The following is a 69,665-nucleotide window of genomic DNA, read 5'->3' as shown; positions in this document are numbered from 1 at the left end:
CTATGGCTTACCTCGGGGGTCGTTGTTACGTAGCATTGAATTCAGTCTCTGTTCCCGAGGCGCATCCGAGGTCCTGGAGCCCCGGGCCGGTGCTTCCCTGCAAACTTCGGGCACACAGAGGCGGCCGCTCTGCCCGGTTCTCTTGGTCCCCGCGGCCGGGACTAGCGAGCGTATTGAACTTCTCATGTCCCCTCCTGAAGCGCATCCCCAGCCCTGCTGGCCGGAAGCCCAGTGCAGGGTGTCCTGAGGGTGGCGGAGCCTGAGTCCAAGTGCCCCAAACATTTCTAACTCCACGCAGATGCCCCGGAACAGCTCGGGCCACCCTGGAAGGGCTGGAAAATGTGCTACCAGCTGCCTGAGCATCCTCCAAGTTTTCTGCCTTAGCCCAAAGCCCGGGGACCCACCGTGGCCAAAAACAGAGGTGCCACACAGTTGCCCTAGGCCCCCTTGAGCCTCTCTAAATCTTCACTGTCCCCTCATCGACCGGAGACGTTCTCACGCTGCATTGCAAGGCGTGGAGATGGAAACCTAGGGGCCCGAGGCAACGGCTGCATTTTCCAGGTCTCCAAAAAGGCTATGGAAGGCTTCCGCGGGCCCGGGACGCCCCCTGCTGGTCTGCTGTGGAATGCAGACCCAGGCGGCTGGGCTCGGGCGGGTCTGGGCGGGGCAGGGGGCAGAGGGCCTGCCAGGGGGCGCTGGCTGCGGTGAGGCGAGGGACCCAATGGGTGGGCATGGATGCGGTCATATGAGTTAGATCGTGTGTGTGTGTGTGTGTGTGTGTGTGTGTGTGTGTGTGTGTGTGAATGGCATATGCAAATACAGGAGCAGAATGCTGGGTACCAGAATTTCTACAGAATGACCTACGTTTATGGGACTTATTGTGGATTTTTTTTTTAATGGCTCAAGCCTGTATCTATTATTTGTTTCTTACCTGAAATCTCATCAATTCCATAATAAAACTGATTTCACTTGGATAACTCATTTTGAAAAATAGACGTCACACAGGACATCTTCAGTAGGACACCTGAATTGATTTCATTAGGTTCCCATATCAAATTACGACAACAAGGTGGCTGAAATGCATCCCCATTGCAGTCGAGACACTGGAAGTCCAAAACCGAGGTGCCAGCCGGCCCCGTTCCATCTGAGGACTTCCGGGGAGAATCCTGACAATCGCCTCCTAGGACAGCAACTCCAGTCCCCGCCCCCGACGTCAAAGGCCACCTTCTCTTTGGCCTGTGTCTCAAATCTCCTGCTCTTTCTCTTAGGAGACTAGCGGTCCTTGGGTTTTGAGCTCAGCCTACGTTCGGGATAACCTCTTCCCGAGACCCTTGAGTTCACCAGACCTGAAAGGCGTCTCTTGTCTCTGCGGGGGAGGAGTGGCCACGCCCTGATCCTCAACGCCAGCAAGCCCGGCACCTGATTGGTCAGCGGACCTCGGTCCTGGCCATAAAAAGCCGGAGGGGGGCGCCGACCCCTCCACTCGGAGGCCTGCTCAGCACGGGGAGCTTCGCTCTGCTGTGGGCTCTTTCAGGTGAGGAAGCTCCTGAAGACGGTCTCCGGAGCCATGGAAACTGTTTCCCCGGGCCAGAAAGATGAGTCTCAGCTCAATGTCACTCCGACACGCGACCGTGCCCGGTCCAGCACAGGTGGAGCCGAAGCGCATTGCGGGGGAAGCTGTCGCTTGGAGGAGCCACCGCTGCCGCCGTCCCAGACAGTGCGCACTCTGCATGATGGGCTGGCTCCCACCCGGGACCGTTCGAGCTGGAAGAGACGCCCTGGGGTCGGGGCTGGGCTTCGGAACCTGGGGAACACATGCTACGTGAACGCAGCCCTGCAGTGCTTGACTCACACCCCGCCCCTGGCCCGCTACCTGCTGTCCCGGCGGCACTCGGAGACCTGTCCGAGGCTGGCGCCCTGCGTCCTGTGTGCCATGCAAGTGCACGTGGCGCGGGCCCTGCTGCGTCCTGCCGACGCGCTCCAGCCGCCTGAGGAGCTGCTCAGCGGCTTCCACAGACACCGGCAGGAAGACGCCCACGAGTATCTCATGTTCACCGTGAACGCCATGCAGCAAGCCTGCCTGCGAGAGTGCGAGCAGCTGGCTGGGCCCTCCCCGGACGCCACCCTGATCCGTCAGATATTTGGAGGGTACTGGAGATCTCAGATCAAGTGTCTCCACTGCCACAGCGTGTCTGACACCCTGGACCCGTACCTGGACATCGCCCTGGACATCCAGGGGGCTCAGAGTGTGACCCAAGCCTTGGAACTGCTGGTGACGCCCGAAAAGCTGGATGGTGACAATTCCTATCAGTGCAGCGTTTGCCTCAAGAAGGTGCCTGCTTCCAAGACCTTGACTTTGCACACAGCCTCGAAGGTCCTTATCCTGGCGTTGAAACGGTTCTCCGATTTCACTGGCAGAAAGATGGAGAAGGACGTGCACTATCCCGAGCACCTGGATGTGGGACCGTACCTGTCTCAGCTGAACACGGGGCCCCTTGTGTACGAGCTCTACGCCGTGCTGGTCCACACGGGGTGGACCTGTCACAATGGCCATTACTTCTGCTACGTCAAAGCTGCAGACAGCCAGTGGTTCACCATGAATGACACTAAAGTAACCGCCTGTGATGCTTCTTCTGCCCTGTGCCAACGTGCGTATGTCCTCTTTTACATCCAGAAGAGTGATTTGGAAAGAGACGGTGGGAGTGCGTCTATAGGCCTTGGGACAGAGCCTAAGGTCCTGGGATCAACCCAGCGGCGGCCTGGGAGTCACTCCAACATCACAGGTCTTGAGTTGGAGGGCCCCACGCAAGACACGTCTGTCAAACACATCTCCTTAGAGCAGTGGAAGCTGCTCCAGGAGCAATCCCGACCAATGCCGGCCTTCAACGTCAGGAAGGTCTCAGGCGCCCTGCCAGCCGACGCCATTGTGATTCACCCGTCCAAGTATGGAGGGGGCGTGACCAAGCTTCCTCCGGGACAGGAAAACTGCCTGCTCAACAAGGCGCCTGCGGGGAAAGCCAAGGCTGGCAAGAGAAGGAAGAAGGGCCCGAGGGCCCTGCGTATGTCCCTGTGACCTTGGCGGCAGCGCCGATGCACGTGCCTGTCCGGACTTCCCCGTGGGCGCTGTGGGAAGGGTCTGTGGTGGGGGGAGGGGGCACAGGATATGTGATTTTTGCAACGTGGGATACTTTTGAATCAAGGTAGCTACTTTCAGATAATAAATATAGAGTGTTTTGAAAGACGTGGAGGATGGAGTTTATTTTCCCATGTTTTCTAAGGGATTGGGCATCATACGACCTCTCTGGGCAGGTCGTGGGTGGCGTGGCGGGGGGACCCGAGGGCGGGTGGATGTGGGCGGTGGATGGACTCTGCACATCTGCTCCTCCGGCTGTTAGAATGGCTTATGGTCGGTCGGCGCTGCCGGACACAGCGGGGCACAGCGTGCAAGTGCGCGTGAATGGCCACGCAGTGCAGCTGCTGCTTCTGCCTCAGGGACGGCGAAGCAGCCTGAACCGTGGTCTCACTTCCGGGGTGGCGCTAAAGGGGACCTGGGTGGATCTCTTGTGTTCCCGTCATGGTGAGCTCTCACAGGTCCACTGCTGCAGATGGACGATTTCATGACTTGGTTCACACACTCCTAAGTAAAATTGAGCCATACGTTTTCCTTCAGCCCCATGAACCCCTTCATGACACCACTGAGAATTTTTCCGTTCGTCACCCAGACAGGGGACAGAAGCGTGCCCCAGAGGAATGGTTTAAATGCTGAGAGTACATTGATGGAAACTTAATCTTCAAACTCAAATTCTTCTGACAGTTTTTAAGGATGACATTTTATAAAGGAAGCAATCTTAAAATGGATTTATTCTTTTTTGGTTGAATTACCATCTGGGATCCTTTCCTGGAGCCTTCAGAGAGCGCTCGGTCTCAGGTCGTGGTGGGGGAGGAGGCAGGACTTGGGCAGGTTCATGGAACCTGGCTGGTTCTCCTATCACATGGAGAAACAGAAACACTCTCTGGGTCCCATAATAAACACGTGCGGGCCTGTGAGCCCAAGAGCACACCTGCTCTGCCACGCCCGTTACCAAGCGATCCTAGTGTCCTCTGTGCCCAGGAAGCCCAGGACCAGTCTGGGGCGAGAGTGCCTTCCAAGAACCGTGGCGGGGATGTGAGCGGTAGCGCCCCAAGATCTAGGCACCCAGCTGGGCCGCACGGCCAGGAGGCAGCCCGAGGGCGAGGGCTGAGAGTGCTGCGCCAGCGTGTTCCCACGCCCGGGGCTCCTGAGCCCGGGTGGAGACGCGGGTGTGGCTCTGGGTCCTGCCTTCCTGTAGAGAGCTGGGCCTTCAGCCATCTCGTGGAAATGCCTGAAACCAACGAGTGTCCTGGCAGGCAGGCAGTGCACGGACAGCTCTGCGCCCTGGGACCTGCCGGAGGGTTCTCCCAGGAGCCTTGTCCTGATCGCAGGGGTTCTCGGGGGCCTTGACTCTCCATCCTCCTGCTTCCCTTGGTCATCAGGGAGCACAGGGCCTGGCGCACCCCTAGGACACTGAGTCCAAGGACCTGGGGAGTCACCTCAGTGGGCCACGTCATCCCTTGGGGGGGGGGTTAAGTTTAATTTCCAAATATGAAGCTTAGTTTTAATACCATTATTTACATTATTTACTTCTGTGGTCATCGTCATTACTTTGGGTATTTGTCACTCTTTTTATGGTAACTTTGCTTAGGAATGACTTCAGTGTCCTTGGCTATTAATTGTTGACTAGACCTTTTCTGGGAGGGGGGTGTCTATTTTTCACCTGCGCCACACCCGCGTCTCCACCCAGGCTCAGGAGCCCCGGGCGGGCGTGGGAACTCGCCGGCGCAGCCCTCTCAGCCCTGCAGACGGGGGCCCCCTTGGAGGAGGCAGACGTGTCTGCCTGTTTTCAGGGAGCCGGCTGCCCTCTCCGAGATGTACTGTTGAGGATGTAAACAGTACTAGGGCGGAGGGGACCTAGAGAATCCAACAGTGCAGTCTCTGGACGGCCTTTGGGCCCATTATTTGTCAGAAACAGGGGCTCCTATGCACCTAAACTGACTTGGGCCTGGCTTCCAGGGAAAACAATGAAGGAAAATCACACCTGTTGCTGTCTCACAGGAGGTCGGGATTACGACTGACTTCAACTTCAGGGGCGGGGGGATGTGGGGGGCGGGAACGTGTACTGTCTTAGGCAGGCGATAGAATTCCTTCCCCCTCGTCCTCCAAGGCGGCGTCACGTTTTCCCACCCTGCCTCTAGAGTGGAGCCCCGTGGGCAGTTTTTGAAAAATCGGGGTCCCAGTCAGGCCCAGCATTTGGGGACCGCGCTCGTGGTCAGAGCAGCGGTGACCACAGGCGGGACCCTGGGAGAGTTTCCCCTTGGTGTTGAGGTTCAGTGTTGGCGTTTGTTGAAGCGCAGCATTTCCAGCCCCGGGGGAAAAAGTGGAAAAACCCGCTCTGTGAGAAACCGTTTTGGCTGGGGAAAGCAAGCAGTGTTAATTATTAAAAAAACAAACAAACAAACAGCTTATGCGGTGGCCAATAGGATTAGGGATTTATCTTCCTGCAGCTTTGGTCTCTGGGCTGTTGGGGGGAGGGAGAGGAATAGCTCTGGTCCAATCCGGGAGGACCGGTGGGTGTGTATATTGGGAATTATCTAAGATGCAGAGCGTGGTTGTGGAATTCACTGTTTTCTCTCCATTCCTCAGTGGAGAGGTTTTGGGACAAAATTCATGACACTTTCTGTGGACCAGGTGGCCAGAGCTGTCTGTCTCCTGTCCCCATGTTGCTTCCATACTCCGAGGGGCCACCAAGGTTCTCAGGTGAGACACCTGTGACCTGCCCCCATGACCTTGCCTGAGCAGGGTCCCCGCACCCTGAGGCACCGAGCGTGCGGGGCTGCAGAAATGGAAGCTGTGCCGCCACCAGACGAGGGGGGAAGGGTGCCGGTGGGGGAAGGCGGAACGGGGAACCAGGGTCTGTGGAGAGAGCTGTTGGAGGGGGAAGGGCTGTGGGGGCTCAGCCCGGACCCCCACCCGCGGGCCGAGGAGCGCGGGCCCGAGGGAACGTGCTCAAAACCGCCTAAGGAAAGATGGCACCAACACTTACTTTCCTTTGCAACAGGTTTTATTGTTTTAACTCTCTGCATGCAAGCTATGTTTCAAAGGTTTAATTTCGTACAAAATTCTACACTTGATATTCTCAGGTCACCTCGGCCTCCTACATTTTATGCCACAAGTTTCATAAACAGGTATTGCCTCAAAGTCTCAATCCCTGGGATGGGTGATACAGGATTCTCTTAGAAGTTGTCACACACATGCACACGCTGGTATTTTCTGCTGTGGAGCCTAACGGGACATGTCTCCGCTCTGCGTTCAGGACGGCTCTCTCCTCGGCGTGGGAACCTCCAGGCTGACTGCGCGCTACGCGGCCGCTGAAGGGCTTGCCTTCCCTGCGCCGGGAGTGTTTTGTGCCGTGCGAATCCTCGCTGGTTCCAGGAGTGTTGCTTTAGGAACAGAGGACTTCTGGCGATTTTACACTGAATACCTTGGCCAGGGCAAGTGATGGGTAAGAAGTGTTGGTACCCCTCCAGGAGCCGCACCCTCTGGTTTCCCGTGTTAGCGTTTCGTCCTTCACTGCATGTTCTGTGCTCACGGAACCTGGTACTTGGCTGCCTGTTGATAGCGGTCACAGGCCTAGGGGCTCTCCATGTGCGGTGCGTCCCTTCTACCGATAATGACAAATGGAGCGCTACAGGCTGTCCCCGAACGGGGCGTCACGTGTCTTCCAAGGTCAGCACTGCTGCCGAAAACATCTCTATCTGTACACGTACAGTGTGGGTCCTGTCACACTGAGATCAGGCCAATGCCCAAAGGGTCCGGTCACGGGAGTGTGGCGACGAAGGGGTCTTCTCTGGCGCTCACAGTGTTTCTTTAATGTGTGAGTCCGCTGGCGTGTTTGCACGTTAAGCTGTGAGTGAGGTCCCTCCATCTTTGTTACACGTGAAATGCCGTGGCGTTTTACGTTGGAATATTTACTGCAGGCTTTCATGACTTTCTGCTCTGTGTTGGGTTCCCTCATGTCGCCTAAGAGAAGAGCAGTGGCCGAAGGATTTCCCGCACACCCGGCACGCGTGTGGCTGCTCTCCAGTGTGCGTTCTCTCGTGTCGCCTGAGATTAGCATGCTGACTGAAGGCGTTCCCACACCGACGGCATTCGTATGGCTTCTCTCTAGTGTGTGTTCTGTTGTGCCGTGTGAGCTCAGAACTTTGCCCAAAAGCCTTCCCACACACGAGACAGACGTGTGGTTTCTCTCCCGTGTGGATTTTCTTGTGCTGGCTGAGGCCAGAGCTTTGACTAAAGGCTTTCCCACATTGATGGCATTTATAATGCTTCTCCCCCGGATGGGTTCTCTCATGTTTCCAAAGGTAAGATCTTTGACTGAAAGTTTTGTCACAGAGGGGACATGCATATGGTTTCTCCCCTGTGTGAATTTTCTCGTGCTGCCTAAGGTAAGAGCTTTGACTGAAGGTTTTCCCACACTGGGAGCATCGATAGGGCTTTTCTCCTGTGTGCACTCGACTATGGTTTCTAAGGTCAGAGCTTTGCAAAAACCCATTCCCGCACTGATGACATTTGAATGGTTTCTCTCCAGTGTGAGTCGCTGTGTGTCGTCTGAGGCTGGAGTAATGACTGAAGGCTTTTCCATAGAGACGACATGCACATGATTGACCTGCAACGTGAATGTGACTGTGGCTACGAAGGTGTGACTCTTCACTAGGTGGCTTTGCACACTGTGGGCTGACATCATGTCCTCTTCCCGTGTGAGTTAAAGAATATTGAGTCAGAGCAGATCTATGAGTAAATTCATTGCTCAAATCAGTATGTTCTGTACGATCCTCCGGAGGGTGAGATTTCTGCTTTGGGGAAGGAGATGAAAAGGTTTTAATGGTTTGCCCACATACATCCATACATTCATTTCTCCACCTATAAATCCTGGAAGAGCAGTCAGCGATAGTCTCAGGGAAAAGTATTTCCAGTGGTAGTTGTGTAACCATGTTATGTTGCTCCCCTGCGGGCACAAGTATTTTCTCTTTTGTACTATCCCAACCACAGAGTTATCTGACAAGTTTGGAAGACTGCAGCATGTTTCAATAACTAGGTAATGAGCAAATTTTATGATATTGTCTGCTTTCATATCTCAGGTTATTGTTTTGGCTCATGCTAATTTTTTTCACTGATTTCAAACTATCCAAAATTTATGCTTGGGAAGAGCTTAATCCCAAGTTCATTACATAATTGCATTCAGGCAGTTATATTCCTTAATAACTTATTGCCATGTATTTAATTAAGGTAAATGAGTTTCACACCTATGAAACTTACCATTGGCATCATGGGGTGCATGTCTTTCTTCCTGATCTGTTGCATTAATATCATTTCTTGTTTTCTAAGGGACACTCTCATCGCTAAAATGATTGAAAAAGCATACACTGTTAGAACGCCATTAGGGGAATGGAAATGCAGAAATGCACCAACATCGATGTACGTATGTTCCAAAACCTGGCCCTTCGTCAGGGAAAGCTTATCAAATGAAATATTTCAGGTATAGAAACGCTTTAAAGGTCGTCGTCAATTAGGACAAAAAGATCAGAATTGAAGTATGAAACAAGGAATGTGGTCAAGATGTGGCAGTGAGCCCTTAAGCGGGAAGATGAGGACAAGGGTCGCTATGCGCGCGTTTAACGGCGGACAGTGCGCACTTGTTCTTTTCCCTAAAGGGCAAGAAAAGGGCGGGAAGACACATGATTGATTTATGCAGGAAATGATAAGACATAGGCATTTTGTGCCGATGCCTTTCCTTATGTTTCAGAATGTATCCCTGGCTTCCCAGGACCTCCCCTTGCTACTCCCCGCCGCACTCAGCGCCCGCGCGGGCACCTGCTTGGTGGAGGCACCGGCCCCGGCCGCTCACCTGCACTCGGGCCGGGGAGAGACCGAGGCCCTTCGCCGCACGGCCCTTCTTCACTTTGCTCCAGCTGGGAAGTCACATCCGGTGGGCAGTGCTGACGCCCTGTTTGTGGAGGAAAGGAATGTGGATTTTGAGTTCTGTGCTAATGAACCGTCGCCATCGCCAGGGCCAGGGCCGGTAACTGAGGAGGGGTGAAGAGATGCTTGAAGGTCAGTCCTGCAGCAAACCCTTCACCAGAGAAAACAGGCAGGTCCTCCACGAGCCTGGGAAGGCATCCAGGCGGGTGGCAGAGACAAGGATGACCGCTAGATGCTCCTGCCTGGGGTCGAATTTAAAGTCAGAATTCAGAACACTCAGTTTTCTCCAAATGTCAGGTGTTCATGCCTCCAGAGTGGGTTGAATATTATTTTCAGACAGAACTGAATCAACATAAGTTCCACAGGAATAATCAAAATTATCTTATTTTCTTTCTTTCTTTTTGTTGTTGTTCAAATACATTTGTCTCCATTTTCCCGCCCCCACTCTCCCCCCACCCGACCCACCCCCACCTCCCACCCTCACTCCTACCCGCCTTTGGCTTTGTCCGTGGGGCCCTTTATACCTGTTCCTTGATGACCCTACACCTTCTTCCCCCTCTTGCCCCGCTCTCCTCTCCCCTCTGGTTACTGGCAGTTTGTTCTTTATTTCAATATCTCTGGTTCTATTTTGCTTGCTTGTTTGTTTCATCAATACTCTGGTCTTAAGCCTCCAAATACATGAGAACATAATAAATATTTTAAAACATTTGATCAATCATTTATGAATTAATAATATCTGTCGATTTCCCCATTCTGTTCTTGGGGTTGGAGATAGAGTAGCCAAAAGATACGAAATGGCGGCCAAGATGACGTTCTAGTGTGGAGATGAAAACAAAATATAAAACTAATACCTTCCTTCTAAGCCGTTATGAGGGTTATGAGAGAATCAGGGCAGCGACAAGACTGAGACAGTGGCCGCCGTTCTGTGTACGTGCTCAATGCATAATGGACACATACATACACACAAACCCCCACACACATACATACACATACACATACAGGTGTCATGACTCACCCACGGAGATCAGGTGGCTGATGTTCTTCAACATCACGTCTCTGAAGAGCTTCCTCTGGGACGTGTCCAGCAGGGCCCACTCCTCCCGGGTGAAGTCCACAGCCACATCTTCAAACGTCACTGATTCCTAGGACACCACGGACAGTCCAGGTCACACAGAGCGACTGCTGCCAGTGTGCCGGAGGCTGAGATGATGGCACCGAGGAAATGAGGGCGGGCCGGGTATATGGCCGGCTCAATCTGGGTCCGGGGTTCCACTCAGGTAATAGTCAAAGCTGAGCTGGTATCTGCCCTTCCGATACCCTCAGAAACACACACACTCTGAGTTCGTAATAATTTATTGTAAAGAAGCATCACATGAACTGCAGTATAATACGACCTGAGAGTTTCTCAGTAACCTGATCATTAGCATTTCTAGACAAGTGATTAGAAAATATTCACTTCAAAATTCATAGCGAAATCTCTCTTTTCTATTAATTTAAAGTAACATTATAGATTCATCACAAAACAAACAATGGCTATGATGTGATCCTTCTAAAACATGACCAGTTTTCAAAATGACCATCTATTTCTCTAGATGAACTTCTGGGTCTTTATCTATAACCTGGTTTCATTACCTGCTATGAGTATTGAAATATTCAATGTACCACTGTACGAAATATTTCTTGTCTTGGAAACCTCCGTTAAACACAAGGCATTACTCCTTATGCCATTAAAATGTCAGAGAACCTGGAAGGTATCTTTAGCATCCCTCAGAACAGAACAAGTCCATGCAGAACCTGATACTAGTAGGTGCGTCACAGCTATGGGTCTCAGGTGAGCACAACAAACAATAGGTGAGGCGGTTCAGCAGTGAAGCCAGGCCCTCCGAGGGGCCGTGCTGAAGGACAGTCCCAGCCGACCGTCCTGTGGGGTGGGCCCCCATTCTCAACTTTACCTGGGACCCCAACCAGCAGTCCTCATTGCTTCCTTTGCAGCTTTATCTGGTCTCCATGCTAAAGGACAATAGACGCCTCTCGACTGGTTTTGGTCTACCCAGTTTTCCAAATATTTACACAGGACCTCACTTTGGCTCTTCCTACTATACCCCTTCTCCTTCATGTGTAGCACAATAATGGGGGAAAGAAGGGGAAGGGGCAAGCCAAGGAACACAAACAGAGGACTCACGGCCACCAATAATGGGGGGCGTTGACTGTGAGAGTCGGCGGGGAAGGGGCAGGGGAGAGTAATGGGGGAAGAGGCGGGACAATTGTAACTGAACGACAATGGCAGCAAAAGAAAGTCTTATTCCCTACGTGTGCGTGTGCGCGCGCGCACGTGCATTTTTTACTAAGAGGTAAAAGTGGGACTGGGGGCAAGATAGAGAAGTATAGCTTTGGTTACACTTTTTAGAAATTTTTGAAGTGCAAACTCATTAGGACAATTGGAAGAGATTTAAAACTGCGAAAAGTGCACTGATTCCTCCTCCTCTCTGACCCTTTCTGCGGCTCCTCTCCACACGGAGCGGACCTCACCAAGGGCCGTCTAACCCTGATCTCTTATGCGCATGCGCTCCCACAGCAGCCTCTCCAGTGGACTGTCATGCTCTGCTCCTCCTCCATCTCTGCCGTTTGCAATTATCGCCTTCCTAAGCCCATCACAGCCAAAGACAGGATTGCTGTGTTAATGATTGGCCAGTGAGCCCACGGCTGGGTGAGGAAAAGGAAACTCCTCTTATCTCTTCCATGGATAAGTGAGCTTAGTGAAGCCTGGCATAGGTTTGGGTGGTGTCGGGAAGGATCCGTTACTGATGAGTTCCTGACTCACGATCACTGTGCCAGAGTCCTGGGCAAACTTAATTGGAGCCCAGGTGCGTGAACACCACCTGTTTGCACTCGGGACATCCCGGCCAATAGGAAAAATTTACCCATCTAATGGCCCTGGGGGTGTCATTTCAGCAGAAAGAGGCATTCCCTACTCACCGGGGGCTGCATGGGCAGAAAGTCAGCTGCCAGGTGTCTTTCTCTGGGTTTTCACTCACAGGCAGTCCCAGCACTAAGCAGGCAAAGCTGGGGGCAGAGAAAGAAGCCATGAGACCACAGTCTTGTGCACGATTTCCCGTCCCACCATCATGAAACCCCAGTGTTCACCTGGGCGTGTTCCCCACTCGCAGCCTAACAATCTGAAACCAGCGTTGTACTCTAAGAATAAAATGCAGAAGTCTCTGCTCTCCGAGGTCAACTGTATTAGGACTGCAGCTGTGGTTGCTACAAAAGAGGTCAAAATACAGATATCTTACAAATAAGAACTTGATGAATTTCCTATGTTAATGAGCCTATGGCATCTACAATGATTTAATTCCCTCCTTGATTCCCCAGCACAGCGATCCCTGCCTCACGCCACATGTAGCCTTTGGTTTCCACCTGCAGGGGAACACTGTGGGATTCCTCAGGTGCCGTTATCCCTGCCTTTTGCACCGGCAGGGGTTCTCCAGCCTCCACGGAGCCCTCTGGACCCACAGCCCCTTCCTGCTCTCAAGTCCCCCATCAGCCCGGGTGCCAAGCAACTAAGAACCTATTTTATGATGGAGTTCGTCCATTCGTGCCGTATCTTATCCATTTGGCAGGGTCAAAGGCTCCCATCCCCCAGTTAAGTCCTTCAAATCCCAGCATCAGAAAGTAAGAAAAAGCAAACATGAGTCATAGAGTAACAGTTATGTACTCCCTCAATCCCGTAGGTCAAGGGTGCCCAGAAAATAGAGATTGGCTGGGCTTTATAAGGAAACCTAGTTGGTCCATCTGCTAGTTTTTCAAGTGCTAGCTGAAACCCTCAAATTCAGTTCTATTTATCTTCATTAGACACAACACCCCTTTTTAATTATATATACACACCTGAAAACATACATGCAAATGTATATATACACATACATCTGTGAGAGAGAAAGCATTTATGAACTATAATTTTCCCCCTAATATATCAACAACAATTAAATGTATTTTATGGACAAGTAATAAAAATGCATCATAAACAAAGAATAATTAATTCACCCATTTGTACCTCAGGGAAAAAAGTTAAATTTGTATTAAACATGACTGCGTACTTACATGTTTACCTATATTTACTTATTAATTTTCTCAATAACCAAGATAATGATAGTTTATTGACCAATTTACAAATGACATCAACAGAGGTTCCAGAAACTTGATTAATATGACAAAGATTTACAAGTAGAAAAGGGAAGAGCTGTCGTTTCGTTTTATTCTCTCTGTATCCTGTGCTCAAATTCTCTTAGGGTGACACAGCACAGCTAGGTTTTACTTGGAATAGTACGTCTAACAGAAGTAATCAGAGGCAGCAAGCTGTTAATATAATGTCTCCTTGCGTTTTCACAAAATTACTGCATGGGACCCCTCTAGCATACTGACCCCACTTCCCAAGCACCATCATCTCTCTGCATTTTATTGTCCTGTTTAAGCTACACATCCTCATTTTGACACACATTTACCAAGACTGGGGTCCTCATCGCTTGGACCATTTGTCACAGCTGCTCGCCCGGCCCCAGCAGCAGTGGAAAGCGGGGGACCGAGATGTGCACCCCAGTCTGCACACGCAGTCACGGCCCGAGGGGCTCTGGCAATCCCACTAGGCTCTGTCTAAAAAAAAAAGAGAGAGAGAGAAAAGAAAAAAGAAAACAAATTCTTCCAGTACTGGTGACTGTGTGAGCTCAACAAGGGGAATTTATTTTCTCATCCTGGAGGCTGGAAGCCTGAACTCTGTGCAGGGTTGGCTTCTACTGAGGCCTCTCTCCTTGGCTTGTAGACGGCTATGTCTTCGCGGGACCTTCTCTCTGTATGTCTGTGCCCTGGTTTCCTCCTCTTCGTAGGTCAGTGGTCACATTGGGTTAGGATCTGCTTGAATTACCTGTTTTTAAATTACTTACCCCTTCAGTGACCTTACCTTCAGATAAGCTTACATGCTGATGTACCGGGGATAAGGCCCATAGCATATGAAATTGGAGGGCACACAATTCAGCCAACAGTACAGATAAACTATATGATTTGACAAAGCAACTCAGTCTGTCACCACAATATTTATAAATATTTCTGCATTCTTTCCCATTGGTAACTCCTTTTCTCCTACTCAGTTCAAAAGTAACGCTACCCTGGCCTAAGCCAGTGTCTACAATTAATTCCTTTCTCTCATTTTCTGGAGGAACTACATTGATTTAAATGATGTAAATCTCTTTTAAAAGAAACCTCTCTATATATTCACAATCAATTGCCATCATGTCTTTTCTATCTTGAAATAATAATCTCGGAAGAAATTTTCTCTCAAGTGTTTGCCCTTCTTCCCAAGCAAACTAAAAGGTCAGTTATCAGTTACAATCAGATAGGAAAGAGAAGCCCCAGGTTAATTCGGGGTGTTCTAACTGCACGGATGCATTCTGTGCCCAGGAAAACTCACAGTGCCCGAGGGCACACAATAAATCCGGTTAGTTAGTGATTGGATTACCCAGAGTACCAGTGAATATTCAAGAAAGGAAGGAAGAGCTTGGAAAACTAATCAGGAATTGGCCATGGGATTATGCTTGTTTTTGACCTCAAGGCAAATTCAGATTAAATGGAACATTATTTTTTACCCTCGGATGTTTTCTTCTGTAGAAAGATGGGACTCTGTCAATCAATCCTGGTTGATATCCAGGGAACCCCTATACACATGCAGCAGGGTTATCCTACGGGGAGAAAACAAGAAGGTATGTAGGCATCCCTGAGCCATGCCTGTGCTGTGACGGAGGCAGGAAAGGTAGTCACAGCTCAGGTGAGCCCTGCCCGTAAAAGGAGCCCCATAAGCGCTGATGGTTCTTAGGTTCTGGAAAATCCACATCAGGCCCCACCACCTGTATATACACACCAGAAAATGATGACAACCATAGAAGACATAATACATCAACTGGAAATTAATGCGTAAAAATTATCCTTTAAATAAGTTGGCACAAATTATTAAAATACATTATGAAAAACGGCATTTAAATAGTTATCTTACGTATCAGGAGAAATGGAACAGAGCTAAACAATATTAACCGAAATCATTTGCCTTAAATATATGTTAATTTTTGAATGATTAAAATAAATATAACAACCTATCTCAAGACTTTTGAGAAATAAAATGAAGAGTATCACTCGATGCAATACAGGAAAGGAGGTGAATTCAGAGAAGCAAAAAATGAAGCATATAGAACCATAAAAATTAAATAAAAACATAAGGCAGAGATCAAGGTGCCAGAAGAACTTTCCAAGCTGAAGGGGATGCTCTCTGTCTGCACCGAGCAGCCCAGGCCCTGCCAGACTCGCGACTACAGAACACCGGGCGCTGGGCTGGCGCTACCAGGGATCTGCGGTTCCTTTTTCATTTCATTGCTTAATTTCATTAATTCAAAATGTATAGTCCCATGAAACTGGCAGTTACTGTGTTGGACACCAAGATCTAGTATCTTCGGGTAAGTAGGTAAAACTGCAAAAAGATTCAAGGCAAGAATGGAAGAGAAACAAAAATAGTCAAATGATCAGAAATGAGGGGGGTGGAATGAATATTGACGCAATAAAGTTGAACGATCATGGGAAGCTTTGACAAGGCTTATACAATTTTAAGGGAATGAGCCAGCTCCCACATTAGCATTTGGAGAACTCACCAGAACCCAAAGGAGGAGGTAGTGATACCAAACGGATGCTGAGGCCAGTTCCACAAAGGAGCCAATTCCTCTTCTTCCAAAGACTACCACTGTTCAGCTTCTTCTTCCAGGGACAAAGGCATCAGTCCTGTTTGCCTTTTATCCTGGGCAGACAGTTAGTAAATGTATTCTCGGCTGCATTCTGAGGACACGCCCTGATTGCATTGACACCAATTAACCTAAACGGGGCTTCCTTCTGTGGGCCACACCCTACTCAATTTGATCGGATGTTCCAGGCTAGTACAAGGTTAAAACCCTCAAACACAGTCGGAGCTTAGAGGGCAAAGATGCCAAGAACGTCGTGAAGAGATGATAGAAAGATCCATTCAGTCCTTTAATCACAGGTTTTTCTGAATGCATTCTATGTATAGGAAATATTCCATGTCTTGGAACTGAAGCAGGGCATCAGCCACAATGGGATTCTGTGGACACGGGGCGCAATTTCCTGTAGGAAATGCAGTCTTAGAGGTAAAATGAAAGATGAAGAAATCTGAAATACCAGTAATGATGTGACATGTAAGATACATCACTGAGAAGGAGAATTTGAGTGTGAGGACGCTGGCCATACAGAACTTTCAAACACGCGTTAAGAATTTGTTAACTATCCCAAAACTAAGAAGATGATTTTATACTTTATTTCTTGGGTAGTGGGGAAATGAACACATTACTTCTTCGTAAAATATAATAAATAATTTTACTTCTATGTCATTCACAGTTGATTTCTACATTTGAAAGCTCTTATGGTTGTGGAGGGAGGCTCCCCTGGCTTAAAATTCCTGCTTCCCAAGAGGAAATCATTAAACCAGGGCCATAACAAGTAGTCCCTTGTGCCTGAGGACACACTTCTCAAAAACTCCACGGCTACCCTACTAGGTCAGGCAGGTCAAGGTCAGCGCGTTCTCCCATGTTCGCTCAAGAGCTTTGCCATTAGCATTCCTTCTCCGTAGCCTCCTCTTCTCGCTCACTTTCACCAGGTGGTTTCTAAGTTATTTCACCTGGGAAATAAGTGACTTTGCATGCAGACACTTTCAAACTCTCGGTTTCAGATATTTCTGCACTGTCATTCATTGGCTAGGCCAACTCCCTCCCAACAGGAAATAAATTGCCTTTAATCTCAGCTAAGTAATTTATTTCTACTTTTGAGTTTGGTTCCGATTCTCTCCTGCCATGTTAGGAATTTTATGTCATAATTTAACATCTATACACTTTATGTTAAATGATGCTTTCTCAATCTGACCCATTTTCTTAGCATTTAAACAGGTTATAGTAATTTGAATTTTTAATTTGAATTAAAGATTAAATTACTTTGCCCTGGCTGGTGTGGTTCAGTGGACTAGCGCTGGACTGCGAACCAAAGGGTTGCTGGTTGGATTCCCAGGCAGGGCACAGGCCTGGGTTGCAGACCAGGTCTCCAGTGCGATGCTTTGAGAAGCAACCACACATTAAAGTTTCTCTCCCTCTCTTTCTCCCTCCATTCCCTTGTCTAAAAAGAAATTAATTAAAAAATTAAATCACTTTGTACTTCTTTTATTTCCATTGCTGCCCGTTCATCTCTTTTAATCCAAGTTGAAGGTATAGTTTATTTAATAGCGTGGCTCCTTAGCCCGCACCAATCTGATTTTTGTCTCTATTTATGATATCAGTTTTGCTGAGGGTGCTAATGTGCTAATCAACAACAACAAAACATCTTATGGGACATCATCAGTCATTCTGTTACCTTCCGCCTCAGCAGAATTTGATTCCTTCTGCATATAAGCCCTGTTTTCCCTGAGATCTATTTACTGTTGCCAAATTTTGGTTCCTAGACAAGATGGAGTTGAGTATGCTGAGCATTTATGAGGGAGTTTTGTGCAATCACAAACTTTCCCAAGTCTTCCAGGATCCCAGAACCCCGCTGAAGGCTGCGTCCTTTCTGGCATGGGAGCACTGAGGGCAACACTCCTATTGCCAAGGCACATCGGATCCTCTGTAAATATCTGAAGTGACACTGAGGATGTGAACTGAGAAGTTGGGGGCTCCAAGGGTCAGAGAGGAAAAGATGCAGGAGGGATGCGGGTCGCGGGGCTGAGAGAGCAGTGGCGCTTAGGTGTGCGTCCTGGGCTGGACTGATCCATTCCAGGTGGAGACGTGGAGCCCCGCCCAGCACCCCAGGGGCCCAGCTCCTGAATCTGGTGGGTGCCCCTGGCAGGCAGGCCGGCCTCTCACCAGGCTCCCACGCCCTTGCCCCATAGGCCTGTCCTCGAGAGGTTTGCATACAACTTCCCAAGTTGTCCTGGACCCTCCCCCAGGCTGTCTGTTGTTTTTTTTTCTCCTGTTGTTCATTTTTGCCTTACGTAACATATTTCATGTGCAGAATTAGGGCTAAACCCTCGCGGACCCCACAAGGCCTAAAAGAGTGACCTTGTCATTCACTTAGAGTATTCTGTACCCTATCTTCTTTATGTATTATTATTTTCAATATTAACATTAGTAGAATTAATATCATTAGTCTCAGATTCACTACTGCAATTCATGACCTTTCTAAGGTATTCCTTGTCAGGAATTAATTTTATTGATGCCATACACCAGAGATTGTCAACTGGTGCACCAAGAGCATTTTTAAAACATGCAACCCATGACTGTTTAGTCAGGGGTATTGACCTCTTTTCCCTTAGACTGTCAAATAAAAAAATGGCAACAGCCAACACAACCGTCACCACCTGATGTGAATGCCCTGTCTGGAAGCATAAATATATAGGTTGTATCAGAGAGCTGCATCTTATTGGTCTTGTCAATAATAAGGTGGTGTCTGATTGGTTAATCTTTGGTACCAGGACTCCTTATATACAAGTATAGGCACCTGATTTTTTAAAAAGTCACTTTGGAACAAAAAGGGTAATTACTGTGGTTATTATTTTTTGTAAACAATTACGGCGACTTTTGTCAGATCGCCAAAACATACATACATTTGATGTGCTGCAGACTTTCAGTAATCCGTTCATGTACGCCCTGAGATGACGGAGGTTGAAAACAGCGGCCTTACAGCAATAAACAGTCTCTCTTTTATGAAGCCCGTCTCTCTTTTATGACTATGGAGGGTTCCCGATGACACGCTTGTTCCCGTGTCCATGCAGTGATGGGTCGATGCAGGCTCCCAAGAGAGAGCTGGGATGTGCGGGGGCCCCGCGCGGCCAGCCAGGGGAGAGCAAGCGTCTGAATGCCCTTCCCCGGTGGGGACTCATCCCAGCGCGGGGTACAAAGACGAGACCCCAGGCAGGATGAAGGCTGAAAGCCCGTGCCCAAGGGCGCCTGTCACGGAGGTCAAGCCGAGGCTTCCGGGGAATACAGAATCGAAAGTGGAATTAGATAAGCGATTATTAGATACGGAGGCGTGTGGTGGCAACACGGAGTCCCACAAACAGGAGCACTGAGGGCGGGGAAGGTCACGCCACTCCCACTCAGTCCGGAAGCCTGGCGATGACGGCCGGAAATGGCTGGTCTGAAAAGGAACACTGAAACTCGCACTGGGGAGGGTGACCCGTGACTCGGGAACAGTTTCCGGGTCGCCCGGATACTGAGAGCTCTGGGGAGGGAGACCCGGAAGCTCCGGGGGCAGGGGTGGAGCCTGGATGGCGGGGCTTGTGGTGGGCGGTGCCTCGCGGCCCTCAGCCCTCGCCAGGCGTTTCCAGTCTGCACTTCCTCTCCCGAGGCTCCAGGCTCCTAGTTTCCTTTTAGGTTGGGGTCCATGTCCGTCTCACAGGCTGCTCCCCGGTGCTTCACGTTCAGTAATTGACATATTTAAAGTATAAACTTTTGGTGGTGCCACAAGTACTGAACGCAGGGGAGTTTCCTTGTCAACGGCCTGAAAACGGTTCAGCAAAATACTTAAGAGTTTGAGAGCACGTCCCGTGAGTCCCACAGTCGCTTCGATTCGGAACTTCTGCTGCTCCGTTGTTAGAGAAGGTGATTGACCCTGAGAACCGGAACCGAACCACCAAAATGTGGAATGCGTGGGTGAGTCCTAGCAGTTTTAGTCTTTGGCTCACAGGCCTGCACGTGTCTTTCATGAGACCCCCGCCAGAGTGTTTCTGACTTTTTCCATGGGCTCAAGAAGCAGAGAACACCGTCCTCAAGTCTCGCTGCCAAGCAGGGACAGTGCCCATTCAGGGAGAGACATGGAAACACCAGGAAGTCAACCTTCAAAATGGACGTCATGGGGTACCTGTGTCTCCAGGAATTGCTGTGTGTGCCTTTGCCTGTAATGACATGGACACCCTACAAGAAGAGAGAAGCCGGATACAGTGCACACCCCACACACCCCACACACCACAATCATCCATGACAAGAAGGATAATGATCAAAATCAGGGGGATAGTAACCCATCATCAGCAAAATGATGACCATAGTGACATAAATATTGAACATTCTAATAGTGACAGTCACTACCTTCCGCAGAGGAGTGGATGAATGCACAGATCCGCTAAATGCGTGACAAGGCACTGATGGCGACAATGACGGGGAAGGCACTGTCCCAGGACTGCACCAGGAACTGCTTCCTCCAGGGCGGGAGGAAGGAGCAGTCCTGTGCTCTGTCTAAGGAATCCCTCTCACCAGAGCTAGAGGGCTGACCCTGACCTAGTCTGAACTTGTCCTGAGGTGGAGAATGGAGGGAACAGGACGAAGGTGATAGATGTGACCCTTACTGTTAGAGACTCTCAAACCCCACTGCTTGTTACCACCATCTGCGGAGTTTTGAAAATCCCAGGGCTCAGCCCTCAGAAAGACACAGAACCTTCGTATTTCTGGGAGTGGCCCTCGGGAAGGAGTGTCTGTGCAAACTCACCAGTTGGGTCGAGTGTGGGGCAAAGGGAGACTCGGCCTGCACACACAAGCTAATCTCACTGCAGGTGCATCAACTCACGTGGGCAGATCGTGAATATGCCTGTACTGAGGCATCACTTGGGTTCCGCACACCTAAGGAGCCATCCATCCTCCCAGACTGCCCTTGACCCTCCATAGAATGAGTCTGAGGAACGACCACTATTTAAAAACGACCAGAAACGCTCAAAACTGAAGACCAACCACATGCTTTTTGGCAGAATTTTATTAATAACGAAAGAGACTTGTAAACACAACTTTAATATGACATTTCATACACAAAAGGTACAAAGTCAGGGAAAAGTCCCCAACCTGCATTCCACTGAATAATACAGGGGACAGTCTCCCCCCATGACGGGCACTACTTCAAACAAGCAGGTCACCCAATTCAGCCCTTTCCCAGTGTCCCCAAGTCAGGTGGAAATCTTACACAGATTCATTCCCTAGCTTTCTATTTATAGTAGATTTTAAAGGCTACTTTTGCAAGTTGACTTAATTTCCTATATAATCAATTAATGTACAAAATTAACTTCACATACTAGTTCTATAAGAACAGTCTTCAGTTTAATAAAAAATACCATAAGAAATATCACTTCACGTGCAGTAAAATAGTGCAGTAATTACACGTGTGTGTCCCCAAATGGAACCAGGGTCGCCCCCTTGTCCACACTGTGCAACAGGGGAGTCGCTGGTTCCCCAGACACACGTGCTCCTGTGACTTCCCCCCAGGTTCACAGTCACCTCCAGGTTGCCCGGCGGGACAACGGGTCTCGCGGACACGGGAGTCTCACTGGCCATCACTGCTTCGGAGGAGGAGGAGACCCGCGGGTCCTCAGAGGATGCTGAAAGGGACACGGGCACAGAGTCCCCCTGAGGCCCCTGGGGCGGGAGGGCTCTGAGCCGGAGGCGCCGGCCCCTCCGCAGGTGGCACCCAGGGAGCCCTCAGGAGCCTGGAGCGCCACTGGCCCTTGTCCGACCTCGTGAAGACCACCCGGAGGGGCTGGCCGGGACGCTGGGGAGCCGGAGGGAGCGGGGACACCGGGCAGGCCTGGACAGAGTTCAGGAGAGGTCCTGCGTGCGGAGGACCCGGGGCAGCGCTGCGTCCCGGGGCAGGCGTCTCCCTGGGCCCCCGAGGCAGCTCTGCCGGGGTGAGGCCGGGCGCACGTGCCGGGGGCCGGAGGGGCCGGAAACGCCCCAGGTCTGCTCCCTGCCTGCTCTTCCCGGGGGGCGGGCAGGGGCCGCATCTGGGTTTCTTTCGGGGCCGCTGGCAGGACTGCGGCGGGGTCTGGGCAGCCCTCTTGCCAGGGGCCTTGAGGCGGACGTCGGAGTCCTGGCCCGATCTGTGAGCAGCGGGATGCGGGGCGCCGGGCGACCCCACGTCGGGGCGCTTGGCCTCTGCCTGGCCGATGAGGGCACGACCTGGGCCATGTGGCCCGGAGCCAGGCCCCCGGACACAGCCCGTGCCTGCTGGGTGACGGCTGCCAGGGGCAGGCACTCCCTGTCCCTTAGCTGGTCCAGGCGGTGAGAGGGGGGCCCTCGCAGCTCTGTGGATGGGAGACGCTGTGGATGTCGCCTCAGGTGTCCCGACAGGTGACCTTCTCGTGAGGACAGGGGCTCCCGCGCGTCTCCTCTGGGTCGTGTAGACGGGCATAGGCTGTGTTGGGAGCTGGAGGAGAGGATAACAGGGACTACAAGTTAGAATTTCCTCTCCACTGGGTACGAAAGAAAAGGAAACAAAGACAAAGAACACGGATCTTAAAACGAGACACGCACAGAAAATGCAGTGCCAGCATCAGGGAGAGGAGGGGAAGGTCGCTGACGCAGAGCTGGTCAGTGCGACTAAAGTTACAAAGCCTCTCCAAACCACTCCTGACAGCAGATGGCAAGGAAAGTTCTAACACTGTCCCCTGTTAATGATGAGAAACCAGACCTGTGCTTCCTTCCTCCAGGAAAAGACAGAAACCGTGGTGATTTGAGGGCAGGTTGACAACTAATGAGCAGGGGCAGAACTCTGTATTTAGGGGACCCCATTTCGGGCTGCCTGTTCTCCCCTAAGGGGCTGCACCTTCAGGAACATTCTATTGGGATCATGACCACACCCTCCAGCAGCATGTTGCTGGCTCACATGCAGGCGTGAGGCGCAATCAGAGACACCCCAGAGGACGACATCAGGGAACTACACAAGGGAAGCCAGCTACGTCCCAGGAGAAGTCCCAGAGTTCCCCCCCCCCACAGGAACACACTGAGGGAACTCGGGGTGACCCCGAGGAGAAGGAGAACAGGGGCGCCGGGGACACTCACCCTCGTGTAGTCGCAGGACGCTGTCGGCTCCGTGCTGGGTGGCTGGGGCGGCCCCAGGGGTCTCCTGGGAAACGCCTGGAGCAGGGCCTGCCTCTGCCGGCTTTCGGGCCTGCGGGACAGAACGTGGTGAGTGGACGTCACTCCACCTCCTGTCCCCAGTGGACACAAACCTTCTGTGGCCCGGGCTCTGTCCCGGTTCCCGTGTGACCCTGGGAGTGAGGCCCAGGTGCCATGGCCGGACGGGCCCTCCCCTCACATCGGGCCCGCCCTCCCCCCCGCCTCCCCCCCCCCCAGGGAGCCCTCCGGGCATGTCCAGGAAGGACTTCCATCCGCACCATGGCCTGTCGGCCTGTTCTCCTCATGGGCCCAGATGTGGCCCCCTGCCTCCCACCTCCATTCCCCCGGGGCCCGCCCAGGGGGAGAATGACCACCTGAGCGTGGCCCTGGGGTCACGGGTCCCCTTCTCTCTCTCCACGTCCCTGTCCTGGCCTGGAGGGGGCCGTGCAGACCGTGGAGAGAGCGGGCACGCGGGCCTGTGCATGACCCGCCTCGGCTGCGCCCCGCCCCCACAGCGCTCACCTGGGCCTCTGCTCCTTCCGTCCCGCGGCCCTGGGAGCGGGCCCTGGGTGCCCCGGGTCCCGGGCAGTCCACGGCTTCCGGTTCTCCTTCATCTTCTGGGAGCCCGGCGGCTGGGGGGCTCGGGCCCCATCCCAGCGCTTCATGGGGCACCTGAGGCTGCTTGCCTTGTGCCCAAAGGCCCCGCAGTCCCCGCACTTCACCTGAGGGCGGAGAACGGCACCGTGAGTCAGCCCCCGCCCAGGCAGATTTCAAAGGGGACCAGGCCGGCAGACGAATGGACACTGAATATGGGGCAGGGGCGCGGACAGAACCCTAGGGCTCCCGGGCGCCTGGCACCGAGACAGCATGGGGGGTCCCACAGCCCGCGTCAGAGAGAGAGGAAGGCAGGCAGGAGGAACGATTGCAGGGGTGCGCGCGGACACACAGACCCGAAAGGAAACACTTGGGCAGGGCGAGGCTGCTAGGACAGGAACTAGGGAGTGAGTGTGCTGCCCCAAGACCGAGAGACCAACCCGCCTGGTGCGCGTGACCCCGGTCCGGTGTCCTCGAGTGGGAAACGACCCGTCGGTTCTGGGCCCAGAACGCGTGCGTCCGGACCCTGCGTCCCCAGCGCCTGCCACCCCGGGCTCCCACGGACCCCGCCCGTGCTCACCCTGGGATCCTCCTCCTGGGCTGGGGGCGCCCTCTGAGCCCCCGGGGCCCTCGCCTGCGGCTTCCTTCTCAGGGTCGTGAAGGGGCCACAGGGCCCGCGCCGTGGGGGACGCCCCGCCATCTGCCGCACCACGTGGAGGCTCCGTCTGTCTTTCTCTGCTGTGGGTCTGAGTGGCTCCTAAGGGGGAAAAAATACTTTTCAAAATGCCACAGAGAGAAAACCTCCTCGTGCAGCCTCGGCCCCAAGTGGGCATGAAGGGACCTCTTGACCACCCGGGAAACCACCTGCCCCGCCCTGGGACCCTTCCTTCTCAGTCCTATGAACCTCCTTCCATGACTGCCCGCTGCCGGGTCGGGGTCTAACCTGAGCACCTCCCTCCAGGGCCTGACTCTAAGGTGCCTACCTACCCGCAGCGTAAGGCTCTGCGGCGAGACACCTGAGGCTCACCTGGTGAACTGGGATGTGGGATCTAAAAGACTCGGGTCAGTTCTGTCCCAAGCACCCTCCCGGGACAGGGAAGGGCAGTATTTCCCCAGGCCCACACCACCTTCAGCGCTGTGTTGAGTAGCGTATCTCCCATATCAGAAAAGCAAAATGAAGAGGCCCGCTCTGGGAAATTTGAATTTCCCGTTGGACAGAAGAGGTGGCAGTTGCAAGTACTAATTCACCGGGACAATAGCATTCTCTCCTCTACTGGACGAGAACTTCACAGCTCGGGGGCTAATCTGTTTTTTGTTTTTTGGTTTTAATAATACTGCCCTCCGTTTTCTCTTGTTCATGAGTTTCTAATACATGTGAGATGAATGTCTCTGAACTTAGTTGGAACCAATCGACTATTTACCTTCGCAAGCCTACAGCCCGACCTACCCGCTTGCTAGAACTTCTCACCCGCTGGCTGCTCCCACAGGGCTCAGAGCTGGGCCCACCACCTTGGACACTAACTTTGGGCTAACAATTAACTTTAGGAGATGCCCTTTGTCCCCCTCTCTGCCCAGATGAGCCATGCCAATGAAACAATGCTCACCCCACCGCCCAGAGCCCCTCCACGCCCTCGTCCCTGGCGCCCAGCGTCTCGGAGGGACAGCCTGAGGCCCCGGGTGAAAGCAAACCCACCTGACGTCCGGCTGTGCTCTCGGGCCGCCAGCCGATTCTCGGAACCGTCGGTGCTGGGCCAGCCCAGGGCACGCCGTGCACCTTCGCGGCGCTGAGAAGTGTGACTGCGGCAGGTGCCAGTTCGGGGCTTTTAAGCGGGTCCCAGGTCACGTGAGAAGGCGGAGCTGCCCGTCATATTAGCATAACCCCCGTGGAGGGCGGCGGTCCCGAAGGACCACCTTTCACCATTATTCAGCCTTTTCAAGTGTCTTCGCGTTCGGGGACCCGCGTGCCTCCTGTTGGGAGGGCGCATCTTCCGAAAGAGAAGCCTGCCCCGCGGGTCCACCTGCCGCTTCCTTCTGCGTCGCCTGCTGAGCGCGGTGGGCGCAGTGACTGGCGACGTCTTGAGTGCAGAGCGAGATGGCCCCAGCGCCCTGGCGCCTGCGCTGGGGCCCGCTCGCGGCCGCCTGGGCCCCACCCGTGGCCGCCTGGGCCCCACCCGCTCTTCCGTGATGTGGACCGGCAGCACCTCCATGACCTCCGCCGACCCTGTCTCCTGTCCCCGCCGTCTCTCCACGCGGCTGAGCAGGGAAATGCCCCATCGCGCAGGACCCGCGGGTTTGTCCTTTCGGACTGGCTTGTTCTGCACTTTGCCTTGCGACCAAGTCCCTGTCCCTGCGCCAGTGGTCCCCACCTGCACATGGGAGCTCCCTGTCCCAGCTCCCTGTCCTGGCCTGTCCTGGCCTGTCCCGGCCTGTCCTGGCCTGTCACAGTCTGTCCCCGTGGATAGGACACCAACTGGTACCTGCTCGCTCTCCGCTCTTTCTGTCGGTTGGAAGTTGATTCTTCGCAGCACCTCGTCCACCGCTTACCTGGCCACGGGTGGTTGGAGACGCTTTTCCTGTTTTTATTAGGAGACACTCAGGAAGGAAAACACGAATGCCCCCATTCAGGCATTTTCTTCTGCCCGGACTGAGACTGTCGCGTCCTCCAAAGCAGTTCGCCACCCACCACCCGACCGGCGCCGGCCCAGGTGGCGTCTGCAGTTCTCGATACTGCGGGCACCTGGGCGGTGGCTGCATCTTATCATCTGCATATATTGAATCCCCGCGCCCTTCACACTAATCTTATAGTTACTATTAATCAACCTGCCCCCATGGTAACCCCAGTCTAGGCCCCGCAACCCTGGCGCCGCGCTCGAGTCCTTCACCCGACTTAACTCACCCGGGTTTGAATCCGGGTGAATCCCGGGGGGATGGGGGGGAGCGGGGTTGTGCGCAGGTCTTCCGTGTGCTGCCAGTCTGGTGACATCTTTGAAACCCATTGTGGTCGTCATTCATGATTTGGTCTGTATGTTCATAAGGAAGATGGAGTTTTACTTCCCTTCCGCTGCACATCCCTTTCCTGACCCTCCTGAGCACCGCTGCTCGTTTCCGAAGGCGCGTCCTGTGCCGGAAGTGCCCCCTGATGGCAGTGAGCGCTGCGGGGATGCGCCCGCGCTGTGTGTTTTGGCTGGAGTTGTGTGTCCACACCACACACTCAGCCAACGTGATCCACAGATAAGAACCTCTGAAATATCTGCTGCTTCAAACAAAGAAACCAAGAAACCCTAGATCCAGCTCAAACCACCCAAATAGATTGCATTCCTATATAATTTCAAAAAGTTAAAATAAAGTCTACACACAACAGGGGTGTGGATGGGACGGTATTGCTCATACAGCCAGTAAGGCTGCACAGGAGCTAGTGATTTCACAATTAGGGGGGTGAGTGCGCGTGAGTTTCAAAAATGTCCAGTCGCTATATTGTGGACCGGAAACTAATCTCACTAATGTAAAGTTGCATAACAACAGTTAACTAATATATAAGCTAATTTAGAAAAGAAAATTACTGACAATAGTCTTCACAGCAAAAAAAGTAGTTTGTTGTGTTCGATTAGGAAAGCCTTTATAAGGTTCCTAGGAAAACATGTAAAAGAACCCCAATTCAATATGTGACATTCAGTAAGCGGTGCTTACACATATTCAGGGTTCGGAAAAATTTTTACAAGGAAACGCTTTTCACGGCACTCAAAATTCCAACAGATTCCACCTGAAAAGAGATGAGGCACAAAAGGAACCACTATAATTAAAAGAATCAGACCACACGGTGCATGCAGCTTCGTGTAATTCCCACAGTAAAAGCGACTGATTGTTCAGACAGGACCTGGCTACCTGGGCCTGGGGAGGGTGACCGTGAGAGTGGACGGTCACCCCCGTTCTGGCACACGGTGGCCTGGGGTGGCCAGGGGTGCGTCAACTTCAGTGGCGGGAGGTGTAGGCGGAGGCAGGCAGGCCCCCGGCCCTGCGGCCAGACTGAGCCCCAGGCAGCTGTGGGGAGTCTGGGTGGGCTCTGCTGCCCCAGGCGCGGGGACCCCACGAGCGGGCCCAGTGTTGTAGCGCTTTGAAAGGCTGACCATGGGGCAGATGTATCAGTAATAGATATAAGGCTAATGTGAACGCATGGGGATTCAACTGTGTGCAGACGGTTTGTTGCCGCCACCACCCAGGTGCCCGCGGCACTGAGAGCTGCGGACGCCCACCTGTGCCGGCGCCGGTGGGGGTGGGGGGATGGCGACCTGCTTTGGAGGGCGTGGCGGCAGGGGATGAAAAAGAAAAGCCTGAATGGGGGCGGCGGGTTCCCATTTCCCTTCCCCAGAGTGTCTTTTTTATTGTCGTTCAATTGCCGTTGTCCCCAATTGCTCCATCGCCCTCGCCTCCGCTACCCATCCCCCCTCTCACGTGCAGTCCTCCCGCCCGCCTTGGCTTTGTCCTTGGGTCCTTTTTCATATTCCTTCACTTGACCTTTCCCCTGCTTTCCCCTTATCCCCACCCCCTTCCACCTGGGTCACTTCAGTTTGTTCTGTATTTCCACATCTCTGGTTCTAGTTTGCTCGCTTGTTTGTTTGTAGATTAGGTTCCACTTACAGGTGAGGTCACATGGTGTTTGCCTTTCCGCGGGGCATCCGACGTTTAGCACAATGCCGTCCGGTTCCATCCGAAGGACGCGAAAGGTACTGAAGATGGACAAAAGACTTAAATATAAGTCCTGACACCATAAAAGCCCTGGAGGAGACCATAGGCAGGAAAATTTGATATTCTTGTGTCTCTTAATAGAAAAAGGACATGCGCCTCCAACGCCCTGTGGCCGGATGATGGGGAATGAGATGGTGCAAAGAAGCAACTTCCAACCGATGGGCGGAGGGGCCGAACCAGCAGGTCCCAGTTGGTGTCCTATCCACGGGGACAGACTGCGACAGGCCGGGACAGGTCGGGACAGGCCAGGACAGGCCAGGACAGGGAGCTGGGACAGGGAGCTCCCATGTGCAGGTGGGGACCACTGGCGCAGGGACAGGGACTTGGTCGCAAGGCAAAGTGCAGAACAAGCCAGTCCGAAAGGACAAACCCGCGGGTCCTGCGCGATGGGGCATTTCCCTGCTCAGCCGCGTGGAGAGACGGCGGGGACAGGAGACAGGGTCGGCGGAGGTCATGGAGGTGCTGCCGGTCCACAGACACGGAGGAACGGGTGGGGCCCAGGCGGCCGCGAGCGGGCCCCAGCGCAGGGGCCAGGGCGCTGGGGCCATCGCGCTCTGCACTCAAGACGTCGCCAGTCACAGCGCCCACCGCGCTCAGCAGGCGACGCAGCAAGAAGCGGCAGGTGGACCCGCGGGGCAGGCTTCTCTTTCGGAAGATGCGCCCTCCGAACAGGAGGCACGTGGGTCCCCGAACGCGAAGACACTTGAAAAGGCTGAATAATGGTGAAAGGTGGTCCTTCGGGACCGCCGCCCTCCACGGGGGTTATGCTAATGTGACGGGCAGCTCTGCCTTCTCACGTGACCTGGGACCCGCTTAAAAGCCCCGAACTGGCACCTGCCGCAGTCACACTTCTCAGCGCCGAGAAGGTGCACGGCGTGCCCTGGCCTGGCCCGGCACCGACAGTTCCGAGAATCGGCTGGCGGCCCGGGAGCACAGCCGGACGTCAGGTGGGTTTGCTTTCACCCGGGGTCTCAGGCTGTCCCTCCGAGACGCTGGGCGCCAGGGACGAGGGCGTGGAGGGGCTCTGGGCGGTGGGGTGAGCATTGTTTCATTGGCATGGCTCATCTGGGCAGAGAGGGGGACAAAGGGCATGTACTAAAGCTAATTGTTAGCCCAAAGTTAGTGTCCAAGGTGGTGGGCCCAGCTCTGAGCCCTGTGGGAGCAGCGGGTGAGAAGTTCTAGCAAGCGGGTAGGTCGGGCTGTAGGCTTGCGAAGGTAAATAGTCGATTGGTTCCAACTAAGTTCAGAGACATTCATCTCACATGTATTAGAAACTCATGAACAAGAGAAAACGGAGGGCAGTATTATTAAAACCAAAAAACAAAAAACAGATTAGCCCCCGAGCTGTGAAGTTCTCGTCCAGTAGAGGAGAGAATGCTATTGTCCCGGTGAATTAGTACTTGCAACTGCCACCTCTTCTGTCCAACGGGAAATTCAAATTTCCCAGAGCGGGCCTCTTCATTTTGCTTTTCTGATATGGGAGATACGCTACTCAACACAGCGCTGAAGGTGGTGTGGGCCTGGGGAAATACTGCCCTTCCCTGTCCCGGGAGGGTGCTTGGGACAGAACTAACCCGAGTCTTTTAGATCCCACATCCCAGTTCACCAGGTGAGCCTCAGGTGTCTCGCCGCAGAGCCTTACGCTGCGGGTAGGTAGGCACCTTAGAGTAGGCCTGGCGGGAGGTGGTCAGGTTAGACCCCGACCCGGCAGCGGGCAGTCATGGAAGGAGGTTCATAGGACTGAGAAGGAAGGGTCCCAGGGCGGGGCAGGTGGTTTCCCGGGTGGTCAAGAGGTCCCTTCATGCCCACTTGGGGCCGAGGCTGCACGAGGAGGTTTTCTCTCTGTGGCATTTTGAAAAGTATTTTTTCCCCCTTAGGAGCCACTCAGACCCACAGCAGAGAAAGACAGACTGAGCCTCCACGTGGTGCGGCAGATGGCGGGGCGTCCCCCACGGCGCGGGCCCTGTGGCCCCTTCACGACCCTGAGAAGGAAGCCGCAGGCGAGGGCCCCGGGGGCTCAGAGGGCGCCCCCAGCCCAGGAGGAGGACCCCAGGGTGAGCGGGGGCGGGGTCCGTGGGAGCCCGGGGTGGCAGGCGCTGGGGACGCAGGGTCCGGACGCACGCGTTCTGGGCCCAGAACCGACGGGTTGTTTCCCACTCGAGGACACCGGACCGGGGTCACGCGCACCAGGCGGGTTGGTCTCTCGGTCTTGGGGCAGCACACTCACTCCCTAGTTACTGTCCTAGCAGCCTCGCCCTGCCCAAGTGTTTCCTTTCGGGTCTGTGTGTCCGCGCGCACCCCTGCCATCGTTCCTCCTGCCTGCCTTCCTCTCTCTCTGACGCGGGCTGTGGGACCCACCATGCTGTCTCGGTGCCAGGCGCCCGGGAGCCCTAGGGTTCTGTCCGCGCCCCTGCCCCATATTCAGTGTCCATTCGTCTGCCGGCCTGGTCCCCTTTGAAATCTGCCTGGGCGGGGGCTGACTCACGGTGCCGTTCTCCGCCCTCAGGTGAAGTGCGGGGACTGCGGGGCCTTTGGGCACAAGGCAAGCAGCCTCAGGTGCCCCATGAAGCGCTGGGATGGGGCCCGAGCCCCCCAGCCGCCGGGCTCCCAGAAGATGAAGGAGAACCGGAAGCCGTGGACTGCCCGGGACCCGGGGCACCCAGGGCCCGCTCCCAGGGCCGCGGGACGGAAGGAGCAGAGGCCCAGGTGAGCGCTGTGAGGGCGGGGCGCAGCCGAGGCGGGTCATGCACAGGCCCGCGTGCCCGCTCTCTCCACGGTCTGCACGGCCCCCTCCAGGCCAGGACAGGGACGTGGAGAGAGAGAAGGGGACCCGTGACCCCAGGGCCACGCTCAGGTGGTCATTCTCCCCCTGGGCGGGCCCCGGGGGGAATGGAGGTGGGAGGCAGGGGGCCACATCTGGGCCCATGAGGAGAACAGGCCGACAGGCCATGGTGCGGATGGAAGTCCTTCCTGGACATGCCCGGAGGGCTCCCTGGGGGCGGGGGAGGCGGGGGGGAGGGCGGGCCCGATGTGAGGGGAGGGCCCGTCCGGCCATGGCACCTGGGCCTCACTCCCAGGGTCACACGGGAACCGGGACAGAGCCCGGGCCACAGAAGGTTTGTGTCCACTGGGGACAGGAGGTGGAGTGACGTCCACTCACCACGTTCTGTCCCGCAGGCCCGAAAGCCGGCAGAGGCAGGCCCTGCTCCAGGCGTTTCCCAGGAGACCCCTGGGGCCGCCCCAGCCACCCAGCACGGAGCCGACAGCGTCCTGCGACTACACGAGGGTGAGTGTCCCCGGCGCCCCTGTTCTCCTTCTCCTCGGGGTCACCCCGAGTTCCCTCAGTGTGTTCCTGTGGGGGGGGGAACTATGGGACTTCTCCTGGGACGTAGCTGGCTTCCCTTGTGTAGTTCCCTGATGTCGTCCTCTGGGGTGTCTCTGATTGCGCCTCACGCCTGCATGTGAGCCAGCAACATGCTGCTGGAGGGTGTGGTCATGATCCCAATAGAATGTTCCTGAAGGTGCAGCCCCTTAGGGGAGAACAGGCAGCCCGAAATGGGGTCCCCTAAATACAGAGTTCTGCCCCTGCTCATTAGTTGTCAACCTGCCCTCAAATCACCACGGTTTCTGTCTTTTCCTGGAAGAAGGAAGCACAGGTCTGGTTTCTCATCATTAACAGGGGACAGTGTTAGAACTTTCCTTGCCATCTGCTGTCAGGAGTGGTTTGGGGAGGCTTTGTAACTTTAGTCGCACTGACCAGCTCTGGCGTCAGCGACCTTCCCCTCCTCTCCCTGATGCTGGCACTGCATTTTCTGTGCGTGTCTCGTTTTAAGATCCGTGTTCTTTGTCTTTGTTTCCTTTTCTTTCGTACCCAGTGGAGAGGAAATTCTAACTTGTAGTCCCTGTTATCCTCTCCTCCAGCTCCCAACACAGCCTATGCCCGTCTACACGACCCAGAGGAGACGCGCGGGAGCCCCTGTCCTCACGAGAAGGTCACCTGTCGGGACACCTGAGGCGACATCCACAGCGTCTCCCATCCACAGAGCTGCGAGGGCCCCCTCTCACCGCCTGGACCAGCTAAGGGACAGGGAGTGCCTGCCCCTGGCAGCCGTCACCCAGCAGGCACGGGCTGTGTCCGGGGGCCTGGCTCCGGGCCACATGGCCCAGGTCGTGCCCTCATCGGCCAGGCAGAGGCCAAGCGCCCCCACGTGGGGTCGCCCGGCGCCCCGCATCCCGCTGATCACAGATCGGGCCAGGACTCCGACGTCCGCATCAAGGCCCCTGGCAAGAGGGCTGCCCAGACCCCGCCGCAGTCCTGCCAGCGGCCCCGAAAGAAACCCAGATGCGGCCCCTGCCCGCCCCCCGGGAAGAGCAGGCAGGGAGCAGACCCGGGGCGTTTCCGGCCCCTCCGGCCCCCGGCACGTGCGCCCGGCCTCACCCCGGCAGAGCCGCCTCGGGCGCCCAGGGAGACGCCTGCCCCGGGACGCAGCGCTGCCCCGGGTCCTCCGCACGCGGGACCTCTCCTGAGCACGGTCCAGGCCTGCCCGGTGTCCCCGCTCCCTCCGGCTCCCCAGCGTCCCGGCCAGCCCCTCCGGGTGGTCTTCACGAGGTCGGACAAGGGCCAGTGGCGCTCCAGGCTCCTGAGGGCTCCCTGGGTGCCACCTGCGGAGGGGCCGGCGCCTCCGGCTCAGAGCCCTCCCGCCCCAGGGGCCTCCGGGGGACTCTGTGCCCGTGTCCCTTTCAGCATCCTCTGAGGACCCGCGGGTCTCCTCCTCCTCCGAAGCAGCGATGGCCAGTGAGACTCCCGTGTCCGCGAGACCCGTTGTCCCGCCGGGCAACCTGGAGGTGACTGTGAACCTGGGGGGGCAGTCACAGGAGCACGTGTGTCTGGGGAACCAGCGACTCCCCTGTTGCACAGTGTGGACAAGTGGGGCGGCCCTGGTTCCATTTGGGGACACACACGTGTAATTACTGCACTATTTTACTGCACGTGAAGTGATATTTCTTATGGTATTTTTTATTAAACTGAAGACTGTTCTTATAGAACTAGTATGTGAAGTTAATTTTGTACATTAATTGATTATATAGGAAATTAAGTCAACTTGCAAAAGTAGCCTTTAAAATCTACTATAAATAGAAAGCTAGGGAATGAATCTGTGTAAGATTTCCACCTGACTTGGGGACACTGGGAAAGGGCTGAATTGGGTGACCTGCTTGTTTGAAGTAGTGCCCGTCATGGGGGGAGACTGTCCCCTGTATTATTCAGTGGAATGCAGGTTGGGGACTTTTCCCTGACTTTGTACCTTTTGTTTATGAAATGTCATATTAAAGTTGTGTTTACAAGTCTCTTTTGTTATTAATAAAATTCTGCCAAAAAGCATGTGGTTGGTCTTCAGTTTTGAGCGTTTCTGGTCGTTTTTAAATAGTGGTCGTTCCTCAGACTCATTCTACGTAGGGTCAAGGGGAGGTGGGAGGACGGGTGGCTCCTTAGGTGTGAGAAGCACTGGTGCACCCTGCGGACGGCGCCAGTACACGCACCTTGACAATGTGCCCACGTGGGTCTGCTCTCTTGAAATGAGACGGGCTTGTGTGCAGGCTGAGCCGGTTTCTGGCCCACGTTGGGCTCAGTGGGTCACTTTTCACAGACAGTCATTCCCGAGTCCCATTCCAAGAAATATGAAGGTCGTGTGTGGGGCAGAGGGCGGAACCCTGGGATTTGTAAGCTCCCCAGAAGGTGGGAACAGGCAGCCGTGTCTGAGAACCGCTAGAGGTGAGGGTCGACGCGGTCCCCTCAGTCCTGCTCCCTCCATTCTCCACCGCAGGACTAGGTCAGACTACGTCCAGGTCAACCCTCCACCTTGCAGAGAGGGTTTCCTTAGAAAGAGCACAGGGCTGCTCCTTCCTCCTGGAGCAGGCCGTCCCCGGGACGGTGCAGCCCTGGGGTGCAGTCCTGGGCCAGCGCCTGCCTCTTCAGTGCCCCCAGGGGTGCCTGGTCGCGCATTTAGCGGATGTGTGCACGCATTCTCTCCCCTGCAGAAGGCAGTGACTGTCGCCATTAGAATTCTCATTATTCATGTCATTCTGACGGTCATTTTGATCATGGCTGCTCTCGCTCTGAATCTGAGCACTGGCCTTCCCGTCATGGATGAGCTGTTGTGTGTGGTCACACAGCACTGTCCCCGGTTTCTCTGTCCTTGCAGGGTGTCGATGTCATCACAGACAAAATACACACAGCTGGCCCCCGGGAGCCACTGTGCGCCAGGGCGCTCGCTCCTGGAGCTGATTTTCAGGTGTTTCCACGCCCTCTGCAGCACGGACTGTCTTGTGTTTGATGGGGAGACTTGAGTGGCACGTCCTCTGCTTCTCTGAGCACGTGGAAATAAACAGTAACGTTCTCGAGGTCCCATGAAAAACACATGCAGGCCCGTAAGCCCAAGAGCACACCTGCTCCGCCACACCCATTACCAAGGGACCCACATGTCCTTTGTGCCCGGGAAGCCCAGGCCCAGCCTGGGGTGCGGGGCCCTCCAGGGCCCACGGTGGGGTGTGGGGACAGAGCCCCACGGCAGCACCCAGAGACCCTGCCCCAGAGGCGGCTGTGCCTGGTTCCTCGCGGGCATTATCCTCAGCTATTGAGAGGGACCCTCATTTCCTGGCGCGTCCCCATGGGCTTCCTTTTTCACTGTGTCACCCAGCGTTCTCACCGGACCGGTTTACGGAAGGAACCCCTTATTGGGTTGATTCAGGCGGACGTTTTGGACCCTGGCATGGTGCGGATCCAGGTTGTTTCTGATGCGATTTCCGAGGGAGGACCCTGCGTGGACAGATGGCCAGGAGGGGGTGTTCGAAGCCTGGACAGGGAAGATGTTTTACCTTGGGGTCGGGAGGGTGATCGATCCTAGGGTCAGGAATGTGTAGGATCCCAGCCCGGAGGTTGTTCGGTCATGAAGTTTTTGTCATGAAGTTTTCTGAACCCGGTGCACATCACTAGTTAACTGTGCGCCCGACCCATGAAGGCCGGGTGACTGTGCGTATGAAGTGCCAGGTGTGCGTGTCAGCACACGGGTGCAGCCGCCGCCCGCAGAGTCTCAGTTAACACTAGCAGGCTGCCTTCTCTTTCCAGGTCCCCAAAGGGTTTTAATCATATCCTGCTTTTGACACGTTAGCGGTGGTTTTTGATGGAGTATATTTCATTATAAACATTGTTTTAGGTAGTATGTTAGGGTTGACAAATTCTCTCATATACTTAAATTGTGAAATGCAGATAATCATGTTGACAAAAAGTAAGAACTCTAGATGCCATTTCAGTGACATTATGCTTTATCAAACTCTGACCTCACATTAGTAATGTAGAATATATTAATAGCACTTCATAATTTGATATTCATGAAGTATTACTTTTAATAGTTTTGATATTAATAAAGTATACTTTTAATAATTGTTGCATAACTATTACTATAAGCACAGGTTATATAAATGTTAATTGAATTTTACCATTAGAATATTTCATTATAAGGTGTTTTATTTAATTACTGTATCAATATTATAATTGTTATATTATTTCAAGTCAACCCTATTTTAATATTAGATGTTTTAGCATAGCTTAGTTCTACCAAGGTCTTCTCATTGGTTTTTCTTTCAAATTCCAGGCATGGCCACGGTTGACCTGCCATCAAGCCTGCCGTTCCCCAACCTGAGGGCTCGCCTCGCACTCCAGAAAGATGCGCAACTTTGCTTTCACCTTAATCTTATTTGACTTCTAGTATTTTGATTAAAACAATTTTTAAAATGTGAAAATCCCTAAGGATATCTTCTCCATTCAATGCAAAGGAAATCAGTATACTCAGCTGTGTGCTTTTTGGAGCTCTCCCGTATGCATGCAATTCACCTTCAGGAACTAGTCAACGGAGCAAGAGATTTGAGTTTCGAAGGACGCGCGACATGAACTGCCAAGAGGCTGCCTCCCTGCGCGGCCAAGACAGGCAGCTGGATGAGGCCTGCCCGCCGCGGCTCCGCTCGCAGGCCTGTGGCTGGGCTCCGAGGGCCAGGGCCCAGGGGCCAGCGGTGTAGGAGGCTCACACGAGAAGGCTTTCTCTCTGGGCTGGAAATACCAGAACCGATTTTGGAGACAGTTCTAGATGTCATTCAACATCTTACCCATTTAAATTTAAGAATCTCCCAATCTCACCCATGGCTCGTGGAGGAAATTCTCAAAGGACCCGAGGACCCGCTCTCTTATGTGGGAGGCTTTGTCTGTGTGTAAATGTGTGCGAGGCACTGGAAAACACCAGGGTGGAGAAGCTTGGTTCCCAGGCATCATCTGAGGACACAGGTATGGGGCAGACTGCACAGTACTACATGACAAGGACGCAGGCAATCTAACTAGATGACTGAAACGAACACTCAGCTTGTCACTGTGTCAGCGAGTGTCTGCAAAAGGCCCGCGCCCCCTACGCCCCCCAGCGTCTGCTGCAACGCTCAGGGAAGCAGAGCTGCTGCTGGGGGAGGAGACAGAGGCCTCCCGATGGGCCCCTGAGGTGGCGGCAACTCTGAAGCGAACCCACCTCCCTGGCCCTTGCGCCGCCAGGTGGGGGAGGCCCCAGCGGTCACCGCCAGGGCACAGCTGGAGAGGGCGGGTGGCGGTGAGCTGTGGGAAGGGGGGTCCGAGGCGCGGGGGGCACGCCGGGGGCATGGGCCCAAACCCACGCTGACAGCTGTGTGGGAGAAAGCACGACGTCACCAGCACAGGTTTTATGGCAGCAGGGTTTGTTGTTTAATATTTACAACAGGAATCCACGGACAAAGATGATTCTAATTTCTTACAAAAGTTGACACCGAGTATTTCCAGATCACACACTCTCTGGCATCCAGATGCCAAATTTTCCCCATGAATAGTTATTTTTCTCAAAATTCTGAATCATCTGATAAATAGTAGTTAAGAGGCTCTCTTAGAGGGTTTATTTTTTCACTAGACTGAGTTCTGAGTTTTCTGGAGTGAAATTGAGCTGAGGGCCTGTCCGCTTTGCTTTTAGGACGGCTCGTCTCGGTGTGACAACTGTCATGTTGGCTGTGAACAAGTGGTCCCCGAAGACACCCCTCTTTCGTGACACTGAGAGCGTTTTGTGCGGTTTGAACCCTCAGAAGTTTTCACCAAATCGCTTCCCGAGGGTGAACTGCTGGTATTCCTCGAGAGGCCTGAGCCCGCCGCCCTGTTTTAGAGGTCGCTCCACCACTTCCCCCGTGCGCGCCACGCCTGGCTGAATGCCTAGTCTCAGCAACTGCGGACTGAAGCGTCCTCCCAGTGGGGTCTGCTTGTGCTGCTCAACGAGGGGTTCTAAGCGAAAGCACCCCCACACTGACCACAGACCGAGGGGTCTCCCCTGTGTCTCCAGGGTCAAGTTTAGGGCTGTGGCCGAAGACTTGGGTGTCCCTTGTATTTTTGGTGCGCGCTGTCCTACAGCCACCGTGGCCAGGCCACCGGCTGAAGGCTCTGCCACGGAGATGCCACACAAAGGGATCCTCCTCTACGGTATTTGCAGATGTCGGGCGAGTAGGGACGCCCGCAGGATCTTCTGCACTGATCGCAGACAGGGCTTCTGCAGCACGTGAGCCCTTGAGGGTGTTTACACATTAGAGCTACGACTGACGTTCTTCCACATTCCCGACCCTGGGACACCCACGTCATCTCAGGTCCGAATACTTGCTGAAGGCACTCATGATCTCTCCGCTGTGGGTCCCTTCGTGCCGCCGCAGGGCCGAGCACTGGCTGAAGGCCTTCCCGCACAGCTGACATGCATACGGCTTCTCGCCAGTGTGGGTCCTCTCGTGCCGCCGCAGGGCGGAGCACTTGCCGAAGGCCTTCCCACACTGCCGGCACTCGTACGGCTGCTCGCCGGTGTGCGTCCTCTCGTGCTGTCTGAGGTTCGAGGACTGGCTGAAGGCCTTCCCGCAGAGGTGGCACTCGTACGGCTTCTCTCCAGTGTGTGTGAGGCTGTGCTTCCTAAGGTCTGAGCTTTGGATGAAGGCGTTCCCGCAGAGGTGGCACTCGTACGGCTTCTCTCCAGTGTGAGTCATCTCGTGCCGCCTGAGGCTGGAGCAGTTACTGAAGGCCTTCCCGCAGAGGTGGCACTCATACGATTTGCCTCTGGTGTGAGTCTGCTTATGCGAGTTAAGGTATGACTGGTCTCTAAGGGAGCTCTGACCCTGTTTGCCGATACAGGGCTTCTTTTCCATGTGCATTAGCAAGCGCTGAGTCACTGTGCAGCTATGAGTGAACTCTCCCAGATCATTATATTCGTCGGGATCCTCTGGAGTGTGAGGGGACCGCTTTGGGGAAGGAGATGGAAGGCTGTTAATGGTTTGCCTGCAGACGTGCGCATACCGACTTCCCTACGTTTGAGCACTAAACTAATCCTGCGCTGACAGCATCCACCTAAAATCTGTCCAAAGGCACCTGCACGTACATGCTGTGTTACTCCCCTCCGCACACACAAATACTTTCTGTTCTCTAGCACCCCAGCTGCAGAGCTTATAGACTGTGAACAATTCAGTATGTCTCAAAGACTAGGCACATAAGCAATATTTACACAGTTGTCTTTTTATTAAGACCTCAAGTTATAGTTTTATGCTTAGGTTTAGGTCTTCACTAAATTCAAACTACTTAAAACTTTTTGCTCAGAACCAGCTCAATCCCAAATCAACACAAATCTGGCTGTTGTGCTCGGTCACAGACACCCCTGCGCCAGGTCTTCGCCTGGGTGACCGGGCCAGGCCAGCGACACTCACCAGGGGCCCAGCGGCCCACACACCCTTCCCGCGGCTATGTCGCGTGGCTACCACCTCTGGATTTTTAATGGCAGTTTCCCTGCCTAAAAAAATAGAAAAAATTAGAATGGCATTAGGGGAATGAAAATGTCGAAAAGCACCCAGCCCATGAGAGTGTGGCTCAGAAACCGGCACGGGCTGGGGGCTTCTCTAGAAAGTAGAAGTGAACACATTCTGGGGCACTGACAATTAGTAAAGATTTTCAGGATTGAAATATGAAAACAGTAAAATGGAGATGAGGTGCTGGGTAGGTCGAGAGAGGGAAGGCTTCAAAGGGGAGGATCAGGACAAGAGCTACTATGTAAAAGTTTAACTTCAATAAGCACACAAAAATCCTTTTCCCCAAAGCCAATGGCAGGAGAACACACGAGCTCTGATTGATGTATGCACAAAATAACACAGCACCTGAAGAATTTTGCTTTGTTGTCCTTTGCTGACTTCCCAGGACCTTCCCCTGCTACTTCCCACCGCACTCAGCCCCCGAGTGGGCACCTGCTCAGCTGGGCGCCGGCCCCGGCCGCTCACCTGCACCCGGGCCGGGGAGGGGTCCCGGCCCCTCACTCCGCAGCTCTTCTTCTTGCTCCAGCTGGGAAGTCACACCCGAAGGGCAGTGCTGACACCCTGCTCATGGAAAAAAGGTACATGGATTTTGAGATCTATGCCAATGAAGGTGCACTATCAAGTCCAGGATAGGCAATTGAGGAAGAATAAGAACGTTGAAGGTCACCCTGGGCAACACCACCTTGAACAGAGGAAACAGGGACGGCCCTTGCCCGCCTGGGGAGAGGTCCAGGGCCCGCCTGGGGAGAGGTCCAGGGCCCGCCTGGGGAGAGGTCCTGCGTACGGCCACATCCCCCTTCGGGAACGGACTGCGGAAGCCCAGCCTCTGCAGCAACGGAGCACGCGAGTGTCTCCACAGTGGGCCGGGGCTATTTTCAAACGGGCGCCAGTAAACCGATGGCCCTTGGCACTCGTCACGCTCTGTCGTTCTTCACGGCTCTGGCCTCACTCCTCACAGAGTGACTCAGACAGAATGATTATTTAGAAAGCATTTGATTAATTTATTTACGCATTCACAAATACTCATCGCTTTTCCAGTTCTGTTCTGAGTGTTAGAGACTGGGTAGCAAGGTGCTCAGGGCTGCATTCTAGGGGGTGGACAGACTAGATGAGAATAAACGAACAGAGACCGGTCATGGGGTCTAAGAGGGAACCAGGGCAGAGAGTGCAGAGCTGTGAAGTGGCTCCCGATACCTGCCGACTGAGTGGGTGACGAGAGCACACGCACGCACACGCGAGACTCACCCAGGGAGACCAGGTGGCTGATGTTCTCCAGCATCACGTCTCTGAAGAGCCTCCTCTGGGACGTGTCCAGCAGGGCCCACTCCTCCCGGGTGAAGTCCACAGCCACATCTTCAAACGTCACTGATTCCTAGGACACCACGGACATTCTGACTTAGAACGGTCCCCGCCCATGCCCAGAGCAGGAGAGCTGAGGTGACAATGCTGAGGAAGGGGCCAAGGAGCTGGGTGCACAGAAAGACCAAGCTGAGCTTGGGGCTCCTGTCACTTCATTCTCAGTGCCGAGCTGGCACCTGCCTTTCAGATACGTCATGGAGACACACACGGTCAGAATCAACAAACCTTTATTAAAAAGGAATAGCATATGAAGTATGGGGTAACGTAACCTGCAAGTTTCCCTAAAGTGATTATGACTTCCAGACATATGATTATTATAATTGCCCTAAAAATTCATAACTCAAAGTCTCTTCCAGATTACTGTCAAATAACTTTAGTTACTCATCATTGCCACTTTTAAACCGTTACTCATTACGTTGTTCCTCGAGATGAACCTCAGACTTCTCGTCTATGAAAGGATTTAGTAACTTGTTATGAGTGTTGAAAGATTTGATGAACTGACATATGAAATTCGTCCTCCCTGAGTAAACGTGGAGTAAATACAAGGCCTCAGTCTATTGCGCACCAAAGTGCCCAAGGCCCTGGACGCGGTCGCCAGCACGCATCAGAAATGGGAGAGGCTCACTCAGGGCTTGGACCCCGTGGGCACAGCCCCACTCACCTCTACAGGACTCAGGTGAGCACAGCAAACAATAGGTGAGGCGGCTCAGCAGCGAAGCCAGGCCCTCCGAGGGGCTGTGCTGAAGGACAGTCCCAGCCGACCGTCCTGTGGGGTGGGCCCCCATTCTCGACTTTACCTGGGACCCCAACCAGCAGTCCTCACTGCTTCCTTTGCAGCTTTATCTGGTCTCCATGCTAAAGGACAAAAGACGCCTCTTGATCGGTTTTGGTCTATCTAGGTCTTCAGAAATTTCCACATGGTCTTAAATTTTACTCTGCTCCACTCCCTGTCGTGCACGCGCAGCCGCAGGTAAGGAAATAACACTTCCTATCTGTGAATTCCAGTTACTGAACATGAAGAAGGTCAATTACCAAAAGGCAAAATGTGTGACTTGGGACAAGAATGATAGTGAGAATTTTAGTTATCTTTTCAAGAAGTTTCCAAAAGTGCAAATATATTCTATCAGAACCTTACATTTAAAATTGGAAAAAAACAAGCGGACGGTTCCTCGCGCTTTCTCCGGCCTCCGGCCCGCCAGAGCCCTCGCCCAGGGCCTGCCACACTGCGGGACGGGCCTCGCCTGACGGGACCGCGGCCTCCCCGCCGGGCTGCAATGCTCTGCGCCCCCTCCTCCCCTCTCGCCACTGCCCTCACACCGCGGGAGCCGACGGCCTGATTACAGAGGGAGTTATTTCCCGATGAGGACACGGACTGACTGAGAGCAAGAAAACCTCTTCCAGCTCTTCTGTGAATACACAACCTGCTGGAATCAAACAGCGTGACGCTAGGAGGAACATCAGCGCCCGGGCACTCCCGGCCCGCAGCAGCCGCCTCAGAGTCCTGGGGGGAGCTCCCTGGGCTCAGGTCTCCGGGGCCGCCCGGCTGCCGAGGCCACCGCTGCCCGCAGGACAGGCCCGCCCACTGCTCCCAGCAGCGGCGTGCTCGAAGCAGAAGGAGGCGTCCCCTGCTCACCGGGGGCTGCATGGTCAGTAAGTCAGCTGCCAGGAGTCTTCCTTTGGGCTTCCACGCGCAGACAGTCCCAGCACTAAGCAGGCAAGGCTGGGGACAGAGAGAGCAGCCGTGAGACCCCGCGCCTGCGCACGATTTCCAGTCCCACCAAGAAGCCCCAGTGCCCCCCGGCTGGGACCCCCCGCTTCACCGGCACACACGCAGCGGGCTCTGTGAGAAATGCACAGGGGGCTCTCCTCCCCGCCCAGGGCCAAAGCAAAGAAGACCTGACTACAGTTGATAATAAAACACAGAAATACAGAAATCTATGGGTGGGGGAGGGTGCTGAGGGATGGAGGAATTGAGCAAAAAAGGAAAAAAGAGAAAGAACTCATGAGCACAAACAGTGTGCTGAATGCAGGGGTGAGGAAGGTAGGTGGAGGCGGAAGAGGGTACGGGGGGATGAATGGTGATAAAAAAACTGAACTAAATTAAATTTAAAAACAATATCGACAGTGTTGAGTTTCGTGTGTTAATTAGGCCACGGCATCCAGGGGCATTCGATCCCCTCCGATTCCCCAGCACAGCGATCCCTGCCTCACGCCACATGTAGCCTTTGGTTTCCACCTGCAGGGGACACTGTGGGATTCCTCAGGTGCCGTTATCCCTGCCTTTTGCACCGGCAGGGGTTCTCCAGCCCCCGCGGAGCCCTCTGGACCCACAGCCCCTTCCTGCTCTCAAGTCCCCCATCAGCCCGGGTGCCAAGCAACTAAGAACCTATTTTATGATGGAGTTCGTCCATTCGTGCCGTAGCTTATCCATTTGGCAAGGTCAAAGGCTCCCATCCCCCAGTTAAGTCCTTCACATCCCAGCATGCGAAAGGAGCAGGAGAACACATGAGAGTCACAGAGCTACTGTCACGCACTGCCTCAGCCCGCCAGGCCAAGGGTGCCCAGAGCATACAGACTGGCTGAAAATCTCGCTGATCCATCTCATATTTTCATAAGGTAGTAGCTGAAACGCTGGAAGTCCTATTCTATATTAGCTTTCAGTAGTGGCAGTATCCCTGAATTTCACTGCATGCACACACGTATACTTGTGTGCATATGAATGCAGCACACACAGAAAGTCTTTATAAACTGCAAATTTTCACCTAAAATACCAATAATAATCAAACGTATTTCATGGAAAAATGATGAGAATGTGTGACAGACAAAAGTAGAATTAACTCACCCATTTGTACCTGTGGTCCAGAAAAAGAAAAAAAAAGATAAATTTGTATCAAATGTGACTGTGCTTAGGTGCTGACATATATTTGCTTATTTAATCCTCACAGTAAACCTGCTGATTATAGCTTATTTACTAATTTAACAAATGCTATGAACAGAAATAGTTCCAAAAACTTCAGTACTCTAACAAAGTAGCAAAGCTAGAAAATGATCTATCTATCATTTTAATTTTGCTTTGCCTGGCTCCTGAGCTCAAATTCCTTAAGAGGGACACTCCGCACGGGTGGACCTGGAGAGCATTATACGGGGTGAAATAAGCGGGCAGAGGAAGACAAACACCCACGATTTCACTCATATGTGGATTCTAATGGACAAAAAACCCCAAACAAACAAAAAAACCCAATCAAAATAGAGTCACAGAGAAAACAGAATGACAGTCTTCGGGGTTGAGGGGTGTTGGGGGACTGGGCGAACAAGGTGAGGGGTCAAGGAAAGAAACTCATACACACAGAAAACACTGATGATTTCCCGAGGGAGGAGGGCGGGGGAGGTAGAAGAGGGTACGTAACAAACGTATTGCTATTATCTCTACACTGGGCACTACTATCAACTTTCATTTCGGCCCTAATCCACACGTACAAACTTTCCACCTGACATACAAAGTGCAGAGTTCACATCAGGGCTCACTGTTGGTGTTGTATATTCTATGGGTTTTGCAAAATGCATAATGGCACGTATCTACTGGCATGGTATCATACCGAGTATTTTCGCTGCCTAAAAACCGTTGGAAAGGATGAATAAAAACTGATCTTTTTATTGTACTTATAGTTTTGACCTTTCCAGAATATCATACAGTTTGAGTCATAGAGTGTGCAGCCATTTCAGATTGGCTTTTACTCAGGAACATGCATTTAAAGTTCCTTCATATATCTTTGTGTCTTGATAGCTCATTTCTTTTTAATGCTGAATAGTATCCTATTACGTTGATGTATCACAACTTATCTATCTCTTCAGCTGCTGAAGGACATTATGGTTGCTCCAAATTTTGGCAATTAGAAATAATGCTGCTATAAAACATCCATGTGTAGGTTTCTGTGTGCACACGTTTTCCAACTCATTTGGATAAATATACCAAGAAGCATGGTTGCTGGGTGATACAGTAAGAGTGTGTTTAATTTTGTAAAATACTTCTAAACTGCCTTCCAAAGTGGCTGTAGCAGTTTGCAAACAGCCTTGCAGGCGTACCTCATTTTTATTTCAGTTTGCAGTTCCCTGATGACACATGCTGTTGCGCATTTTTTCATATGCTTATTTCCCATGTGTGTATCTTCTTTGGTGAGGTGTCTGTTCGGACTGTTTGCCCATTTTTTATGGGGTTGTTCATTTTCTCATTGGTGACTCTTAAGAGTACTTTATATATAATAACAGTCCTTTATCAAATATGTTTTGCCAGTATTTTCTTCCAGCTGGTGGCTTGTCTTCTCATTTTCTTGACAGTGCTTTTCACATAGCAGAAGTTCTTACTTTTAATCAAGTCCAGCTTATCAATTATTTCTTTAATGAGTCATACCTTTGGTATTGATCTAATCCAAAAAGCCATGGAAAACCCAAAGTCACATAGATTTTTCTCCTATGTTTTCTCATAGTAGTTTTATAGTTTTGTGTTTTACATTTAGGTCTGTTATAAATATTCAGTTAATTTTTGAAAAGAGTGTAAGGTCTGTGTCCAGAATAATTGTTTTTGGATGTGGATTTCCAATTGTTATCCTTACTTTATTGAAGACTTTCTTTTCGTCATTGTATTTTTTTTGCTCCTTTGTCAAATATCAAATATACCCACAGAAAAACTTTATTTGTGTGGGTGTATTTCTGGGCTCCCTGTTGGGTTTCAATGATCTATTTGTCTATTATTTCACCAACAGATTATGTCCTTTGTTATTCATCCTTCTAAAAGTCTCAAAAGACAACCTTCATCTCTTCCCAGAAGCCTCACGATTCTTTTGGATTTTGGCTGTTATGGGCAGTGCTGTGGAGAAGCTAGAGCAAGAAATCTCTCCTGCTCTTTATTTTTAAGAGGACTTGCAATCTATTAACATCTTTCAGACTGTGAGTATCAGGGTGACCCCATGTAAGTAGAAACACTAGTGTTTAAAATACATATCCAATGTACACATTTTTCAGGTATCTACAGTATGCACACTTTACCACCAAGAAGTAGAAAAACAATTTACTGTAGGCCTCTTCCTGTCAGATTTAGCTAAGTATTAAGGACTGTAACACCCTACGAGTTTCAAAATATTAGGGCTTCCTAGAATAAATAATTTAGCTTCACTATTGATTTTCCTATAAGTAGCATGTGCTTTAACTGTTTTGGAAAATATTAAACATTTGACAGACTAAGGACATAATCTTAAGATGCATGGAAAGAGAGAGAGATATATAAAATAACAAATTCTTTTTGAAGAAAACTCATGCAATATACATTTTTGATCTTTTAAAAAATTATCCTCATCACCATCATCATGGAGCACTAGCGCCCTAAGGCCAGAAGAACGCTGAACCGGTTTCTCCTGGACCTGGGCACACAGGGGTCCAGGGCTCAGGCCGTGAACGCACATGCGGGGGCCCTGGCCCGGCCTCCCCGCATGCCGGCGACGCATGGGGCGGAGGGCTGGTCCGCGCTCCTTCAGAGCGTTGCTGGGAGGAGATACAAATGGGCCCATGAGCGTAAAGTGCTCGTACCTGGAGCACTGTGGGTGCTGCTGTTTGGACTTGGGTCTCGCCCACTTGCCTAACGGAAGCGGGAGCCGTTTCAGCACATTTATGCCCCAGACCCGGCGGCCTCCCCCACTGCAGGCCCAGGACCCCGAACCCGCGCAGCCCTGGGAAGGGCTGCCTCACAACGGGGGCTCTCCCTGCAACGGCCAAACATTCTGAAACTCGGGGAACTAAAATGAGCTGGTTTCGGTTTGAATCAGGAATGGAGTGACTGTCGTTCAGGGCCCGGGGCAACGGCAGAGCTCCACGGAGCCATCGTATACGCCCCTCTAGGAGCCCGGATGGCGCCCCAAGTGCCCCCAGGAGTCCGGCAGGGTCTCCCTAGAGCCCACACGTACCCAGTAAGGTGTCAGGCACACGTTTCCACGGTTCAGAATGTTCAGCGAGCATCTTCCAAAGCTTACAAACTCTGCAGAGGAGGAAAACTGACATTTGTCTCCAAAACCAAGGGAAGCCCGAGGTTCCACCTCTGACCCCGACTGTCCTGCACGGCCACAGGCCAGAGGCGGTTGGATGCCCTGCTGCAACTGTGCCCTGCACACCACACCAGCGCTCTCCCTCCTGGGGGGCCTGGACTGCGCCCATGGGGTGCTCCGCACCCCTCCAACTCCCGCCTCTGCCCTGAGCTCCGAAGTAGCTGCTCTTCTCGGAAGAGCGAGGACAGCCCTCTCCCCGGATACTGGTCCGTACCTGGAAATTCGAATCTTCTGTGTGCGGCCCAGCGGGGAGAGTGTCTTCAGCATCGCAGAGGCAGGCAGCGCTGAGGCGGTCACCAGGCTCTGCCCTCTGCCTGTCCTATGCATGTACAGCGAGGAAGAAGCTGAACCCCTCGCCGTCTCGGGTGAGGCAAGGGGTCGGAGGTGCTGGACAGCGCTTCACTGTCTGGGCGATGGGAGCTGGACTTGGGCTGCTGCTTCTTCTGCTCTCCCACTGCGGGGCGCTCAGGAGGGAGGACCGAGCTTCCGGTCGGACCTGAAAGAGAAGACCCCGATGAAGGCAAGGACCTGGTAACTGGGGAAAGGTGGCCATTCCCCAGGACGGTTCGCAGTGCCCAGAAGACACTTCTTGAATACGGCTTACGGATTTGAGTTACGCAGAGACTACGGGGGAATCCAAGGGCCGGGACGGAAGACCTCGGAAGACTAACAAGGCATTGGCCCTGAGATTAGGCTGGGTTTTCATTTCAAGGCAAATTTCTATTGAAATGTCAAATATATGTCATTTTACCTTTACACTTTTTCTTCTAATGAAGTACAGGGATACCCAGGGAAGCCCTAAGCGCGTGAAACAGGAGGGCCCCGGGCATGGGAAGACAGCAGCCAGGCATCGCTGTGCTTCGCCAGCGCTGCCGGCGGGGCGAGGGGGACAGCGGCAGCACAAAGCAGCCCCGCCACAGCCGGCCTCTCAGACTGTGGGGAGCCGCGGCGCGGTCCCACACACTCTCCCAACGGCCTGTGCCACACAGGCATTACGCGGAGCCAGGAAGGGTTCCTGCCGCGGCACAGCCCTGACACACATCTCCAACTATCACACGAATTCCTGTCATTTAAGGAGAACTTAACTCCATAAAAATTACTTGGAAAAAATGCAGTAACTATTAAAAAGGACAAAGTATAAAAGAGGTAGAGGTGAAAAGCAACTGCATATTAATATCCAAGGAATCCTTTGCCTTGAAGCAGAACTTCATTAAAAAATGTTCCAATACTTTCAGCAATGGATGGCTTACAAATTATTAAAAACCTTGACTAATAGAATTTCAAAGCAGAAGTACAAGAATGAAAGTCAAAGACTTACAAGAGAAGGAAAATGATTTGGCAGAGCTCCAAACCTTCCAGAAGTAAAATTAAAAGCACTTAAAAGATAACATTGGGAAATAAAAGAAAGGAAAACAAGACAATGCAAAAAAGAAAAAAATTTCTCACTTACGTGGATGACAGGCTTTAAAATAGTAGAAGGGAAAAGGAGTAAGAAAAAACTACTGAAAGGGTGTGAAAGATACCGAAAGCTGTGAAAGATAAACCCACAATGATAAAATCTATGTTATTGGTAAAAATAAAGGAAATGATATGACAACAATAATTGTATGATTTAATTCAATAAGAAAGACCAGAACACAGACAACCACAGAAGACATGATATGCCAGCTGAAAATTAAGGGGAGAGACTCTTTGTTTTAAATAAGCCTGGAATAAATTTTTTAAATGCACACTATGAAAAGTAATATTGCAACATACTACATAAAAGTACCAATGGAACAAAGCTAAATTGTTTTTCACAGAAAACTTGGTTTTAAATGTTTATTTTACACTAAAAGGGTTACAATACATGATATAAGCACCTACCTCCCGCCAGCAGCGCGAGACTGGGAAGCAAGAAGCCAGAGCGCACACCTGAAGGTGGTGGAGAGGAACACAAGGCAGGAAGCGCAGCAAGCCCGTCCGGGCGAGAGAGGCGGCAGCCCTAACGCTCGGAATCGGTGGGTCCTGGGGGGGCTGGCGGGGAGCTCATGGTCCCTGAGTCTGGCCGCCTTCCTGGAGGGCGGATTCCCTGGAAGACACACACACAGAAACGTCTGAATGAACCAACCGAGTGGGAGTTGCCTCTGAATGACAGGTTGTTTTTCACGTATGTTTTTATATCCTATCATCTTTTTACTCATTGGTATTTCAGCATTTTGGAATAATGAACACATCTAAGTAAAAACGCATTTAATATTTTTAGAGAGAAAGCATGGCAGTTGCTATGACATGAGGGTGGATTACACAGGAAAGTCAAATGATCACTTATTCTAGAACGCCCTTTCTGCAATAAGCAATACTTACAATCAACAAATAATAAGCCATTTTGAAAACTGTATAGCAATTAAACAAAATCCAGGCAAGAGGAGGTTTTTTTACATTAAATTTGATTTCATATAATCCAGGCTGACAGGCCAGAGGGAGGGGCTCGGGGACAGGAGAACCCGGAATATCCCAGGACAGGGCGCCAGAACGGCGTCAGGAGGCAGGGCACACAGGGGTACTGTGGGGAGACTCGGTCCGGCGCGGGGAGCGGAGGGGAGCCGGTGGAAAGGACGCAGGCAGCGAGGTCGGGGCGGGATCCGGCCGCGGGGCGATTTTACCCGAAACCGACGCGGACCCGGACCGGCAGCGCGGCGACCGCTCACTAGGCGGGGCTCCCCGCGCTTTGGGGCTGGCAGACACGGGCTCCGCAACGTCCCCGGGAACCCGGCCTCCGGTGTGGAGGTGGCGGCGCACGGGCATCAACGTGCGAGTTTGAGCGAGAAATCCTAAAACTCACTCCAGGCAACGGGACCCGCAGGGTAGGAAATCTGCTTCCGGGCCGGCAGGAAACTGCGAGCTCAAAGAGGCGGGGCCTGCCGGGTAAGGCATTCCTGGAAGGGCCGGGGTCGGGGGGCTGTGGTGGGCGGGGCCTACGTCCCTCCGGCCCGCCCCCAAGCGTTTCCGGGCTCGCACTTCCGTCTGCAAAACCCAAGTCTCCCGGTTTCCTTCCGGAGCGTGGTGGGTCTCCGTGGTTCCGCGGCTGCCACGCTTCTTCACGTTCAGTGATTCACTTACTGTGAAGTAAAAGCTTTGGGTGGTGGAGCCACGCTTACCGAATGCGGAGGTCTTTCCTTGCCAACAGCTCGAGAACGGTTTCAGTCGAAACCCTTCTTGTGAGCATGCCCTGTTGGGGTGGGTGGCTGCGTTTGGACCCGGACCATCTGCAGTGACAGCCATTTAAACTTTTCTTTTTGGTTTTTCGATGGGAACTAACGTGTGAGCCCCAAACTCGCCTGTGTGAAGTATGGAATTTCACACGGACGACCGCAGGAGTTGGTTTCAGTTTTGTTCTCCCAGTGGCAGGGACCAAAGGGGCGCGGATTGGCTCGTGGGGACGGGTGTGTGTGTGTCCGTGTGTGTGTATGTTTTCCTGTCTCTTTATTTATATTCAGTTCGTTATATTTCACACTTCTTGGGATTTGTAAATTCAAATACCTTTGAGACAAATGTGTGACATCCTACAATTTGCACAAGTCATTATTTGCTAAATATATTGCAATATCACATTTTTCCTTTTCTTTACTCCGTTATCTGATGAGTATTTTTAATTTGAAAGATGTGATATGTTAATCTATGTTTTTGTTTTGTTTTTCTGAATGTTTCATGGCCAGTTTGGAGAATGAGGCTTACAAGAAGGTGTTTCTTAGAAGATAGGTAGATTTTACTTCTAACAGATGAAAAGTCAATTTTTATTTCTCGGCACACGTGAGTGGAATATCTACTTTCTCATGTGAACATTTAAAAGCAATGTAAAACTGGATTTTCATTTATACCCTTAATAAATTTTAAGGTGAAATGTGTGAGTTAAAATTTCCTTTGTAAATTCTGAAGTTCAAGCTGGAGAAATTTGGCAAGACTAAATCCCAACTATTCATGCTGCAGGAATATTCTAAAGATTATTTCCAGAGAAGCACCCTTCTGGTTTTCTCATGTCAAATACAAATTTCTCCACCTTTTAAGGTAGTGTTTAAAAATATTTGGGCTTACGTGGATTTAAGTGCTGGAATATAACATTCTCTTAGACAGGGGGACTGTCAAAAACATTGGATTATTCACATATGCCCACCTACTTCATACGTCATTTGTATGTCACTATATTTTTTCTGCAAACATTTTCCCTCCCTCTCTGTAGTTTGGAGCCTCATTGGGCCTCTATTGCTGCAGTAGCCTTCTCCCAACTAGGTGCTCTATCAGTTTAGTTACTCACCCAGCCCAGTCCTTGAATATTCCTTATAAAACTAGAATCCAGTTTTGCATGGATTAAGGTGTGTTCCCCCACCCCCGTGCTGCCAATGTGCACATGCATGTGCACACAGACACAATAATGTTAACACTCATTAAAGCCAAATGCGACCTTTGTTCTAAGAGAACTTAAAATGCTCTAATTAGAGCTAGAAAGAAGCCAAAGGATGATCTAAGTTGATATCGTCCAATGACTATGCCAGAATAAATTTCAGAATAGCCACCTGGGACATGTGTTAGAAATGCAGACTTCCAGGTTCCCCTCCACCTGAGCAAACTAAATTTCCTGAAGTGGGTCTGGGTGTCTGCATTTTAAAGCCACTTTCCCAGTTGGTTTGCTGCACAGTTATGACTGAGAGTCCCCTGGTCTATGTGCTACTGGTATTCGAGGAGGTCAATTGTCTTGCTTGTGTCCAGACCTCCAGTGTGCAGCAAATCTAGAGATTTAAAGCTTAAATCCTGACCTGCTACCTCCTTGCTCAGTGGCATCTCGCTGCCCTGCATTTCCACACCCAAAGAGGAGGGTTTGAGAGGATATGACCACATGATTCAACGTTCTCCTCGGTTCCATGGAGCAAAGCATGATCCTAGCAATTAAAAAGCTCACTCTTTAGTCAGGGAGGTAAATGGATGTTCAGCAAACTAACATACCATATGGTAAACACTATACCATGAGCAGAGCTCCCTGGGCGTTGAGACCAGGATTGGAGGGTGATGATTAATTAGCAGGGCTAATAAAACCTGGGAAGTGTTCACTAATAAAATGTCTGGTCGCTAACTAAACTGGCTGTTTTCTCAACATAACGTGACTCATTGTAAGTTAATACAGACAGCTCTTTGTTCATAGACTTTAATCCATTGCCAGTGTGTTTGTAGCTTATGTTCCCATTTAACAAGGATTTCTGGCCATAACTGGACGCCCACATTCTCCTCATGAACTGAGTGTTCAACAAAACACGGATCCCCATGTCCTTATGAAGTCCATTGTGTGTCCATAGAACGCCTCTGTCCATGAGCACCCCTAATGAGGACAGAGGGCGCTTATCGCCCAGACAAAGACATTCCGCTGCTGGGAGAGAGCCGCAGACGGAAGTCTCCTCCGCCTCTGGGACGTGAAGCCAAGCTTTCTCCTCTCATCAACCATGAGGATTGCTGTCTACCTCTTTCCCATTCTCTTCTTTATGAGCCAAGTCCCACCAGGTAACTAGATAAATTTTGCGGAAGCCTTGGTAAGAGCAGGGCGCCTGGACCTCCAGGGAATCCCATACCTGTGCCCTGAAGAGGGGTCTCATATGAAATATGGAAGACGCATTGGCTGACGGCCTGGCAGCCACGTCTCATCAGGTCTCCGTAGCCGCTTTCAGATGACGTGAAGTTGGGGGTGTTTCAAGTGGCTGAAACCCTATTTGCTCCTTCTCTAGAAATAAATTTAATTAGGCAAGTTTACTAGCAGTTTCTAGATGTAGGTAACAAAAATAATGGTGCATTGTCCTACTAAATCTTGATCTAAAAAACAACCCTATCTACTTTCAGCAAAAGGTTTGCAGAGGCTGTTACCCTAAGATGCTGGCGTAAGAGCTACAGCAAAGCTCTAGAGGCCCAGGCGGAAGGGATTAGTGAGGGGGTCTCTTTAAAAGGTTTTCTTTGAGTCTATAAGAAATCTCCCAACTTGTTGTCCCTCCGTAATGTTGGTCCCCCAGGCTCGACTTGGCTCCGTGATGCTCCATCTCAACCCCTGGCCTGTCCTCCTACTTTTCAACACCTTGTCTTCTGAAGCAGAACTTGAACACAGGACAGAGGTGACCCTGCGGTAGAGTCCACGTCCCCTCGCTTTCACTCTAGGAGCTGACCAGACACCCAGAGTAGATCAGGAAATTTCCTACAACTCTAGGAAGTGTAGATCGAAGAGGAATAAGCAACTCAACTGCCCTACATTAAGCAGACTGTCTTTTTATCTCTTCCTGAGAATTCAGGGCCTCAGGGGATGGGAAGAAGTAGCAAAGTAGCCAGGGATTGTGTAAGTGTGGTCAGTCTGCTTACACTTGAGGGAATTGTTGATTGCTATGCTTTCTGTTTGAAAAAAGGACACGTCCCACAGGTCTCTACAGAAAGTACACTGGGGGACATGCCTATTCTCGGCGAATCCAGACTTCCCTAGCTCAGCCTGGGTTTTAAAGGGCTGCTTACTGCGAACTGGTAGCTAGTACTTCAGGTTTGGGGGGGTGGGAGTTGGGAGGGCGGAGGGGTTGCAGCTTGTGAGGCAAGTTTCTACTGTTTTCGGAGAACTAATCTGGAGGAAGTAGAGGGGGAGGCAGAGGCCGGGGGAGACTGGAGGTGGGAAAACAGTTCCTTTCTCAGATACATATTAATTAAGCATCACTGTGTGCCCTACTGGGAAGCAGCCTACAGAAAAAAAAGGTAGGATGACCCCTGACTTTCAAGTCATAGGCAGGCCCCCTTGGTTGCTATATAGTCCAGGGAGGAGTCAACAAGCCCCACCCACAACAGCATTAACATGGGATGAAGGAGAGGTTTCATAAATGAGAACTGTGGAGAACAAAACATGACCAAAAGGAAGCCCAAAGCCCAAAGCACCCCACGAGGAGGGAAAGACCTGTCCTCCACGCTTGCAGGCACTGAGCCTTAGAGGCCCTGACTGCAGGGCCGGCGTCGCAGGGAGAACCATGGCATTGGCTTGTGCTAAGGGTGTTCTAGGTGGTCTCCCCAAGGTTTCCAGGTGACCTTTGCCTTAGTAAAGGTCTGGGTGTGCACACATGCGTGCGTGTGCGTCTCTGCCTACGTGTGCAGTGTGCTGACCGCCCCTCACTCTACAAGGGTGTGGGCATGAGTGGCACAAACAGAAGGAAAATCCCCTTCAAGTGAGTTGGATTCCTATACGTGAGTAACAATTCTCCTTTAACAGAGCTCCTTTGTGATTTGAAAAGGAAATGCCACCTGCCACAAAATTGCACACGTAATTCCAAGATGTGTGCAGTACTGGTAAGAACAGACTTCCATGCCCACGTGTTAACAGGATGGAAAATAGCTCTATATAAACCAATGACTCCACCGTCTTTTGCTGTAATACCTACTATTACCTGCCGAGCCTGGAGCCAGGTTCTGGGATGTAGGTACAGAAAAGAATGAGGTGGGGTTCCTGCCCTCAAGGAATCCATCATCCAGGAGCAGGGTCAGGCGGGAAGGCAACCCTGTGGTAGAGCGCAGGAAGTCCCACAACAGAGCGACGGCCAAGCGTGATTTATAACGTGTCACAGGACGTGTCAGCGCTTCATCCTCTAACAGACCAATCTCAGATGACCCTTCTAGTGGCAACAGGCCAATTGCAGCCCAAGGCCGTGGGGGCTCTGTACGCACTAGCTGAGCCAGTTACAGGTAGAAGAAAGAGGTGCAGCCCGGGGAATGGAACACTCGGGTTCCAGTGATTTCTACATAATGCTCAACAATTACAGTGAACACTGATTAAAAAACAACTACAATATGCCCTTAGTATTATTACCCAATTCACATTTTAGGTAGAAATATGATGTTGCATATTTGGTCTCCATGTCCATTAACTGATTTCTTTGTGGACATCGATGAGTTGAATTCAGTGTAATGCATTGCAATGTCAGAGATGTTTGTTGGACGTATATGACACGCTAAGCTGTCCAGGAAGCGCTCTCGCATTGCACAGTAGAGAAACCCAGACGTGCTGGCTTTGACGCCTGTCTCACGGCCAGCAGGACCGTAAGCAGCTGCCATGGAGAAGGAATGCTTTGTCACGTAGGGGGACCACTCAGAATTAACCCGCTTTGGGAACTGAGCATCTCCGAGTGTGGAGCCCACCTCCAGGACAGTAATACTTTAGGCCCTACATGAAGTTGGAGTTGATGTTTTTAGGAGGTGTATTTGTTCTGCCCTCAAGAAGAACTAAGGCACGCGACGGTTTCCAGCACGGAGTCGCCACCTCAAAGACCACAGCCAGGGAGACAAGGCCTGTGTGAAGCACGAGGGTGGTGGGAAGGCTGACGTGGACACCACCCGCACACTCGGTGTGCAGCCACAGTGTCCCCTTCCCCAGGAAGATAGGGAGCCTCCCTCCCACTTCCATGCAGGTCTACATTTCAGTTCCACATAGGAAGACAGGAGCGGGAGAAAGGGAGACCGCGATTTCTTTAAAAAGCCAATTCCCTCTAGGGAATTGGCAGGACAGGACCGATTGCAAAGCCACATGGATCTTTTCTCGGTGTTAGGAGATGCTGAGGCGTAGGAAAGGCTGGGACGAGCCGGGGGGCGGGTAGCCCTAGGAGCATTGCCTGATTTTTGCCCAAAATCCAGATTTTTGTGTGAAAGCAGATTTTTTTTAAGTGTCGGCTTAAGGAATCAATCGATAACAAAAACAACAATCCACACAACATTGTTTCTGGACACTCTCCCACTCCATGTGAATCCATAGACATTCAGGGAGACTAATAAGCGGTTACAATGACTCTCCTCTCTGCACAGCCGAGGGCAGATTCAAGGACATCTGTGAGCGCCCCAATGGCTCCTGCCGATACTTCTGCATCGAAACAGAAATCCACGTTGGGCGATGTTTAAACGGCCGGCCGTGCTGCCTGCCGATGGGGCACCAGCCACACGTCGACCTCATGACACCCAGTGAGGAGGACTGAGGCCTTTTGGGAGTAGTTGGTTTGGATGGTTCTTTTCCTCCCTCTCAATCTCTCTTTCCTGCCATCTTTTCTTACACGGGGATTCTGACCGAGTCCTCAATAAATAACAAAGCAAATGCAGCAAACACAAAACCTACTTTACAAATCCGCGGGCTACATTTTCACTCCATTGCTGTTTGGTCGCCATCGCTCTGTCTGGTGTGAACGAGGCGGCGGTGGAGCTCCGGGCTGCGTGGGGACACGTTCACCATCCCCATCGTCTGTGCCTGGCCCTGGCACCCTCCACTGGGGACACTGCTGTCCGCCTGCAGTGGGGCTCCATCCCCAATGAGGGGCAGTCCACGAAACACCTGCACTCAGAGCTCCCCATGCCCATGACTTGGCCAGGAGCCTTCAGCACAGCGGGGCAGAGTCACCCCGGCAGAAAAGACCTGTGCTCCCTGGCCTTTCCAAAGGCGGTGCTTCGGGCCCCTGGCTGAGACCCAGGGAGCTGCTCCGGTTCCCACCTTTTGCTGGGCACAGCCACTTGCTTTCCCTGCCCCCCGGGAGACCACAGCAGGGCTGCGTTCCTTTCTGGAGACCGTCCCCTTCCTCCATGGTCATGACATTAATGGGGGGTCACTGCCATTCACCACCAGCAGCCAGGCTTTTACCATCTGTAATGCCAGCGATGGGCTTCACCCCTCACACTTCCTAACACTCGTGCCTGCCTCCCTCCTCCCGTTAGAACCCTGGGAGGATCGTGCATGTGTCTGGATAAGCCACGATAATCTCCTACTTTAAGAAGTAAATCTGACTTAAAACAAAGCAAACCTTGGCTCTGCTCCTGTCTCCTGCGTGTGCTGCTCTTCTCTGACTTCTAACAGCTTGGGGCTTCCTTTCATCAACCTTCACTGTCAGGATAGAATTCATTTGTAAGGATTTGCTAAACGCGTTATCTTAGAGGGCATTATGCTCAGTGAAATAAGTCAGGAAGAGAAAGACAAATACCTATGATTTCACTTATATGTGGAGTCTAAAAAAACCAAATAAGTGAAGCAACAAAACAGAAATAAACTCATTGAAACGGGGAACGAACTAATCGTTGCTGGATGGGAAACGTTTAGGGAGCTGTGGGGAAAAGTGGAAGGCATAAAGAAGCAGGAATTGGTAGTTACAAAAGTAGTCACGGGGATGTAAAGTACTGCATGAGGAATATCGTCAATGATATCGTAATAACTGGGGGTGGCGCCAGGTAGGCACTAGACCAGGGGAATCACTTCATAAGTTATATAAATGTCGAAACACTAGGCTATGCATCTGAAACTCACATAATATTGTATGTCAACTGTAACTGAAATATTAAAAAAATAAAAAAATTGCTCTACCTCTCCATCAAGAACATGGCCTTCCCGAGCAGCCCCAGCTCTGCCCCCATAACTTTCCTGTGGCCCCAAGACCTGGAGGAGGGCTGGTCATGCAGAAAACCTACACTGTCCTCTCAGGCCAACGTGTAAGGCAACGCGCGCTGGTATTGGGAGAGGGGACAGGGTCCGATCTGGCTCTGCCCCAGGCCCATGCACGTCGCTCCGGCTTCTCCCAGACTCACTCAAGCCGGCGGCAACCTGCGGACTGTCGAGTCAGACCCACGCCCTGAGCATTGTCCAAACAACTAGAAGGAAAGAAGAAAGAAACCTTGGATGCGGCTTAGATGCAGTCAACCAGAGCTCTCAGCTGGAGAGGCTTTTGTCCCCAGCACATAATTGGCAACGTGTGGAGACACTTTTGGCTGTGATCAGAAGGTGCTAGTGGATAGAGGCCAGGGATGCTACTAAACATCCTGCATGGGCAGGCGTGACCTTCAAGACAGAATTACCTGCCACATGTTGGCGGTGCTGCAGTTGGAAGACTCCGCTGCGGGCTAAGACAAGTGAGAAGAAGCAGATGGGGACAGTCCCTGGCCTCCAGGGCACCCCCCCAAGGAAGCCCGCCCCTCCCCTGCATGGGAGGGAGGCGTCCACACCCCGTGTCTTCTCTTTAACTCACCGACAGGCAGCATCTGAAAGTCACTCTTGGACAGTCTGGCATAATTGTTAACATTTTTAATCTCACATATTGTTTCTCTCTTGTTTTTGCTTCTCTACCTTTTTCAGGCCCTAACACTCTTCTGGCCCAATTAGCTTCGAGACTGATTACCCGAACTCACCTGGCTTAATTCTCTCCCAGTTCCACGGCCATTCGTGGAACAGTGTCCCTAGATTACGTCCCATCTGTCAAAGGAATCACAAATGAGCTTGCCACATACTCACCGAAAACATATACATGTCAAAAGTAGTTAAGACTGTACAGAAGGCTAAGTGAAACCATGGCACCGCCTTTCCCTGTTGGCACTGCATCCCAATTTCCCCCTTCTACACTCTGCCCCTGAGGGGCGTCGGGCCGGGACTGTATAAACTACATCTATTTCCCAGACTCCTTTGCCAAGGGGCTTGAGTTATGTTACGCCAAGTAATAGGCACTGGGGGGAGCTTGGAGTTTGGAGACAAGGGGAGGGCCTTCCTTCCTCATGCTTGTTCCTGTCACCATCGTCACAGCGCTGGCAGCTGTGGGGGCCCGTGCCCACCGTCCCAGGCTGCTCTACCCCAGGCCCCCTGTGCACAGGGCTGGACGCTGCCGCCTGCAGCTCCCCCCCGGGTCGCCTGCGCACGGCCTTCGAGCCTTCAGCACCCGTGGAACCAGTCCTGACCCAAATTCCCTTTATTCTGCCCCGGCGACAACGACGATGTCATCCTACAATCCATAAGACACGCGGCTGTCCTTGCTCTCGGGTAAGTGGGCAGGCTGTACATCGCCGCTCGCAGCTAAGAGATCGAGGAGGTGCAAAACACACGAAGGTGGACTCCGGAGAATCGAAAACGGTAGCTTGTAAGGCACAATCTAGAAGACATGTTCTACTCTAAACATGGTAAATGAGACCTACCATTCAATTCCTTTTTTCCACGGATCGTAAAGAACAGACCGCATGTCCGCTCTCCCCGGGCCTCAGTTATCCTAAGCAGAAATAGCACAGGCGGGCGTATTTGATCATAAAGCAATGTAAATGGAATTTAATAACAAGTGATAATTAAAATAAGCATAAAATAATTCAAAAACATTCTTAATAACTAGAAAGGCAATGATAAAGAAAATACTCATATTGTGTTACTGATCAGATAAGCTAACATTACCCCTGCCTAATAGGTAGGATTATTAGGTGAGAAAATGTAAAATATAAAATGTTATTCCCCTAAACAAATGAAGTCTGACAATGGCTGTGTCCTACAGTGTATCTACTTGAACATCATTTCCACGTTTTCCTCTCCTGTACTAACAACGCATCATCTTCCCCGCCAAAACACTCACAAACACCAAGTGGTTTTAGGGGAAATCAGGGGCAGAGCAAGGAACTCATTAAGACTGAGCATTAACCTAAAAGAGACTGGAATGCAAAAGCAATTGTTTTAACAATAAAAGACTGAGTTGCAAGATACGTTTTCTTTCTACATATGAAGAAATTTGCCTTGCTAAAAATATGCCTCAAAACATCTACCAGCATGAAGCATAATGATGAAATAAAAGAAGCTATTTCTAAAATAAGGATCTCCTATTAGCTTCCATTATTGAAAGTTGTTCTAGAAATTCTAGTCTCCAAAATTAATCAAAGGAAGGGAACAGAAATACATGAGAAAGTTAAAATGAGAAGAATTTATCCATGTTTGATCATGTTATTTTTGAACAAGGGGAAAGCGCACTGAAAATCTTTACGACCCACGGGGCGGCAGCTTCAGACATGGGTGCTGAGATCCCGCCTCCTGGCCCCGTCGGCCTGGGCCACCCTCTCGCCTGGAGTGTGGGGCGGACCCAGGGCCTTGCTCCTGGTGAACAGAATACGGCCACGAGGATGAGCCCTCCGCGACCCGGGGCTGGGTGTCAGATGACGGAGATTTCCCCCGTTGCCACAGCAGCAGAGGCCGCGCTGACAGGCACCCTCCGGAGGGGCTGCCTCAGTGAGGAGCTGAGTGGGCCCCCCCTCCTGGGAGGTGACTGAATTCTGCCCAGCACCACGCGAGCCCATCGGGACACCTGATCTCCAGCAACTCGGAGATAATAAAAGTGGTTTTAGGCCAAGAAAATGCAACAAAAAGTTGTTCTGTTTGGGGGTAATTCACTATGCGGCAATTGGTAACCAATATATAGACTGAATCAAGGAAGGTAAGTAGTTTAAAATGAACATTGAAAATCAAACTAACACCAGCCAGGACCCACGATGTGAACTTGACCTAATTACAAGATGCAGGACGACTGGGGTGATAGTGGATGGGTTAGTTCTAACATTTAACGCAGTAGATTTTTATCCCGACAGTGCCATTTAGGTGAAGGCAAAGTACAATGGGCGACACTGGGACAAGCTTTCTAAAGTGCATAGCTATGATTAATTTTCAGCAGTAAAATTCCAAGACTTTAATTTTCTCCTTGTCTGTGTTTTCTACATTTTCCATAATGCCAGGTTTTAATTAAAATATAAACACTTACGAAAAATAATAAAAATCTACCTTAAAAGGCCACTAGGTCTAAACAGAAGTTGGAACGTGCCCTCTCCATTGTGGAGGTGCTATAAAGAGGAATTAATTACCGACCTCTTTTGGAGCGTCTTTTTTACCACCTTTTGATGAAACCTTTCCCGCCATCCTCATTATCCCGTCCCCATGGTTACCCCTTGGTAGAAAGAATCACTGACTCTTCGGGCTATCATGTCCTTTGCACGCAGACGTCACTGCAGGCATCCACTTATCTTTTCATTCACTGTCATCTGACTTGATGGAGCTGATGTGACCTCACTTTACAACACTGCTGGCCACACAATGAGCCATGAAGTACGGGCCGTGGTCACGCAGGCGTGTGCTGACCGTGGGTCACCCCGACTCCTGGGGAACAGCACCACCGACTTTGCTTCCTCATCCTCTGAGTTACCAGCACAGTGTGTGCTTTTGTGCCTGGAGATTTCCTGGGGGAGACTGAGCTCTTCTCTCTTTGTTAGGCTCTACTAACCAAGAACAAACCACAGGCCAGGGCAGTGTCATAAAAAGCTGGGGGCCTGCCATGCTCAGAGACTCTGGGCTCTGACCATTCTGATGTTTCTTCACTGGCCGGTCAACCATGAGGTGCCATGTGCTTCTCTCCACTCTCCTCTTTCTGACTCTCCTACCTCCAGGTAAGGTGGTGGCTGGTCCCTGGGGTCTGTGGATTAGAAAGCTCTCTGGCGGGTCAAACAAGACCTTGGCCTCAGTCTTATGGATTCAAAAACGTACTATCAGCAGCTTCAGCAGGACGTAACAGGGTAGGGTAGTTGTCCCTACTTTTGGTCTGCAATCCCTCGCCTCGCATTCTTCCTTAAATACACCCCCATGAGCACCCTCCTAGTCTCTCCCTCTGCTACTGAACTTGCTTTTGTCAACATCACCAAAACTCTCCACGTTGCTGGGCCTAACGGCCATTTCTCCAGTGGCCTTCTGTGGCCCATCATCGGCATTTGCACAGGTGGTCATCCTTCCTCTGAAGGCACTTTCCTCAGTTGGCTCCCAGGATGGCGCGCCCTTGATCCTCACCTGCCCCACTGGAGTTGCGTCCTCAGTTGTCTGTGCTGCCTTTGCTCCCATCACTCTTTACCCTGCACAGAGTCAAATCTCTGTTCTGGATCCTCTCCTCTTCTCTCTCCCTGTCCAGTCCTTGGGGCAGGCCTCATCCTTTTAAATTTTCCTCCTGGGTCTCTCTTTTGAACTCCAGATTCGCAATGCATATCTAATGGTGTAACCTACATCTCTATTTTGACATTTAATGTCCAAATTAATATATCCAAAATGAACTTCTGAATTTCCCCCCATGAACCTCCTCTGTGTAGCTTCCCCCCATCACAGCGTGCCAGGGCCAGCCTTCCGTGGAGCCTCGTTTGGCCCTTCCGCACCATCCATGCTCAGTAAACCTCCGTACCTGCACCCTAGAAGGTGTCTCTCGGGGCTCCTGTCCCATGACCAGCTTCGCAGAGCAGCTGCCTCAAACTCAGTGAAAGGCCAGAGTGTTCACAGAATTTCTCTCTTTTGTGGCTGACTAATTGTTATATATGCCACACTTTCTTCGTCCATCAACAGAGTCAACTTCTGTCTTGATGATGGACGAGTAGGTTGTCTCTCTGTCTTCGCTCTTACTGCAGTGAGAATGAGAATGCAGGTATCTGTTTGACGTAGTGATTTCTTCTCCTGGGTCATAAGATAGATCCTTTTATAAATTTTTGAGGAATCTCCATATTGTTTTCCACAGTGGCTGTGCCGGTCACATTCCACCATAAATGCACAGAGTCCCCTTTTCTCCACATCGTCACCAGTACTTGGTATCTCTTGTCTTTTTGATAATAGCCATTCTAACAGATGTGAGGTGATAGCTCGTTGTGGATTTGATTTGCCTTTCCATGAAGATTAGTGATGCTGAGCCCTTTTTATGTACTCACTGGCTGTCTGTATATCTTCTTTGGAAAAATGTCTATTCAAGTCTTCTGTCCATATTTTAAATGGATTATTTACTTTTTTGCTATTGAGTTGCATGGGTTCATTATATATTTGGATATTAACCTCTTCTCAGATATATGGTTTGCACATATTTTTTCCATTCTGTAGGTTTTGTTTTTAATTTTGTTGGTAATTTTATTTTCTGTGGAGATTTTTAGACGCAGCCACTCTTATTTTTTTTCTTTGTATGGCTTGTGCTTTTGGCATCATACCCAAAGATCATTGTCAAGACCAGAATTAAGGAAATCTTTTCCTATGTTTTATTCCACAGCATTTATGGCTTCAGGTCTTATGTTGAAACTTTATAATCCACGTCAACTTAATTTTTGTGAGTGGTGTAAAATGTGGGCCCAGTTTCATGGGTTTGCATGTGGATGCCCAGTTTTCGCAACACTCCATTTATTGAAGAGACTATCTTTTTTCTCATTGAGTACTCTTGGCTCTCTTGTCAAATATTAGTTTACCATATACATATAGGTTTATTTTGAGGCTCTCAATTCAGTTCCATCAGTCTACTATATCTGTTGTTATAGCAATACCGTCCTGTTTTGGTTAATATAGCTTTGGAATATAGCTTGACTTCAGGAGATGTGATGCCTTCAACGTTGTTCTGCTTTCTCAAGATTTCCTTGGCTATTTTTTTCTTTTTTTGTGGCACCATATGAATTTTAGGATTTTTTCCAATATGCTCCATCTACACAGGTCTTTCTGTTCTTCAAATAAACTGAGTCAGAAACATGAATATCTTTTTTGCTCTCATCATTCAGACCTCAAAAGCTACATCTTCCTCAGAGAGCCCCTGCTGTCCATTTTATCAGCTCCATCGCCCGGGCCTTTACTGGTCCGTTATCATGTTACTTTGTTCTAAAAACTTGCCACTTCCTAAAATTATCTTACCCATCTATTTTTGTAGTGTCATATTTTCTTTATTGAATATAAGTCCTGCAAGAATACAAAATATTTCTGCCATTTTCACTGTCCTATTATTAGTACAAAGAAAAATGCCTGGTGAACAGAAGACATTTAATAAATCTTTGTTGAAGATCTATAAAAAGGAGTAAATGAAGAAACAAGTTTATTTTAAGCATATATTTTGTCATCACCCTGTTGTTTTACTTTGCCATGTACCAAAGTTGTTTGTGAAGCATCCATTAGAGATGCCAAGAACTTACGAGAAGAAGAGAGAGGTTGTTAACACTCAGGCTGTTGGGTAAAAAGGAAAGACAGTGTCAGGTTTTTGCCAGACTTCAGCAGGCAATCTCCATCAAGGTATCAATGATGTCTTCCACAGAACTAAAGCAGATATTCCAAAAATTTATATGGAACCACAAGAGACCCCAAATAGACACAGAAATCTTGAGGAAGAAAAACAAAGTTAGTGGAATCATGCTACTTGACATCAAAATATACTATAAGGCCATAGTAATCAAAACAGCCTGATACTGGGATAAAAACAGGTATATAGATCAATGGAACAGAATAGAGAGCCCAGAGATAAACTCATGCCTGTATAGTCAATTAACATTTTACAGAGGAGGCAAAAACATACAATGGAGTAAAGATAGTCTATTCAATAAATGGTTTTGGGAAAACTGGACAACATGTATATTAAACAAAAACAAAAACAACAACTAGACCACCTTCTTACACCACACACAAGAATAAACTCAAAATGGATTGAAGATTTAATTGGTAGACTTGGAACCACAAAAATCTAGAATAAAACACAGGCAGTAAAATCGCAGCCATTTCTCCTAGCAAGGTATTTTTTAAAATATATCTCCTTGGCCAAGGGAAACAAAAGAAAAAATAAGCAAATAGGGCTACATCAAACTAAAAAGTTTTTGCACAGCCAAGGAAACCATAAACAAAATGAGAAGACAACACACTGAATGGGAGATATTCACTAATAATACATCTGATACGGAGTTAATAAAATTAATAACTTATAAAACTCAACCCCCCAAAAACGACTACTCCAATTAAAAATGGGCAAAGTACCTGAACAGACATTTCTCCAAGGAGAACAAATAGATGGCCAATACTTATATAAAGAGATGAATGGTTATCATCAACAAAAAAACAAGTATTGGTAAGAATGTGGAGAAAAGGGAACCCTCATGCACTGTTGGTAGGAATGGAGATCGGTGCAGCCGCTGTGCAAAGCTGTATGGAGTTGCCTCAAAAAATTAAAAATGCATCTGCCTGACAACTGAGCAATTCCACTTCGGTGACTATGTCCAAAGAAGGAAAAAGACGAATTTGAAAGAATAAATGCCCTCCTACATTCACTGCAGCATCACCAAGATTTGGAAGCAGCCCAAGTGTCCATCAAGAGATGAATGGATAAAACCAACTATGGTGCATTTACACACTGGAACGCTACTCAGGCATCAAAAAAGAAGGAAATCTTACCCCGTGCAACAACATGGATAGACCTGGAGAGTTTTATGCTAAGTGAAATAAGCCAGTGAGAGAAACACAAATACTATATGATCTCACTTACATGTGGAATCTAATGAACAAAATTAACTAACAAGCGAAACAGAGACAGACCCGTAGTCAGAGGGAAGGCTACAGCTGTCGGGAGGGAGGGTGATGGAGGGGTGCGGTGAAATCATTGAGAAAACGGTGAAGACTCACGGACATGGGCACGTGGACAACAACGTGCTGCTTGCCGGCGGGGGCGGGGGGCGGGGACAGGTTGGGGAGAGGTAGGGGAGGGTATAGAAGGGTGACTGGGTGATGGGAGGAGACTCGGCTTAGGGTGGCGGACACACAGTACAGGGCACAGATGACGTTTTGTGAATTGCGCCCCCGAAACCTCCATGGTGGTGTTAATCAGTGTCACTCCAGTTCACTGAATAAAAAGCAAGTAAGACCGTGGATGTGATGGAGCCACTGAGCAGAGCCTTTGTCCAGCTTGTTTTCTCTGCAGGGAAATGCTCGATCCAGAACCCTGTTCTTCTCACACTGAGAGTGGACTCACGTGTGCGCTAACTATCTCCCTGGTTCTGTTTCTCTGCAGCAAGAAGTGGTCTGGGTGCTGCTGAAGCCTTTTGTCTCAATCTGTCTGGCATTTGCAGAAAAGACATCTGCAAAGTGATAGAAGACACCATTGGCGCCTGCCGCAGACGGTGGAAATGCTGCCGAGCCTGGTGGGTGCTGCTGCCCATCCCCACGCCGGTCGTGTATTCCGATTACCAAGAGCCTCTGAAGCATAAATTGAAATGAATGAGGAGATGAAAGCATCCAAAGGAAAATTCTTTGCATCTAAGTACATTTGAATATGTATCTTCATGTAGTCCAGCTTTATTACCAACTTTCATTACTCTGGGTCAACAAGAATAAATACTGATTTAAAAAATCTACCCAGATGCTACCTCTTTGGGACTCATTTTCAGATCCAAACCATGTCTTATTCATTCATTCATTCATTTATTTATTTATTTAACAATATTTATTTCACAATCCATTTTAAAAAAATTTGTCACAGGAAAACCAAAGGATTAACAAAAAAAGTCACAAAGGTGAAAAGATAATTATACAAAACATAATTAACAGACACACAGAGAAAATGCACAGGCAAATTACACAGGAAATCCGGGAAATATCGGAAAGGGAAGAGATGTAGGTGAGGAAGGGGGAGGAAATTAGAAGAGGGAAGAGGAAGAATTTGGGATAATACACAGAGGAGATGACTGTATGGCTGATAACTAGAAAGAGACAAAAACTGGAAAGGAGAGAGGAGAGGTTGAAGATCAGCGGAGATGTATATAAGCACCCTGAAACAGAGAACCTCAGCTAACAAAGAGATGCTCAAGTGACTCCTATGAAAAAACACCGTGATCACTTAGATTCTCAATGCTTTACACCCCGAGACACATAATTCCTTCACAAATCTGGAACATCTTACTCTAACAATACATTGACCTCTTGGAAGAGCATGCTGTCAATATTCTTTATGAATAGTCGCTTGGATGCTTCATAACTTCTAATTTCAAGTTCATCTTCCTCCCTTGAAGTTCTCACTTTCCTTTCCTAATGTCACATCCCTCAAAGTAGTTCTTAGGTGTTTTAGTTTTCACCTGTGTACTATATTTTGACGATTAGAAAAATGGTGGGTTTTTTTTTGATGATTAAAAAATGTAGTGCAGACTTTTTCTTCCTATAATGCAATATTTATGAAGCCTTTTTATAAAGATTTTATTAATTTATTTTTAGAAATGGGGGAGGGAGGGAGAGAAACATTGATGTGAAAGAGAAACATCAATCGACATCAAAATAGAAGATATAAAAGTATATAAATTTTTTTCAAAAAAGCTGGTATCACATATTTAAGTTTATACATAAAAAAATGCATTTATATAAATGTCCGCTGTTAAGCCATTGAAGAGTAGAAAAATTAGCAATAATGACTTGTTTTTTAGTCCACTGACTCTTGGTCAGAGGCATTTCTTAAGCGTTCAATGCTTCGTTTTTATATGTGGGGTATGTTGGGAGGGTAGGGAGTCTCTACAAGCTGTAGACACACCCTCTTTTTTTTTAAATCCTGTTTCTTTGATTACAGTTGGCTAGACATTGAGTCTTTGGACAAGGGATGAGGAAACACTGGTGATGGAACTCTCTCACCGTCCTTGTCATGTGAGATGGTCACACGCAGGATCGACACAGATAAGACAATGTTAGTGTTCATGTGGAGTCAGCATGTTTGCCTTTCAGATGCTATTAAGAACATTGAACATACGTGACACTAGCCTCTCTTTTAAGGAATAATTTAAAAATAAAACTTCACTTAAAAAAATGGTCCTTGGACCACTCTCCTACCCGTGGCGCGGAAGAGAGCGAGCCGTGCGAGAGTTCCCCTCCGAGCCAGAGGACCTTTTGGTAACAAGGCCTTCATCCTCACAACCCCACTTCCTGGCCACTTCAAAAGATGGCTGGCCCAAGGCACTGGCCTCTGGGGGATTTGAGAGGCCATGGCCAAAGCGAAGGGTTGGCCACCTGGTTTCCTGTAATTAGGTTAATTTGTCACCAAAAGTAGAGTCTCCACAGTTTGGAGGTATTCCAACGGAAGCTGTTTTGTTTTCTTACTTGTTAAGCTTCACTGACCAAAAAGAACCCCAGTTCCTAGGAAATTAATAAAAGGCCCTGAGTTCCACTGTCCCTTGTCACTTACCTCTCTGCTGGGCAATCGACCATGAGACTCCAGTCCCTGCTTCCTGTGCTCCTCTTGTTTGTGACTATCATGCCAAAAGGTAAGATGGTGAGGACTCCCGGAGCTAGGTTTCTTAGGAGACCTACGGGTATGCCCGATTCTACCGTGGTCATCTGAACTCAGGCCCTAATGCGCAGCCTGTGGGAATTCAGAATTCCAACATGCTCTTCTTCCTGGGGACTTAGGAGGACAATAGCACAAAGCAGGACAAAGATTTCCATCCAGAGAACACAAGATCTGAGAGCTCTGTGATTAGAGAATGCAGTCCAAGTAGAGGGAGAGGTAAAGAAGCTTTGATGAGTGGTTTAAGGATTAGCATACAAACCGAGCAGCTGTTACCAGTCCCCACCCCTCAAACTCTAACTCTTCTCCTCTCTCCATCTTTGTCGTGTGGGATGGTTACACAAAGGATTGAAAAGAGGGTGAAAATATCAGCTGTTGGTTTAGACTTGGTTAGTAAGTGGGAGACACTGAGCTCATCGGTGAGGAATACTTATGAAGGGTAGAAGTTAGGTGCATAAGAGAGAACTGAACAAAAAGAGGGTTGTATCTTGTATCAAGTTACAAAAAAAAAAAAATAGGGAGCCAGGGAATTTGGAAAAAGCATAAGCAGAGGGATAAAGCTTCCAAGGCCAAGTTGTAAGCAAAAGACAAAATATGAAGCTATGAAATTAGGTAGAGTAGAAACTGAAGGGTTCATAGACTTTCCGAAAAAGGAGAGGAGAGCGTTGTATCAGGGCAGTTCAGCAGGTGGGAACCCTGCGCCCTACCCATTGCATACCCTGGACACCTCCTCCATCTCAGTGACAACAACAAATTGCCCTGCACATTTCGAAAGGTGCTTCCAGAGGGGACCCCTCTCCACAGGCTTCTAGAAGTCAGCCTGCCCTTACTCACACATGTTTGGTCCCACAGTTTTAGCCTTTTGCCCAAAGGCACGTCTTTTGTCTAAGCATCTGACCTTTTCCTGTAGATACAAGCCTCTCTTCTACGGCAACGCCATCTTTCTGTAGCTATGCTGCTTTATGTACATTGCCAAAATTTGATGGCGTCTTAACGGTGTTGTCAAATCTCTTCCTGCGCAGCAAGAACTGGCATTATCCCGGGGCTCAAACAGTGTGTCGTTTTGAAAGGCGTGTGCAAGGACGGAGGCTGCACCTCCACAGACGACACCATCGGGGTGTGCAACCAGGAGAAGAAGTGCTGTCGACGGTGGTGGGTGCTGTGGCCCTACCCGACACCAGCTCCCAGGTCAAAATCTCCTTAGAAGGAAGCAAACTGCAAGCCCTTCGACCTCCAAGACACACGGATGCACTGTGCAGATTCCCGGGGGACCCAGCTCGTCTTTCCTTCCCCGACGGGGAGCCACTGTCCTGGTCCCATGCACAGCGACCCCCGAGGAATGTCTTCTTGGTGCCCAGGCAAAGCCTCTAAGTGCCACAACCCTCAGCGAATAGCAGAGGAAGCTCCTGTCCTGAAGATATTTATACAAAACACAACTTTCTTGAGAAAGGATAGAGTAAAATTTTAAATGTGTAAAATAATAAAGGTGGGACATAGCAGAAGGCCGTGCTCGGTTATCTGAAGTGGAACACCGACCTCCTGTCTCACCCGACTCTAAACACAGATCATGGCATTCCCGCCTGGGAGACGTGGGTTGAGGATGGTCGGTCCCGGGGTCTGGGTACCAGCCAACCTGAGCATGAGGCAGGTGCCCGCCCAGTCCTGCCCGCAGCCACCTGCGCCCCGAGGCCCTCTCAGGCTGCTACTACTAACGTGGGTGGCAGTGGCCCGCAGGGCCCTGTGCTTCCTGAGTACAAAGGCCACCAGATACCCAGAGTGCCTACCGCACAGTCATACACGCTGTCATTGATGAGCACAGGTTCTCGAGGCGACCGCATTTCAGTTAAAATCGTCATTCTTTTGCTTACCCTTCATATGAGTCTGAATTCCTTACTTAATCTTCATTTGCCTGAAAATTCTCCCTCAGGAAATGAATGAAATAGATGGACCCTAGAGATAAAGACAGTCAGTCCAGTTTCTCTGGGCCTGTTTGTGACTCTTTGCTGCCAGCGTTGCCAGCGAAAATACAGGAGGCCCAGGTAAACATAAAGTTCAGCTATACCAGGAAAGCTGTCAGTATAAAAACGCATACTATTTGGCACGTGGTTCTACTAAAAATTAGCCATTACATTTCATATCA

At 50.8% G+C, this 69,665-nt stretch overlaps 5 protein-coding genes across 5 annotated transcripts; 4 read left to right on the top strand and 1 right to left on the bottom strand.

The window, feature by feature from the left end:
* The first annotated feature begins 1,567 nt into the window (after positions 1-1,567).
* Positions 1,568-3,073, top strand: LOC129064737 (ubiquitin carboxyl-terminal hydrolase 17-like protein 6). The gene has a single exon (XM_054565849.1). The coding sequence runs from the start codon at positions 1,568-1,570 to the stop codon at positions 3,071-3,073; it is 1,506 nt and encodes a 501-aa protein (XP_054421824.1).
* Positions 3,074-28,274: 25,201 nt separating this feature from the next.
* On the top strand, positions 28,275-33,083 carry LOC129064736 (protein FAM90A1-like). The gene is made up of 5 exons (XM_054565848.1): positions 28,275-28,307; positions 30,207-30,383; positions 30,836-31,035; positions 31,507-31,615; positions 32,373-33,083. The coding sequence occupies exons 1-5, from the start codon at positions 28,275-28,277 to the stop codon at positions 33,081-33,083; spliced, it is 1,230 nt and encodes a 409-aa protein (XP_054421823.1).
* Positions 33,084-37,090: 4,007 nt separating this feature from the next.
* LOC129064906 (zinc finger protein 596-like) lies at positions 37,091-49,022 on the bottom strand. Its single transcript, XM_054566203.1, has 9 exons — positions 49,011-49,022; positions 48,531-48,735; positions 46,879-47,160; positions 46,527-46,597; positions 42,206-42,292; positions 40,459-40,585; positions 39,679-39,774; positions 39,115-39,197; positions 37,091-38,655 (listed from the first exon to the last, which is right to left on the bottom strand). The coding sequence occupies exons 5-9, from the start codon at positions 42,215-42,217 to the stop codon at positions 38,011-38,013; spliced, it is 963 nt and encodes a 320-aa protein (XP_054422178.1). The 5' UTR covers positions 42,218-42,292; positions 46,527-46,597; positions 46,879-47,160; positions 48,531-48,735; positions 49,011-49,022; the 3' UTR covers positions 37,091-38,010.
* Positions 49,023-52,135: 3,113 nt separating this feature from the next.
* DEFB108B (defensin beta 108B) lies at positions 52,136-55,666 on the top strand. Its single transcript, XM_054565847.1, has 2 exons — positions 52,136-52,193; positions 55,500-55,666. Exons 1-2 carry the CDS (start codon positions 52,136-52,138, stop codon positions 55,664-55,666), a joined length of 225 nt encoding a protein of 74 aa, XP_054421822.1.
* Positions 55,667-67,444: 11,778 nt separating this feature from the next.
* On the top strand, positions 67,445-68,729 carry LOC129064712 (beta-defensin 130B-like). The gene is made up of 2 exons (XM_054565830.1): positions 67,445-67,502; positions 68,548-68,729. The coding sequence occupies exons 1-2, from the start codon at positions 67,445-67,447 to the stop codon at positions 68,727-68,729; spliced, it is 240 nt and encodes a 79-aa protein (XP_054421805.1).
* The last annotated feature ends 936 nt before the right edge of the window (positions 68,730-69,665 follow it).

Source organism: Pteronotus mesoamericanus, unplaced genomic scaffold, assembly GCF_021234165.1.
Source record: "Pteronotus mesoamericanus isolate MK-2021 breed Mesoamerican mustached bat unplaced genomic scaffold, CSHL_Meso_final contig_169, whole genome shotgun sequence".
NCBI classification, from domain to species: Eukaryota; Metazoa; Chordata; class Mammalia; order Chiroptera; family Mormoopidae; genus Pteronotus; species Pteronotus mesoamericanus.
The sequence above is the reverse complement of the archived record's forward strand: the minus strand, read 5'-3'. Positions and strand labels throughout refer to the sequence as shown.

Excerpts from the sequence above, each read along its gene's own strand:
- LOC129064736 (XM_054565848.1), top strand. The coding sequence starts at position 28,275 with ATGCCGTCCGGTTCCATCCGAAGGACGCGAAAG. Across the intron at positions 30,384-30,835 it reads CCCAGGAGGAGGACCCCAGG|GTGAAGTGCGGGGACTGCGG; the intron begins GTGAGCGGGGGC and ends CTCCGCCCTCAG. Across the intron at positions 31,036-31,506 it reads CGGAAGGAGCAGAGGCCCAG|GCCCGAAAGCCGGCAGAGGC; the intron begins GTGAGCGCTGTG and ends TCTGTCCCGCAG.
- LOC129064906 (XM_054566203.1), bottom strand. Across the intron at positions 39,198-39,678 it reads CCTCCCCGGCCCGGGTGCAG|GCAGGGAAACTGCCATTAAA; the intron begins GTGAGCGGCCGG and ends CTATTTTTTTAG. Across the intron at positions 38,656-39,114 it reads TGTGGGCCGCTGGGCCCCTG|CGGTCCCCTCACACTCCAGA; the intron begins GTGAGTGTCGCT and ends CCTTCCCCAAAG.
- LOC129064712 (XM_054565830.1), top strand. The coding sequence starts at position 67,445 with ATGAGACTCCAGTCCCTGCTTCCTGTGCTCCTCTTGTTTGTGACTATC. Across the intron at positions 67,503-68,547 it reads TGTGACTATCATGCCAAAAG|CAAGAACTGGCATTATCCCG; the intron begins GTAAGATGGTGA and ends CTTCCTGCGCAG.
- DEFB108B (XM_054565847.1), top strand. The coding sequence starts at position 52,136 with ATGAGGATTGCTGTCTACCTCTTTCCCATTCTCTTCTTTATGAGCCAA. Across the intron at positions 52,194-55,499 it reads TATGAGCCAAGTCCCACCAG|CCGAGGGCAGATTCAAGGAC; the intron begins GTAACTAGATAA and ends CTCTCTGCACAG.
- LOC129064737 (XM_054565849.1), top strand. The coding sequence starts at position 1,568 with ATGGAAACTGTTTCCCCGGGCCAGAAAGATGAGTCTCAGCTCAATGTC.